Source organism: Serinus canaria, chromosome 3 (genome assembly GCF_022539315.1).
Source record: "Serinus canaria isolate serCan28SL12 chromosome 3, serCan2020, whole genome shotgun sequence".
NCBI lineage: Eukaryota > Metazoa > Chordata > Aves > Passeriformes > Fringillidae > Serinus > Serinus canaria.
The window spans coordinates 16,872,180-16,944,268 of NC_066316.1; the positions used below are offsets into that span (position 1 = coordinate 16,872,180).

Sequence of the window (72,089 nt, forward strand, 5' to 3'; positions counted from 1 at the left end):
AAAATCTTTTTTAAAAGGATTTAGAAGAGCAGAAGTCTTACGTTGTAGGTTTTGTGGGTTTCAGGGTTTTTTTTTTTTTGTTTACAAGTGTAGAAAAGAAACTAGTACACTGATAAAAAATTCCACATTTATCTCTAACCTCAAATTCTCTATTAACTGTGCAATTTCTTAAGTTACGTTGTTAACTCCTGCTGCTTTTCTTTTTACAGAAAAATTCATATTTTGGGATCTTTTCAGAACATTAAAATGGCACGAACAGCAATTTGCAATCTAATTTTAGGTAAGTCCTCTTATCTAATCTTAACTACATATGAATCTTGCAGTTTGAGAAACTGCTTTGTGGCTTTCACCCTCTTTCCTGTCCTGTCCACACCTACATTTGGAGCAAATAGCTTGCTGGCAGTTGGCTTGTTGCTCTTAAGAGAAAAATCTGGGGGAGAAGCAGGGAATCCAGGACTTGCTTTCTGGCTCCAAAACCTCACCACATTGCAGAAAGATGTTCTGCATTTCGATTTAGCTGCAGCATTCCCTTCTAAGGGGTCTCAAAAGCCAAAGGGAGCAATCCACTCTGAAAGCAGAAGTTGAGCTCTGCACTTGCAGTAAGATGGTGACTGACCTTGCCCATACTTCTCAGCCTTTGGCTTAGTTCTCCACTTTTAACACAGGTGTGAGCACAACACATCCATTTCTGTGACAGATTATGTTTCCTGAGTAGATTTGTGCCTTCTTCTGCAGGAAGTCCTCCATCCAAAGTTTATGGCAATATTAGGGCAGTGGCCAGCAGAGAAGCTGAGAGGTTCTGAGCTGCACCACCATGGACTGGGGCCAGAAGTCCAGGTTCCTGGACACAGGAGAAGCCAAGAGCTACAGAAGCCATCAGTTTTCTGCTGGATTTGGAAGCCCAGAAGAAAACCACAACTGTTTGTGCAGTCTCATTGACTTTGGACATGGTTTGATTTGAACACAACACACCTAATGTTTCTGTCTAGTCATTAAAAGAGGTTTTAAATTGTGTCTATATCAAAAGATTTGATGATTTTACTTGAACAGCCTCAAAAAAAACCCTGCTTCATTACAGCTTTTCTGAAGATCAGACTTAATATGCTGCTTCTTCAGAAAGCTTTGGTGTTTAATATTTCGATCCTAAAGGAATTGGCAGAGTTAAGCATTTTTAAGCACAATCATGGTTTAGTTTCTTCCTGAAAGAAGGAGGAGTCAACTGGAATGCAGAGTTTAATGGCAGGCTGTCCACTGAGTCTCTGCTGCTGCTGCTGCTGCTGGAACAATGCATCACATGAAAAGAGTAAGATGAAGGGGTAAATAACATATTTGAACTGAATCCTGAATCTGCACATGTACAGCTTTCTTAATTCCTACAAATGATCTGTAAGGACAGCCTAGTGAAGCCAAGAGCCACGAGGTTAAGTACTTTCCAGTGTACTAGAGCACAAACAACTCTCAGGTCCTGTGTGTCTCCTTAAAATGTTACATAAGTAGCAAAATGCAGCAAAAGTACAGGGAGAAATTAGAGTGACCATCCCAGTAAGATTTAAAAATGGACCCTCTTCTCCTAAACCTACCAGGCAACCTTCTGCAAAATGTCTTGCAAAATAAATAAGTTCAGGTTTGGGAATGAATACAGAAATAAGATTATCAAACACACAAGAAAATTGAGTAAGTATTTAGGTCAATGTCTAAGTTTCCAGAATAATGCTTCACAGTATGGGATTATACAGCCAAATTGATTCAAGCCTTCGGTTGTGAATTTAAGACTTGCTGAAGACAAGTCTTCAGCACACACAGTTTAGCAGTCTGAGCGATACTCGGGACAGTGTGTGCATTCTGAACAGCTCCAGGCACATGTACCTGCTCACTATGTTTTCTGTTCCTTGGCTGCTTATGTCATTTATTTCAATTAGCTTCAAAGATAAAGGATAGTGATGCAAGAGCACACAAAACTGATGTTTATCCCAAATAAGTCGTATACCTACACTGACCCAAAGCAGCAGAAGGGAGAGGGCAGCACCCAGAAGATCCAAACACCTGCACCCCAAAGAGCACAGCACAGAGCTGCTGTGAGGGGTATACCTGTGCAAGAAAGGCTGGTGTCATCAATACTGCCTTTTATTCTCCACCTACATTAATGTTAGGGGGGGTTGGTTTGTTTTTTAAAATCACTTTCCACAGGGATTTCAAATGAAGTAGATTATCCACTTTGAACATTTAGCAAAGATAACCAGATGTGCCATTTAACAACCTCAACATGCCTTGAAACACTGAAATGGCCCCTGGATGTTTACAGCAGACTGTACCCTGTGGACTCTTTCAGTAAATCTTAATAATCAAGGAGTGGACAAAAAAATATGAACAAATTTTCTTCACAGCAAGGTGCAGAGCTGCTTTAATGTGAAGAGGAAAGGTACTGAGCACCTCAGCTACGGTTCAAATATTTTATTTTGTATTCATACAGTATGAAGGTTCTTATAGTTCCCACAATATATGATGTAGCATGCAGAGGAAAAACTAAACATTCAACATAAATCTTTTTTCCCCACACAAACTGAAAAAAAAAACCTCATCCCTCCCCTTCCAGTCCCCCTAAGGAAGTAACATTAGCACTAATTCCTATAATGCCAGCCAAGATAATGCACAAGCAAGAAAAACTGAAAGCATTTGCTAAAATGTTTGTAACAAATACTTATGTACAAAAAATTCACAAAAGACTTATATCCCTCCCTGAAGCAGAGCACATGGCAGTTGACACTGGAACAGATACAACCACTGGCTGGGATTATAAACCACGTACTGATCCAGAAGAAGAAAGTTACATGTAGTGGAGATTTTTGTTTTGAACATTAACATTTACCAAAGTTTGGCAACATTATCTTTTTAATTATGCAAATTATGTAAACAAGAGGAACATTTCAAATCGATCTACATGCAAAACTTCATGTCATGCAAGGACACTAAGCACCTGGATTTCTCTCTTACAGACAGAGCCCATGATGTGCAGCACTCAGTTGAAGGAACAGCTATGGCAGACAGGTGCTTGATTGAAGAGGTTCAGACAACCTGCACTTTCCACCGCTCATTATAAAACATTTTTTTTAAATAGAAAAACTACTATACAGGAAAGATGTACTGTCCTAAAAAATCTAGCAACTGTTTTTCTTCCAGCCAATAGTACCACTGCAGAAAAGGGAAGGGATGATATAAAGTTGTAAAACATGGCTCGCTACTTTTATGTCACACAAACAGATCAAGTTACCTTCCATTACAAATTATGATATGGACAAATCTAGAAAAGAAAAAAAATTCTCCAGGAAAAGGACTGGAGAACTGCAAGAGGTATAAATTTAGATAGTGTGAAGTTTTCCTCTTCTATGGCATAGGTTAACAACATTCCTCCCCTGTATGAATCATATATACATATATATATATATAAAATATTACCAGTTATTTAGCTACCTGTAGTATTTTTTAAATGTGGTGGGGGGGAACTATCATGGGTGAAACAACAGAATTTAAGTGGCAAGAACATTTTATAATCTAAGTACTGTATAAAATAAGTAGATGGGAATCCTGCACAGTTATGTTGATCCTAATTTCATTAAGCTAAGCACAAGAGAAAATTGTGTATGCATCTACCATATTAAGCAGCTGTATCTAAATTGAACCCAGAACAGCAGAGTTGTCTGGGCTTCAGGACAGCTGTAACTGCTCCCAATTCCTAGGTGACAGAATCTAACAGCCATCAAAGCATTCTGCCGTCACTAAATGCACACGAGGACTACTTCTTGGCAGTAGCATTAAACTATATTCTCATATTAAGTAGAACTGTACTAAGTTATTTAGCAAAGAGACACGGTCCCTGGCAATATATTAACAGGTAAAAATAAACTTAGTCTCCCCTGTTACAAAAAAAAAGTAATTAAGGTGATTTAATAAGAAGTAATGCTTTGTCAGCCATTCAATATATAGAAACATCTGAACAGTCACAGGAAAAGGAAAAGAGTTGACCTAAGACCCAGTTAAAACTTTACATTCTTCTACTATATATATAAAACTGTGTGAAATAAAAGTAAGGATGTATATCCACATATTGAACTGTTAATATTCTGCTTGGCACTTTGTACTCTAGTTTTGTTTCTGAGTCAAGTATATTAAATTAAAGCCCACCTAGCTACTACATATAGAAAGCTACATATATATCTATATATAAATACACACACACATATATATATATAGATAGATAGATATTTCCTTGTTATAAAAGATGAAGAAAAATAAATTAAAAAGCCAACCCCTTCCCTTTCTCCACCACATTGATATGCTCTTTCCATCTTTGCTGTCCTTCAGACTTTAAAGTGCTACACTGAGTTATTGAGAGAATAGAAGTTCAATAACACTTAGTTGGCTTCATGAGGCTCATGTTGGAAAATGTGGCTTCACAGAGAAAAATACTTCAATTTAAATACATAGAGAGCATTGCTGGACGTGTTGAGCAGATCTTCAGAGATGGAGAAGAAAGCAAAAGTGTTGGGTGGTGCCCTACAGAGTCACACATCTACGACCATCTTTTTGTGGATATCTAGGCCTCCGACAACCTGGGAGAAAAAATAAGGTTCAGAAAGATGAGAACTGAAAATTAGCAAAGTGCAAAGAACACATTCAATAGATGCACTGAGGTCAATCATAAAGGCAGTACTTCCCTGGCCTCTCCAAACTGATTTACATTTCACAAGTACTGTGAGAGATAAAATTAATTATGTACAAACCAAGGTAGTTCAGTACAATTAGTACAATTTACACGCTCAAGGGCCTGAAAACCAGTACAAATAACACCATTCTGGCATTTCTCTCTATTTCATATTATGACCTAGTATGTTTGTGCATGTTAGATAAAATGGTGACTTCTAAAACACCCTGTATAACTGTGAACCTTCCATGGAAAAAGAAAGTACTTTAGGAACAGCAGCAGAATTTCTGACAGAACACACACTGAGGAAAGAACTAACAGTGTTCACAGGTATGTGATCCATGCAGAGCAGAAGGAAAAGGTACTATGTCAGAGGAACATTTTATAATGCAGGAACAAAATTCAAAGGCTAAATGGTACATGCCAAAGACAACAAATTAAAATGCATTTTTGTAGATACATGCCACCAGATTCAGAGAGGGTAAAATGCAAGAAAAAGAATGAGATGTTGTAGAACTGAAAAGTGTCTTGTCATGAGGTCAACAAAAACTGAAGATATTAAAAGTAAAGAAGAGGAAAATCCCTCAGTAGCACAAGGAAAGAAGCCTGGGCAGAAGCCCAAAGACAAAAGAAGAGGCAACATCACATTTGATGGATGGCTGGGACATGACAGCCCAATACAAGAAAAAACAAGTAATGCAGTAATCCAGGCATTTGCAGACTGTAGCTCTAACTTCTTTGCAGACAAAATGTTTTTTACATGATATCACAAAAACAATTAAACTTAAAAAAAAAAAATCCCCAAAATGCAAACAACAGAACCTTTTCACTTCAGTAGCTGGCAGCATGGCAGATTTTCACCACCCTCCCTCCCTCCCCCTCTTTTTTTTAGAACTCACATACTTTTTGAATATGAATAAGTTATGTTTGAACTGAAGTTGTAAATTCAAAGATTAGGGAAAAAAAGCAATGCCCAAACCATGCCATCAAGTGTATCTTCCTTAATATATCATTTAAAAGTCAATGTGTAAACACTCATTATTGCAATTTTCAAAGGATGAAGATTCAATGTGTCATTTACTTTTTTTTTTGAGAAAAGAATTTAAAACTTCCTGTCAACTAATTAAACAAATATATCACATGGGTTGATATCAACCCCTCCAAGTGTTAAATGCTACATTTAAGCATTCTGTTCAGTAAACCTCTTAAGTTCATAAAAATGCACATTTTAACTGTTTTCTCTTTTTCCAGAGTAGCTCTTGAGAGGGTTTTTTTTTCCTCTCTCAATTTTTCTTTAGAAGTTACTTACAGCACAAAATTCTTCAAAGGATATTCTTCCATCACCATCCTTATCTGCATTAATTATGGTCTTATCTACAATTTGCTGTAACTGGGTATCTTTGAGATTGTTCCCAACCATCATCTTCAGGACCTGGAAGAGCTCTCCATTTGAGATATAGCCATCTTTGTCCATATCATAAATGCGAAAAGCAACTGTAGAAGTAAAAAACACCAAACAAGCATAAATAAATCAACCATTTGGTATCAACTATGGTTGGAAAACAATATATACTTACTTTAGAAAACACCTGAAATTGTTCTAGCACCAGCAGTAAAAGCATTCTGTAAGCACCAAAAAAGAAAATCTTCCCCACCACAAGTAAAGCACTCAGCCAGCAAAAAAATTACAACCTCCCAGGAAACAGATGACTCAAAATCCTATCTGGTTACATAGCTGCAAACCACTTGGCATCAAGACTGAATTTATTTTTAAACATTTCAGTCTTAGTTATTTGGAAACTACATACATAACTGAACCTGTCTCTTTTCTGCTCCTAAAGCCAAGGTCTGGAGATGCAGTTCTGAAACAAGAATTTAATGCTTTCCTACTGTAATAGCAAATAACTGAGTATTATTCTTAGGCCCTGTAAGTTCACAGAACTATACAGGAAGCTATTCTTAAATGAACTTACTTTTTTAAAAAAACAGAAAGCAACTGAAATTCTTCAGAAAGCAACCAACCTCCTCCAACCTTCCCTGCAGAAAAGAGTGCTAACAAATCTTCACAACAAATAAAGGACAAAATGTGCAAAAAGCTTACAATCTACTTTAATTATTTTTCACTCTTTACAACAATTTGAATTTGCCAATTTCTTGATCTTAACTTACAAAAGTGTATTTTTGAGGATCAGAAATTTTTTGTTAAGGAAAATCAAAATACTTACACCTCAACTTCTGTTCTTTATCTCCTTTGACGCTGAACTGGGAGACTCCTTCTATAAATTCTACACAATGCACAGAAAACATATATAAAAAACATATTTTTTAATAACAAAGAAGTCAACATTCAGAAAATTTTAGAAATTGTAAAAGCAATCTAATCTTCAAAATACTGCCTACTTTGTGATACCTAAATGTCTGTGTACTTTTGATATTAATTGTTCTTTGTGGGAGGAACCCCAAATCCAATGCAGCACTCACTAAACAGACTATGTCACACCAGCATTTAAGTAATTTTGTTGCTGGACCATCACAAGAACCTGACAGAAAACTAAGATCTTTACTAAAGCTACTCCAGTTGAGACTATAAATGTACAACTCCTCTCAGTATTGGTTTCTCAGTGTAAAGAATTACACTGGAACTGAAAACTGCTATTGAAGAAATACTAAAATAGTATTTTTCTATAAAAGAAAATTGGTTTTGCCAACTTCCTGTTCCCTTCCAAGAGGACCAACTCTTGATAACTGTTATTAATCACAGCTCAATGTCACAGACAACATTATCAACACTGCTCATGTCTATCTGTTTTTTACAAGGTAATTTTGAATAGTTCCATGCAACAATTACTACTTCTGATCAAAACTCAACATCCTGGTTATACTCTGGCTATCCCTATAGACATTTAATAGGTTTTGCAGAGGTTACCAGCTCTTGTATATTAAAATCTTATTTGAATGTCAGTCTGTCAGTATAAATAAGATTTAAGTACTTTCTCCAATTAAAAAAAAAGAAAGCAAGACTGATTAACCTTCTTTAGTCAAGAAATACTAAGTTTTACCTTGAACAGAAGTTACAAACATTTTAATTTCAGACACTGTTTTAACATGAACTAGCAAGGAAGATTTTAATCACGACCTTTTTAATCCTGAATATTTAAAATCAATCTAAAATTTTGAGAAATATACTAAATCAAATCTTCCACGTTGTTTGGATTTTTTCTTCAAGTGTCAGTCTAACATATACCTAAAAATAACCCCATAAAAGACGTATCAACAGAAAAACCTGGGCTCCTTCCTAGTTTCTAAATACTCCAAAGGAGAGATTTCATTTGGACAAATACAACTTATGCAGAAACACACCACTTAGCCTACCACAACTTTCTTCAGTCTCTCCTCAGCATCACAATTAAGAGTCTAACTTGATGTACTTTAAGAGATTTTTAATGAGTAGTCGTCAGTCAGCCTGACCTTAAAAGCCATTACTAAACAATTTGGTCCTCTAAACATTTCACTTAGAAGTGCCCTAATGCAGAGAAACTAGTTTTACTGGCATTTAGTTCCACTAGGATTTAGCACCTTATTTTAAGATATCTTCTTTACCTCTCCTGTCTCAGATGAAGAAAAACCTGCATTCTAAAGCTCTAGGAATTCTGAAGTACCACCACCTGTCACAGAACACTGTGCCTTACCTTTAAAATCCACTTCTCCATTGCCATCTGTGTCAAATATATCTATTACTCGCTGTACTAACGGGTTCTGTTGCAATTCAGGTAAAGACATGAACTCTTCCACGCTCAGAGAACCAGAGTTGTCCAAATCAAGCTTCTTAAATCTCTTTCCTAGTCTTTTTATCTCATCAGCATCAACTGAAATGAAAAACAACCCCATACTTACTCTCAGAAAGGCTTCAGTAAACCCTTTGCAGTTAAACACAAGGCACATTTCACTGCTTTCCTACAAGATTTTCTCCTACTTTATTTTAACTATTAAACACCTACAAAGATAACATGAAATTCTGAAGACAAACACAATTTTATTTTAAATAAGACTTACCTTTTTTCCTCCCTGCACCTGCCATAATACAGTTATTAGCCTTATGACTCACTGAATACCACATGCTGACACAACATTTTGAAGGATTGAGGGTGCTTAGCTAGTTATTTCTTAGTCCGCTCTTACAAATACCAGATATGAAGAATTTGAGGAAGAGACCAAGCGTTCTCTGAAGGAAACATCATTATGTTGACACTGGACTAACATAGTATGTCAGAAAGACAATTATTTTCAACTTATTAGCAAAACTAGTGCTTCTTCAGCACACCGAACATGAGATCTCCTGGGATATGAGTCAAGTTAAGCAGGTTAACAGTCCTATTGGTAATCAGTTATCTCTCACCTACTCAAAACATCGCTCTGACTGACCTAAGATCACATTTCCTCTCCATCTCAGATGGGAAACAGACACACCTGTAGCCACAAATTGCACACAGCTTTTTTTTTTTTGTTCCAGAAATTAAAGTAGATTCAGGTTCTGCAGCAGCACCTCTTCATCCAATCTGTTCAAATTTATAGAGAATCTCAATTAAAGCATATACCCAGTACCCTATTTTACACATCTGATTATGCCAAGAATAGACTAAACCTGTGAATCCATAAAAACGATTAAAAGCAATCATGTACTTTGCTACTGCTGAAAAGCTTGAAAAATTTCTCCATAACAACCTGAAAATAGCCTGTCAGCAGCCTCACTTATAAGAACCAAGTCTGTTCACATGTTGCTCACCCTTTTTAGCTACAAAGGAGCAACTGAGGTTCTTATGAAGCCTAGAAGGGGCTCAGCACAGAGCAAACCACAGCAAACATATCTTGCAGAACCTAAGACTGCAAAGTCGCCCTACCAACCTTCTCCTTAACACGAGCAGGACCCTCAATATTTCTTAGCTCCATTTAGTAGTGTGTTTGCTCCAATAGTAACAGAAATTGTATCATATCTTCTACAAGGCACATACATTCACCTGACCCATTTCACATCACATCAGTACCTTCTCAAGCTTTTGTAAAAGTGCAGCATAAAATCGAACAGCTCTGAGTCTTTCCAATACATAAGGTCAGCCAACCTGCAGAGCTTGATGTTTTGAAATTGTAGCCAACTCAAAGACCTAATCCTCTACCAACAGTAACCAACTGCCACTTCAGTTTCTTGAGATCCTTGCCTAAAAACCAGAGAGACACCAACAGAGAATCCTCAGACCTGAACTATTTCAGAATGAAAGAGAGCCTGACAGAAGTCCAAAGGCACAAGATGATTTTCTGCCATTCTGCAGTCTCCGTTACTGCTTGCAACTGTAGAGGAAAAGGACAAAAACCAGTCTGCAGTCCCAGAATAATCTTCTCTTTGCTGAGCCAGAAACTGATAGATATGATTCTGCTTCTAGTGCTACAAAAGTGAGACTAAACATAATTTGCTTTCCTCGGTTTCTAGTAAGCAGTGTAGTATTGCACATAATTAACCTCTCAACTGCATTGAAATATTCCTTTTACCCCAGTTTGTGCAGAAGCCTTGACTGTAACTGGAGGTGTGCCCTGGACAGTACAACAGCACAGCAGTGGCAGCAGCACATTGCACACCTACCCAGGAACTCCTCCAGATGACACAGAAGGAGACAGAGCACCATATAGTAACCTGGATGTAGAACATCATCATGGGACTAGAAGAATACAGTATTAAAAAGGAATGGCAAAGAAGAGCTCCATGGGCAATTGTATGAGTTCCAACAGCACAAAATGCTGCTTCTCCCCAATACACTGAAAGGTATTTGCAAATTTTGCTTCTGTGTACATGCATTTATGTATAACAGCAGATTTCAATAATATCTTAGTCATTTTTTGCTGACATTATCTCCCAAAATGCACATACACAACAGTTCCCATCTAAGATGGATGCTCCCCCTTTTTACAATGCCTGTATTTTCCCTGTCCTTATCAACAGACTTTCTTAAAATTCCACATAGCTCTCACTGAAGAACAGAGCACTGAAATTAATTCTCAGTGTCTGAACAAAAAATATGATTTTGTGCCCACACAAACTCTCCTACATTCTGCTGGAAATGCAAGGCACAAGATAGTTCAGCTCAAGGGAAAGCTGAGCTGAAAGGACTGATGGTGGCAGTAGTAGACAGAATTTAAGACCAGCTCAGGAGACCAGGCCAGATAAAAACAGTAGGAACTCCAAGTCCATAGTAGCATAAAAAGGGTGACACCACCACTAAGGAAAATCAGGACTAACTTTGTTTACACTGTTTGAAGCAGAGTTTGCCTGTGAGTCATCACCACACTCCCAGCAACCCTGAGCATTCAGATTCAAATTAGCCTTTTTTTATGCTAAGCTCCCCAGCTGACAGGGGGGCTCTGTGCTTCCCATGCTTTTCCACAGAACCAGAGAGTATCCCATTACCTTGGCACTGTTGCCTGAGCTCACAAACTTAAAAACTGGCTGGAAAGAGTAACTGCTAAGTGCTTTTCTTTAAAATGCTTTATCGACAGCCCTGCTTAAACATCAAATTCTGCACTGTTTTAAAACACTTATAATTATTTATGTTTACTTCATAATCCATTCTGGATTCTGTTCCATTGTAATTAACATAAGGCAGGTGTTAAGGAATTCTGGTACTAAGGATTTTTTTATTAAAGAACTATCAGTACTTTCAAAAGACTCCTCTTCTATCCAAGTATTAAAATTCTTAGGGCCAACACCTGCTTCATCTCTTGAATTAATTTACATACATCTAAAAATATGATGAATCAGGTTAAAATGCTTCCAAGAAACTACATGCAAATGCTTTGCCTCACTCCCATTTTAGTGCAGGAGTCTATCTCAGTTGCTCACTTTCTAATATGCTGATCCACACTGATGAGCTCCTCACTTCCACCCCTCAACACAGCAGCAGAGGATCATCCATTAGATTATAAAACAATTCTGTTTCAAATTGTTATGCATGTAACTGATGCTCAGATAAGACTGTAAAAACTATTCAGGTGGCAACTCAAAATCTTTATAAGAAGCCAATTTTAGCATGCTTTATGTTGAAAACAGTAATTTCAGAAAAAAAAATTAACATAATTATATGTTTTACAGTTAACATAAAGGTACATAGGTAACTTTTTATTAATCTGAGAGCCAAAAGTAAAGTATGCCCTAAAAGAGATTTCCGAAATCCACCACATTCAGTGATGCTTTAACAGGATAACTGCATACGCATTAAGAAGCATGGTACATCGCTGCAGAGCACACAGTATACACACAGGCATCTGCAAAGAGTACAGACCTTAGAAAAGCTGTACATCTCTCAGCAATTAGGTGCTGAGCACCTCTGACATCCAAATGCTTACCCCTGTATTTAAAAGACTGGCTTTTCAGATACTATTAGAATACTGCTTCAAAGGTTTAACTAACAAAAGTCCGATCAGAGTGTGGTCACAGAGAGCCCCATTTCCAGTAACTTTTCAAACATGAAATCATTATAGACAAAAATATTGCAAAGGTATTAGGAGAAATTTTGCAAATCAAACATGTTCTGAAATGAATTTTAAATGTTTCCAGACTAATTTTCCCCCAGAAGAATGTATTGCGGAGATCTCAAAATAAAACAGACCTTCAGCAAAATTTGCACCTCTACCTACAGCCTCATCTGATTTACGAATATAACGTTTCAGAGTAGCAACCACGTCAGCCATTTCAGTTTTGGAGATCAGATTTCAAAAAGATGATACCCTTGAAAACACATTCAAACACTCATCTTGTATATGCTTACACACAGCTGGCCTTATCCTTTTTATGACTTCAGATGTGTCAATTACAATTTCCTAAGTTAGGAAAGAGATACTAGTATTCTTAGCCTAAAATCCAAACACGCTACAAAGAGTGCTTATATTAAAAATATTGTACTATAAACTATTCCTTACTCTATTACAAAATAGTCTTCTCTACATCTTTTTGTGATAATAGTATTTTCTTATGGACAATATTACAGATTCTGGCTGACATCAAATTTTCACCATGGAAAGCACTAGGGGGTTTTCAGTGATTTCTGGCACAGCATAGCTGAGAAACAAAATCAAACCATTTTAAGGAATCCAACAACACTAATTCACCCACTGAGAAGAACTCATGTTCTAAAATGAAAGGTTAAAACAAGATGCTTGACTATGTAATGGAGTGCATCCTCTCTGTGGTAGCCTGAATTTGCTTCATATAACTGCCTACTTTAACACAAAACTATTCTTATGAGACACCAAAGTGGCAACTGTAGCACCAAGCAGAGGTTATGACCCAATGTCTCCATGCAAACAGCATTAATACATTATTACTAACTGGTAATCTCCAAAAGGTGAAAATTCAAAATACTTATGCCCTAGATTACAAGGCAATGTGTGTATTCTATTTGTCATCTGTTAGAGGTGTGGCAGTTATCGTCTGTTAATTGGGCAGTTTTCTTTATCTCTTCCACAAACCAATCCTCCCTCACGGGAGACATCGGCTGTTAATGGGCCATTGAGTGTTACTGCATGACTAATAAAAATTACAGCCCACTGTGAGATGCTCCACCCAGAGGGAGGAGCCAAGCACCCCTAACTGGATAGAATCAAAGATTTTGAAACACCAAAACAGCCTTTCCACTGGATTCCCAGAGGAACAGCTGCCTTTTCCACTGGATCTTCAGAAGACTACACCCTTCTACAGGATCATTGCTCCAACAGAACCACACCTGACACTCCAGGAGGACTGCTACCAACACCATGGTCCAGGTGTCAGGTCGTATTCAAATTTCTGTCAGTGTTGTTTTGATTACTGCATTGTTTATTTTATTTTTCATTTTCTTCACTAATAAAAAACTGTTATTCCTGCTTCCATATCTCTGCCTGAGAGGCCCCCTTAATTTCAAATTTAAAACAATTCGGAGGGAGGGGATTTACAGTTTCCAGTTCAGGGGAGGCTCTTGCCTTCCTTAGCAGACACCTGTCTTTTTAAACCAAGACACCGTATCAGACGATCTTCGAAGACATTGTCTGGCCTTGCCTTGAAAACTTTAGACCTGTCAGTAACAATTTCTAGAAGCAGCAGGGATATTTAACACTTGAAGAACAATGTGAACATTTACTTGCAAGCTTGCTTCCAGACATGCAGCTGTGCACACCCGTTTTCAAAACCCCTGGCTTTCAGAATACTGAGGCACTCAGGACCTTTAAGCACAGCACTATCATTGCAGTGGCTGGGCCCATCTAAGCAAAGGGGCAGTGATAACTCCATTTTCCCGGTGTGTTGAGTTATGCTGCCTAGGATACAGCCAACCTTCTATTGTGAAAAAGGCCATCAGAGCAGAACAACCTTTAGTCATGGAAAACTTCACATTTTAACAACAGCCTCAACATATCATTTAACCACAGAATATTATGCAAAAATCCTCACCTTCTCTGCAATAAAAATGAGCAAAGAAGCGTAATAATAAACCTTTAGGCTGCCCATTGCTACCAACGAATATAGTTTGTCCTGGAATCAGAAGGATGGCAACACACTGCTTACAACTCTGACACTGCCATGACTAGCTAAAAAAATAATTCTCAGAAACCAGACTGTCCACAACAAAACACTGACCAATGGAGCAGTAATGTAAGATTGAGATGGATATATGATTCAGGAAAACACTACTGAAGTCTTCATCAAGTACTAAACTCCAACCATGTATTTGCATTTAACAAAATATACTGAGAGCATTACACAGCTATGCACTGCTGTGGATGATATTCCCAAGTGTTTGCAAACTTATGACTCAAACTGGAATCCATGTAGATGTTCCCATTAGGCACAGAGGACTTGCAAATTACCAGCTAAAGTCTCATTTCTCTGAAAAAACATATATTTAGACAGAGATTTCTTCATGACCATTCATTTTCTATTACAGTTCAAGTTACAAGAGCCACAGGCCAGCACAAGCACATGACAAGCACTGAGAAAGGAATCTAGAAAACAGTTCCTCTCTTGAAGGGTTATCCTGTTTAAAAACAAGATCCGATTCACCCAACATTAGGAATTTTATCAAGTGGTTCAGAAGACACATACACATGTCTACACACACTTTAGGGCTGAAGAAAACAATTTAATAGAAAATGCAACTAAGAATAGGTACACTTAGCACAACACCACAAGGACATTTCACAAGATAACCCTTTCTCTGGTCAGCTTTAAGTGAAAAATACTTTGTCATTTTTACAGGGTAGACCAGCCCCATGAGATGGAGCAATGAATTTTATTCTCACATGGCCAAAAGTAAGTAACACCAAGTGGGTTCTCACCTAACTGCTTGGCTGCACAAGGGGAAAAAAGAGCTCATTTAGTCATGACCTCTCCCTTCCTGTGAAGGCACAAAGCCAGTTTAAGCAATATACTTCACTCCTAACACAGCACAGACTGCACCATGACTGATCCACATCCCTGAGGAGCTGGCACCAGGATTGATGGAAAAGCCCCACTGACTGAACTACACATCACCCTACAGATATCAAGACTATCATAAGTTTTATTTTATATTCTGATGGAAGACTTAAAGAAAACCCTCAAATCTTCAAGTGATTTCTGTTTTAAAGATGAACTGGGTTTTGATTTTACTATCTAACAGCAAAAGCTGTATTATTTCCAAAGGTAATTTTTAACATTTTAATTTTATTATTTTAGTTAGTATATAAACTGCATAACATACATGAAAACTGTCCATATCAATCCCCAAACAAAATTTACTTCTGTAACAATACAGTGTTACAATTAAAAAAAACTTACAGTGCGAGCACATTTCCAAAGGGTAGCTTGCCTCATTTCCCTGAAATGCAACAAGAAAAAAAGAACAAAGTTGCAATTACTCCCAGATAAGCTTTAAGTAACTATTTAAATTTCAGCAATGTAAAAAATCTCAGGCAATACAAGTTACACTGTTATTTAAAAATATATATTTCAGACCAAAGAATCATAGACGCTGTTTTATTTGGACAGATCTATGTTACTAAAACATACAAAGAAATATAAAACCATTAAGAGGTCTCCTTAAGTAAGAATTTCCATGAAAACGTCAGCTCACATAATTATAACAAGAACTTCAATCCCATATTCTAAACTCAGAAAAACAAACTCACTACTTATATATTGAGCAAATATTACTTTTCAAGTTAAAAATATTTAATTTCAAAACTTCACGAAACCTGCTTTACCATTTTATTTCAGAAGCAGAAACAGACATGTCCTTATATATTCCGATGACAAATCTTACTCAATTTGCTTAAGAAAACTGTTTTCTTCCCTGAACCACCTGCCCAATCCCCTCAAAAAAGGATTCACACAGCAAGAATTATGCAAAAGAAGAATTTTACATAACCAGAAATTCAGACAAAACAGCTTTACATTTAAATATTTTTGTAATGTACTATGTTAATATGTTCCTGCTTTGTAAATGAATGGAAAGTCAAACTAAGACTTTGAATCCTTGCTACACAACAACAGAGTAATAGCACAAAAATTTAAAACTTTGAGGGTATCAACAATTTAAATTTGTACTCAAGGAAATCAGCATGAACGCCAAAAAACACTTAAACTTGGTATTTTCCCCCAGATGCCCCACTTAAGAGTCAGAGATCACAATACACACATGCTTAATGACTCTTCTGAATCCATTAGCAAAGGAGCAGCCAGATAACTGAAGAGATGCATAACTACATTCAAAACAACTATTTTTAAGGGAGTGTATTACACAAGAAAACAAAACATATTTCAGATGAGTCTAAGATATTCTATTCAGCAGCAATTCTCTTATGGTGCGGAGGATAAGTGATTCCACAGTTGAGCACTTGCAAAGAAAGGCTCATCAAAATGATACAAAAATCAAACAGAAATAGAGAGATTATTTGACAGAAGAGGGAAAAAAAAAGAAATAACTACATTTAGCCTAAAAGCTAAAATGTGACTGCATTTCCTAATTAGAGCAGAAAGGAGCAGAACAAACATCTCATGAATCTAAACATGTCCAAGAGGAGATGTGTTGCTGTTGTTGAGGGGACTTGCTTGCATTTTTTTATCTCAGGAACTTGACACTTTGCTTATCATCCCCCACAATCCACAGGCTCTCTTGATTATTTAAAAAATGTTCATGCATTTGCTTTCTCAGTAGGGCAGCAAAAGGTATAGCCTTAATGTCTCCTCAGAGCAAGACAAAGCAGCAGAACAGAAACGTAGATTAGGACAACCAGGCCATTAAAACCTCAAAAGCACATCAGGGATGTGCTGACTGCACTGTGGCAGGGAATCCAGGAGCGCAGTGCCACAGGGAAAATACAGCATGGAACCCAACCAAAGTCTCAGGATAAATAGCAAAGACTACAACAGGCAGCAAAAGGCTAGTGTATGCATATGAATATAAAAGGGTAGGGAATCTAAAATGGGAGAAAGCAGAATTTTGAAACAAGAAGAAACAGGAACCAGGGGATCCAGCTAGGCTGCTCAAGACACGAAGTCATGAAGAGGCAAGAAAAACACCAGACTGGAAGGCTGCAAATTAAAGGAGAAAGTTGAATTAAAACCAGTGCATTTATGCACATGCACATAAATATACAATCTAAACTACTTCTCTTCTGAGCATTTACATCCTTGTTCAGGTCTTGGGAGAAAATTAATTTCTGGTACAAGCTACCAAAATCAATCTGCCTAGAGACACATAAAATGCTTCTGAAAACTGAGCAGGACAAAACAAAAAAAAAAAAAAAAAAAGGGAGTAACTGCTTTCAGTTCATGAATTGACTAAGTGTAATATTTATAAGGAACCTTACTATGCATTTAGATGCACATGCTAAATCATAAGTAAGTTATCTAATTGAAGTAGCCTAAAAAATTATTTGGAGATCAGGCAAAAAAGTGAATAAACTTCAGCTTAGCTTTTCTTTGAAACAGTTACTGCTAAAAAAAAAAAGTGTTCAGAATACTTACCTATCCACGACTGGATCTTGGATACCTAAAAGGGTAGAAAAATGACAATGTAAAAATTACAAGATTATTCAATATTTTCCATATAGTATTTAAGTGAAGTATCTTAAAAAGCAGTTACCTGCTATTGATGCATTGAATATTCATCTTCACAGGAGATCCAAAATTCTTGTAAGATTTAAAAGGATGTTGGTAGGGAGGGGTTTTTTTGGTACAAACAAACATCTGAATTACTCATGCCAAAATTCCTATTTACACTGCTGTGACTTGGACAAACACAAAGATAGTACTCTATATGAAAGCCTTGATCGTCAGAGATTAAGAGGAATGATTTGGTATGAGGAGCAGGCATTTTTTATCATATTCCACAAGCAGCAGTACAAGAAGGTTGCTTACCAGAATGTGTTTATGCTATATGAGACAGGAGATAAACCCTGAAACACAAGCACTAAGTAGGCTGAATACTCTTCTTGCTTAAGAAGCAAGGATTGTTTAACAGACAGGCAGTAAGCAAAATGGAGAGTCTAGAGCTATATCCACATTTGTGCGCTCAGTAAAAAAGCAGGGAGTGAAGCACAGCTATGAGACATCATTTAGTACCAAATAAACCCTCTAAGAAAAGGGAAAGAAACTGGATACACATTTTCATCTGTACAGTTTTAATGCAAAGATTTACCTAATCTTAACACCAGATGAGGAACCGTTCTAAAGAATGCTGGAAAATACTCTTTGTGATTGAGTGCGTTAACAGAAAATTTGAGTTTCTGAAAAAGATCATTATAATTATACACCTTATTCATTAAAATAACACTGCATTTACACTTTAGTTTATAGTTTTAAATTATACTAATCTATAAAGACCAAAGCCAGTATAAGACTCCAAAGACATAATTTAATCTCTGATAAAAAAGTTCATTTATACAAATGCATCTGTAGAGTAAAAAGGTTCTGACACAGCATAAGACTGTCAATTTTAAAACCACATTATAATATTACTGTCTCCTGCCAGATATATACTTAGCATACCTCACAAAAAGTCGAGTATCTGCTCATATACATGATATCAACACATGTAGAAACCAGTGACACATGGTTTGTTGAGGAAATGCATCTTTTACAGAGTCAACACCCCACAAGAGATTTACTTGCACCTACACCCAGTGTAAAACATGCCTTCCCCAGCTGCATCTGGGTATTTCTACCAGGCTGCTGGAACTCTGCTCTCTCACAAGCTGCACCAGTAGAAAAAGAAGCTGAAATATTACAAATACTTTGAATACCCTTATTCTTTTAGAATAGTCTTGAAATTTTCTTAAATGCTGTTAGGAGGCTATAAGTTAATTTCTAGTTAAACAGGCACAAAATCATGACTTATTGACAGAAATAATTACAGATAAGGGAAAAGTCCAAAATCTACTAACAGAAGGTTGACTCAATTTTGAATACTGCAGAAATGCCAGTTTCCTAGAGAAAAGCCAAAACACATCACTAAAGGAGTCGACATGACACATAATGTGTTCCTTTAAGAACAAAAATGGGTTTTTGAATTTTCTACTAAGTATTCTTTTTCCTTTCAGCAGCTGTGCCTTTTTGCTAAGTAAGGATAACCTCTTCGTGGACTTTAGTCATTTTATCTTCTGTAAATTATTAAAAAAAAAAAAAAAAGTCTTTCCTGATTTTTTTCCCCCCTGGCAGTTATTTCAAATACTAATCACTCTTTCATCTTAAGATCACTTTTGTATATGCTGCTCCAAGGTACAATAGTTGAGGCAATTATCTTGACAAGTTTCCTCTTAGTGAAAGACATGAAGATCTGTGGATAGAAAATAAAAAAGGAAATTAGCAATTAGCAAAATTAGTAACAGAATTTCAATTCTTATCTGCATTTGTTTATACAAAACAGCTTGTACACAGACATCACACTCCAAAGTAGTTCTTCAGCATATATTAGTACAACACTGTTTCTAGGTCTGATTATGCTTAATTTTTCTGCATGGTGTGCACCTTTTTGTAAATAGTTCAGAGAGCTAAATTACAGCATCAGCCCTCAATTAGTTTTCTGCTTTTATAAAAACAGAAAATGTGTTTAAATATCAGCAGGCCACAGTTTCATCCTAGGACTAATCTCAGATTTAGTCCTTCAAAGGGGGTGGGAGGGTGTGTGAGTCACTACAAATTAAAATTAATCCCTGGACAGTTTAAAACATTAGGTTCTTTCCACAGCCAGGCAGTTAATTCAACAAGGGACAAGAGTGGTCTCCTGATCTGTTTAGTACATGTACAGGAGCGGTTGTCCATGATTTGCTGCCTTCTGTGGCAGCATACAAAAGCAATGTAAGATGCTCATCCTTGTAAATTGCCTTAAATATGCAAACCACCTCATCACAGCACCGGCTGCTCCAGCTCTGCACTAGATGTTCCTGCATTTGTGTTGCTGATGCAAGGGCACCTCCTGGGGTGCTGGCAACACAATGCTGTGGTTCTTTCATCTGCTCCTGTACCTTCTACACTTCTAATTATCACTGTTAACAAAAGCAAGAAACTTCAGCAGGCAAGTGAAATAGTCCAAGCCATGTCAGCTGGGGACCAGAATGAGGCATTATCAAGATAGCCAACTTCAAAGCTGTTTTCCATCATCCCCTACCACAACTTTAAAGAACGAGAGTATTAGAAAGAAAGATGGAAGCAGCTGGCAGGTCACATTTAGGAAGAGACTACACATAAGACCCTGTTCCACAAAACCAGAAAATGCTTCTTTTGTCTTTTCTCATTTTTCTCCAAACCAGCAAAATTAATATTGATGACAATTACCTGTTACAGAGAATTCTTCCTCCTCCTTCGAGCTCATTTTCCATATATTGTCACTTTCATAAAGCTTTAACAGTGAAGAACTGCTTGGGGAAAAGAAGTTTGATTTGGGTGGGTTTTTTTTTTTTTGGCTGTCAGAGGTTTGTATTCCTCATCAAAAAACAGCAGGCAAGTAGTCAAACTAAAAATGATGGTCTGTGTTTTCAAGGCTCTAAAAACTTCTGCATGACTAGAACATGCCACATATTTTAAACCACTGTAGTTGTTTCACAAAACACAAAAATTTCACAAAAAGCCCAGTAAATGTTAAGCCACATTAATATTTGAATTTCTGAATTAAATGTTGGTCACAAAAATATGCAAGATCTCACCTACTGTAATTTATACATTTTATAAGGAACATATCAGAGCATTAAACACTAAAAGGAGCTTATCAAAGCATAGATGAAAGACATACACAAAGTTTCTGTAGACACCACAAAAAATGTGGCTTAAAACAAGAAAAGCAAGAACAAGATTTCAGTGCAAAAAAGCAGCAAGAAAAGTACTTTAATCTACCCTGTTCAGAAAGAATATGAATATACTTCTATTTGGCCTTTTTTGTTAAATTCTATGAGAAGAAGAAAAAACCCTCAAAAACCCTTGAACAAACTACTCAACACAGTAATGTTGTTGTCAGTCCAAGAGGAATCTATGAATCAAGAAAAATAGTCACTGATTATCTACTATTTAACAGGAATATCCAATTTATACACTGCAAAAGAAAACTTGTAAAGAAAATGTTATAGATAAGATCACCAGGGAATTTGGCATTTGTGTTTTGACTTGGAGTAATTAAGTAACCTTTTAGGCTTTTTATTGCAGGCAGTGAACAAATCTTCCTAAAATTTGAATATCCAAATAAAGTTGCCTGAAAGCAAGACTTAACTAAGAACTGGTAAAAGTGCAGACTAACTGCCAAAATTTAGAAAGTACCATTTAAAACAACTTGGTGACTTCTGCATTGTTTTATACAAACCAGCTACTCAGTACCTGCTTTGCTTGAAAGTATTCCAGGCAGAGAGAGTGCAACTCTCCTAAATACTTCCTCCTCAAATTAACAGTTCTTCAACACAAGACTTCTTCAACACAAGACTACTCAAAGAAAACAAATCCACCTCTGAGATTCTTACATTCATACTAATGTTGAGTTAGATTTTGTGATGCAAAAATTAAGCGAAGCCAAGAAATTAGAAAATATTGAATAAGAAGGCTTGTGGAAGTTCAAGAAACTTCTCAGCAGTGATAGTTTCACTGCTGACCCCAAATTCTCAGCTTGTTTTCTAAGATCATGTCCTACAGAAGGAATTAAAGAAATACATAAAAATTCATGTGAGGTGTCACCCACCTCACATTCAGGAAGATCAAAAATTAAATATCTCCTAACAGTGAGCTAGACTACTCTCACCAATCTTGCATTATGTTTTCAGGTCACCAACAAGCCCAGTCTATCCTGAAGCTAGGACAGTGTGACAGTGGTTTAAGATCCAAGACTTCCAAGCTGAATCCAGCTCAAATGACAATTCACTGAGTCTTGAGGACTACACTACAATTTTCAATACCTCAGCATTGCTTATGTTCCACTCATTGTTGTAACCAAAGCCCATGACATCCCATAGCTATTACCTTGGCCATCCAAAAATCCAATCTATTTTCTGGCACTGGACTGTCATATCTGGGCACCTTGCTACCCTTTGGTGTGAGCCTTCCACATGTACACTAGAAAGAATTAAAGAGGCAACAAACGAGCAACAAATTCTTACAGGTTATACAGAAAAGTAATGGATTAAAGTAAAGTAAATAAATAAGAAAAGACAGGAAAACAGAGAAGCAACAATAATGGTACCAGGTAAGTAGCACAGACAAGAAGTGTGACAGTAAACGACTTGGGCACTCCGCTGGTATGTAAAAGTTGCACTTCTCCCAGTAAAACTTGCCATCAAAATCAGTAACTCTTGTTATGAGCACAACTCTAATAGCTAGAACTAGCAACATATATTGAACTCACAGAATGGCAGAAGTCATGAAAGAAATCTGTTTTGGTATTTCTTAACCAAATAAATCTTTCAATGGTCTACATGCAAAAGAATGAACAGTATTCTTACGTAAGAGTAAGAACAGTAAGTTTTTCTTTAGTCAACCAGTAACAAGATGCATATTGCAGCAATTTATTATAGTTATTCTCTCCTGGACCCCTGAAGATATAACTACAAAACCAAGCCATGAAATTTACGAACTGACCTTAAATGCTGGTATTTTGATTATCTTGGGTACAATCGCACAGTGCATGCAGGACAACAAGAGCAATCAGTGTCTCTATCAGTCCTAGTCAGCCTGGGTTCTTGCAAGGCAGGCCCTGCTTGACCAATCTAATCTTCTTCTATGGCAAGGGTTCCCACTGAGCAGATGAAGGCAAGGTTGTGGATGTCATTTACCTGCACTTTAGGAAAGCCTTTGACACTAGTCTCCCACAACATTCTCTTGGAGGAACTGTCTGTACATGGCTCAGGTGGGCCAGGAGTTCACTGGGTAAAAGAACTCCTGGATGGCCAAGCCAAGAGTGGTGGTGAATGCGGTTGCATTCAGCTGCAGGCCTGTCACCAGCTCCCCAGGGCTCAGTTTTGGGGCAGGTCATATTTAATACCTTTGTCGATGAGCTGGACAAGAGGATTAAGGGTACTCTCAGTCATTCTGCAGATGACACTATGGGAGTTGTGTTCTGCTGGAGGATAGGAAGGCCTTGAAAGAGGGATCTGGACAGGCTGGATCAATGGCCCAAGGCCAATGGTATGAGTTCAACAAGGTGAAGAGCCAGGTCCTGCCCTGGGGTCACAAGGCCAGACAGCACCACAGGCTGGGGGAAAAGTAGCTGGAAAGTGTCCCAGCAGAAAATGACATGGTGGTGTTGACTGAACACAAGCCAGTGTGTGCCCAGGTGGCCAAGAAGGCCAATGGCATCCTGGCTGGATCAGGAATAGTGTGGCCAGCAGAACCAGGAACCTCATTCTTCCCCTGTACTTGGCACTGGTGACACCTCAAAACCTATATCCATTTCTGGGTCCCTCACTTCCAAAAGGACATTGAGGTTCTGGAGCAAGTCCAGAGAAGGTTTGGAATCTAGGTCCCAAGAGGAACTGCTGAGGGAGCTGGGGATGTTTAGCTAGGGAAAAAAGGAGGTTCAGAGGGGACTTTATCTCACTATTCATTTGAGATTAAAAAGAAATCTTACAGTTACATTTAGGTCACACATTGCTGTCCAACCAATTTAAGGTTTCCTTTAAATAGGTAGAGGCATTTTCCATTTATTGGCAGGCACAATTTCAAAGAGGCCACAACTATCTAGCATAATACATCCACAACTCCCTAGCATCTCTATTACAATTCCACCCAGTAGTTTAAAATCAGTGACACAAGCCAGTCAACATATTCTTCCATTCCACCTTCATGTTTGGGAATTAACTTCCATTCAGATACATAAACTATGCTCTCCCCTACATCTGCCAATCATCATCACTTGAAATTTTGTAGTAACTTTTTCTGGACACATTCAGATACATTTCTTGTAAAGGTTACCAGAAATCTGATAAACAACTGAACTTGTATCAGTGCTCAGCTTTTATGTATGAACTCAGAGGTGAAACCATAAAGGTACAACAGACGGGTCTTACTGTTGTTGTCAGCTATTATTTATATTCTAACTCAATACCTCACCTGAATACTACTAATCAACAGCAAACATCAAGGAAGGCTGTAAGCATTTTACATAGAGAAAAGAGAACACCTCAAGGAAAAAAAAATCATAAACAAAATCACAAAACCAAACTCAGCTTCTTTTAACTTACCTTGGAAAGAAGATTTCAAGTTTTAAATGTGTTACCCCAAAGCAGTCTAAACTTTTAATCGTGCTTCTAAATAAAATACTCTGTGACCTTCAGTACTGAAGGAACTCAAAAAAAGATTAATACCTAATTCTTCAACATATTTAAATTGCAGACATCAGAGATAATGAACCAAGGCAAAGGGGATTGGTGGATTTGGGATTACAGTAGAGATCAAGTCAGGTTAAAGCTGTTACAGCATTCTGGCATTGCTTCTTCCAAGTATGCCGAGTGTTATAATTCCCATTGCCACAATAAAAAAAAAAGTCTTATTTAAAAAACCAAACAAACAGACAAAAAAAAGGGAAAAAAACCCAAAACACCACCAGCTTATTTAACTTATCTTAAGTAAGTGATGATTCCTTAGAAGAGTCTCTCCTTTTGCATGTATGTCAGGTTCCACCACATTCCCTTTCTGGATACAGGAGGCAAGAAAGACTGTCCAAGCCTTAGGAAAAGCCCGCAGTTTACTCCTTAGTCACCATCTAATCCAGTCATGTCTCTGCTCAAGCTTCATCAGTCATTTTAAGGGAAGCCACTTGTCCCCTGGCTGGCAGTTGGCCAGTAACTTCGGCTATGCTTTATTTAAATCCTTCACTGTCCACGGGTCTCTTCAAATGTGAGATATTAATGGCTTAAGGCCATCACAGTCAAGTAACTATTCTAGGATATCACAGGGAAACCCTAAACCAATGAAGCAGAAAACAAAACCAACCTTAGTGATGGCTCCTGTTGCCAAAGCCTCTAGCAGACAGAAAAATTAAAGGAATCAAGAGTGTAACTTACAAGAGGATTCAGCCTTTAATATACCATTTGGCTTTTTTAAGGGAAAAATAACAATAAAAAGTGCATCTACTCAAATAGGATAAAACAAATTTTTAAAAATTTTCATGTTTTGAATTTCAAGTGTTGAGGACTGAAAAGCAATCTATGAAGTCTGTACACTCACAGCAGGGATTATATGATATATATTCATACACATGAATCCCATAGCATTCCCTATCTGAACTCCAATACACTTGCTCAGCTTCCAGCAAAAATCTAGACTTGCATGATCTTGAAGGTATGATTAAGCAGTTGGTTTAATCATAGATCTCTACATGCAGACACAAATAATTACTCACCTGCAGCGTCTCCCAGAAAAAAGTCACCCAAGACAGAATGAGACATAGAGATCCAGTAGAAACAACAAAGAGCAGTTTGCTAAATTGCTTAACAAGAAAGAATGATCAAAGATAAAAGCAGTTTTACTGCAAAGTCCTTTTCCTGAATTTGGAGGACAAAAGAAGCCATGAGGTCAGAGCCTAAACTGATAATATCATTTACTCGGTATGTATGTATTCCCCTAAATCACCTCACACAACTCTAATGCAGACATAATAAAAACCTAAAGGATAACTATATTACTATAAACTTAACTCAATTGTCCCATCTGTAATATGTGAGACAACTTACATTTTCTCTTCCATTTTATGATGTTCCTAATAGAGCTTGCAGTATGTCAGATAGATAATGAAAAGTGCTGGAAACAAACATAGTGAGTTTTCAAAACTAGGTAAGGCAGAGAATAGACTGTGCCACATTTAGAAAACTAACAAATTAATCTTGCTATTTGAAGGAGAAAAGCAAAACCTCGTACATATAAAAATCATAGAAAACAATAGGAGCTCTTATTGTAAAAACCTGTAAAAACACTGCAATCTGTAAATAAAACTTGAGAGAAAAATAGTGACAGGAACAAAAGTGTTAACTTTATGAGCTAAGGTACATTTCACAATTTCATTTCTGGCAGTTCCCAGCTGCTACTCTTTAGCAGCAACAACCCAATCTGCTTATCCAATCACTTCAAAGCTCACATTTCTTAAGCTTGCATCTGAAAAATTCTCAGAACCCTGCAAATTTAAGTGCATAAATGAATAATGAATTCTCAAAAAGCCAAGGAAAGGAGTTTCCCAGAAGGCTTCTGAAGAAACACAACCTTTAGTAGGGGAACAATATAATTCTGCCACCACTAAATGAAGTCCTGATGCAATTAAGAGTTCACAATGGGAAGGCTCTGGAATTAACAGTTTGTTTCTCCACTGCTTCTGAAGGAGTCACAGAAAAATTTGCAAGATAATAATTTATTTGTTCCACTTAGGTTAATATGCTGGTTTCACCTACAAAACTTCTTTCTACATTTACAACACAAAGTGAAGTTTATTCAATTCCCTTAGCTAAAGAGCAGACCATGGCAACTGGTCCTTTTCAGCTTTAAAGACAATCCCAGTAAAGTTCCTCAATCAATCCACCCCATGACCCCATGTGCTGTTACATGGACTAACCCCATGCTAGTAAAAATGAAACCAAGACCATACCATCCAGAACATTTGTGATCCAAGTACAAAACAAGGTAGAAAATACAAACGACTGCAAAAGAATAGATACATCATATACTTTGGAAGTATACAGTGCAAAAGCTTCTATAAGGGGTATGAGAGGAAACATTAAATGAGACTGAAGACTTCACTTACCAACACCCATTTAATCACTTCATTAGTAGGAAGGACTGTGTTGTCCTTCACCTTTTGTTGGTGAATATGAACACAGAAATCCAAGCAACTGCAAATAATAAATTGTGTCACATTCATGTGAAAGAACAACTTCAGATTTGGAAAAGAAAGCTAACACAAAGAAAAAATGAACAAAACTTCATTCAAAACCTTAGGCCAAAACACGTAAACATTACCAGGAACTTGGAGGAACTACAGAGTCCACAATTTTCACCACAAATTAAGATTATACTCAAGCTGTTATTTAGTATATCATACTCTGTCAAATGAAGAAAAGACAAAACTACCCAGAAGAGTTAAAACACTCATTTTTTGATGGTAAAATACTTAGTAGGTAATTAAAGCTCTTTCAGCTTCTCTCCTGCTCCACAACAACTTGAAGATAAAACAAATTTTTCCCAGAAAACAGACAATGCTCCAAACTTCCACTTCAACACAAAGCAATAACGACCTCATCACTGGCTGACCTACATAGAAATAGGTACAGAACAATTACTTTACAAGATTATATTAACTTGACCTAAAGCCATATTGAAATATAATTTGCTGTCTATATTCTCATGAGGCTGCTTTTAATTAGGCCAATTTAATTCTCAGCATTTCCAGTGACTATAAAATGAAAAAAAAAACGAGGAAGTTTCAGCAAGCAGCTCTACAGACTATGCCCCATAAAAACTCTACCAAGTTAACTGGTATTTCAATATACCTCCAAAATTAACAATCAAAGAATCATATTCTCTGTAATACTTCCAAGTCAAGCACTCTTGCCGCTGGATTGACGAGGGGTGTGAAACACAGGCTTTCTTTTCTCTGCATTGTTTTTCAACCACGTCTAGTAGATTGTGGAAACCACAGTCTCTTAAGGTATAAGACCTGCTTGCAAATTTAAACTTCTTTTTGAGTAATCTTCAAAAACCCAAAGGCTATCAATATCTATAGAATCAAAAGTTACCTCTTAAAAATGAGTTGTGATACTCCAAATACAAGAAATGAGTAAATTAAAGGATAGCTCAGCCTTCTGAAGTTTCTGAACTTCTAGATTGGCTTGTACAAAGAAGACATTTAACTCCAAAAGCCTGAACTCCACAGGCAGGAAAAAACCCAATAACCATTAGATCAGTTTCCTGCTACTACACTTCAGCAACGCAGCGAGCATTAAAAAGGAGTAAGAACATTTCTCTTTGCAGAGAGTTTATTTCCAAAAAGAAGAAAAGGAGCTACAGCAGTCACAGAACCCCAAGCAAAGAAAAAAAATCTCAACCCTAATTTCTGCAAGAAATGGCTACAGATCCTTGTGCCTGATTAGGCTGAGAAAAATATGAAAGATAAGAATTTAGCTAGAAATGAAATGTAGCCTGTTGTCCTCTGACAGCAAGTGATGAACATACAAATTACTGTATTTGTTAATACATAATTCTGTAACTAGTTATATATATCCATTAATGTCACATAATTAATGTACTTCTTCCTCATGCAGCTAGCAAAGGTCCCTTGCCACAGACTCTTAACAAACTTGAGTGAGGAAAGTATGGAAGATCACTAACAGTTAGAAAATAAGTTTAGGAGGCTTCTTTTTTTAGGGGAGTTTAGACAGTAGATTCACTGCAAGTGGTATTTATAGAGGGCAAAGAAAATAGCAAAGATATATTAACAGATTATACTGCATCATATAACAGCATTATGATACTTAATGTAAGAGACTCTATTGCAGTTCAACGTAATCCCCTATTCACAGAAACAGTGAGATTAAAAACAGTCAAGAACAACACGACCTGCATATCGTTCTCTACCAATTGATTTTCCTACATTTTTAGATTTCAACAGTGTATTCAGTTGTGTTAACTGCAAAGGGAAAGGCTTTAGGAACAGCTGCACAGGTATTATAAATTAATCTGAAAAGGCCTTAAGCAAAAAACCAAGATGATGCAGTTCTACTGCACACAACAGTTTAGTGCCAGTTTTAACAAACACCCTTGAGTAGGAAAGTGTAAGTACCAATTCAGAAAGTATCAGTAATTCACAAGGCTCTACCACAAGGAGTTAGAACAGAGCCAGGAAAGTCACACAGAGTCAGGAAAGTCAGCATCCAGCACTGCACAGAAACAGGCTGCACAAGCAGATGCTGTCACCAGCTTTTCTTCCCATGTAAGAAACTTAAAAACAGTTCAATACCACTTGGGAAGTCAAAAAGGGAAATCTAAATTTGAAAGGAGATCAACAACTTACAGCCCAAAAGCTGCCCAACAAGAAGAGAGAAAGAGGAAACAGGATGATCAAAAAAAAGATCACAAAGCAGACAAAATGTCATTCAGGCTGCATCACAAAAGAGACTGAAGAACATTGTGAAGAATTGTGAAAATGACACATACCTCAAAACAAAACAAGTTCAAAAATGGGATTTGATTTCACAAACGGACATGAACAAAAAACAACCAAGAAAGCAAAGATGCAGAACTGAGCAAGATGTGCAAACCAAAGGAAGAAGTAGGTTGTGCTGAAGGGGAATTGTTTCAGTTGCACAGAAATAGAACGTGAAATATAAAGATTGTATTCTCAACCTGTTAGCACTAATCTAGTTTTCTCTTTTGCTTTTTTACTAAAGGAAAAAAAACTTAATCAGAACTTGCAGCTGCCGTCTAATAAACGGAAACATTTTAACAAGTTCTGGTTTAGTTTCTGCTATTCAAGGATTCACAAAGAATTAAAATGAATCATATGGTTTGAAAACTGGCCCCACCAACACTATGATCCAAAACAGAGGGATCAAATTCACTGTAATTATCAAGAAATTTACAAAACATTAAACAGGTCTTTGGCATTACCAGCTTCCATTCTAAAGCGAATACTTAATTTCCAGCACTCAAGAATTTTCCACAAATTAGAAACTGGTGTTCTGAAGATGCATTATAAATTTCCAAAGTCTTCCAATTATCACAGATTTCCCAATAAAATGAAAGCAAAATGGAACATAATAAACACACACCCCCCCAAACAAACAAAAAGAAACCAAAACAAAAAACCAAACCAAACAAACAAACAAAAAAAAAAAAAAAAAAAAAAAACCCAAAACCAACACCACAAATGCTTTTTCAATTAAAGTTTTCCCTGCTATGGAATATTTGAAACCTTAAAACAAGTTTTCTTTTTATGACACATGTCATAGAGAAAGTACTGACTATTTTTAGTCATAACATTCTTGATGTCCAGGAGATTGTTAAGTAATACTCAAATGCTATTTAGAAGAATATTTTAAGTTCTCCAGGACAGGAACTGGTTTATTTCTTACAAACAGGAATGCAAATATTGAGTATCACTTTTGCTACAAGCTAGTAATAGGATTCTCAAAGGATTAAATTAGAAGTCCAAACCAATTTCAGTAGCTTATAAACATTCATGTCATATGTTTAAAGAATTATCCAAAATCTCATTACCAGAATAGTTCTAAGACATCTAAACCAAAAATTCACAGCACTTGCTAAAGATTGCTTAATCTTGACAGAACTCAAAGCTTATTAATTGCTGCAATTGACACTAAAACCATAAACAGCTGTCCTGAAAAGCCATAAATTTTCTTAAGTAGTAAATGTACATAAAGTTGTAAATGTATGTAAAAGCAAGCACAAGAGTACATACAATGCAGCACTAGAAAAATTACTGGTATTTATAGGGTCTATAGGTTTCAAAATAAGTCCAGTAGATGCACTTCTGCAGAGCCCAAGGGACTCCCAATAATAATTACCAGTTGCTCACAATCAAGAATCCAGCCCACAGCGCCATGGAAAGACTGACACAATTGTCCATGTAATCACAATCTGTGCACAGAACCACAGGCCACCATTTTTCTGCTATTCACCATCTTATCTCTTCATGTGCCATACTTTCAAAAGTTTGCAGTTTGCAAGCATTAAAGGCAGTATATAATGCATATATATTTGCATACTAGTGTGTAATACAAACTGCAAATCAAAGAACACTTGCAATTTTAAACAAAGTCGTTTAGCAGCTCTTGGTGAAACACTGGGTAACAAGGTTTGACTTGACACAACATTTACTGCACTGCACAGATGCTACACAATATCTCTGAGAAAGTAGATAAAGCTACTAGTAAAACCCATCCTTTGTCTAAAACCAATTTTTCTGGAATCTTTAGGTGTTCTGTCCCCTGCTATAGAGCAGTACACTATTACTACCTCGTTACATTAAAATGCCTACATCTAAACCCACCATCTTCTTATTCTGCTCCATTTTAGACCCCTTTACTCACATGACTTGTTTTCTCACCACAAAAGGGCAACCTGGCCACCTTTTAACTCATCATCCCATTTTTTTCAAGGCCTCTCAAAAGAGAATTTTTCAGAATTGACCTTTAGCAAAACTGAGCTGCATCACTAGAACCGCACTATAATATTCAAGAGTACACAAGATTCAAACTTACTAACCTTTCATATTTTACAAATTACATTTATGTGATTTTTCAATGCATTTCAATGAAATTTGTCTGAAAACAAATAAAAAAACCTAACACCAGTGGTACCTACTACAAATGCCTTAGTCTAATTAATAAAATAAACTGTGTTTTGAATAAAATATTTCAGGAAAACTAACACTGCTTTTATAACAATCACTTGACAAATTTAATAGGTGGAAAACAGGTATTTTAGTTGATACCTCTGAGAAGAAAAGTTTTAGAGTGCCAAGATAGTCTACTTGAGTCAAATATAATAATCAAGTCTATTTATTCATCTGACATTTTTACTACTGCTGCTTAGTAGTTCTCCTATTTATCATAGATTTTTTCCTAGACTTGTTAGCAGATCTACATGCAATCAAGCTTTAATCTAAAAAAAAAAAAAATCTGTAAAGTGTCACTTTAGCATTATCAACAAAATTGACTGATGACTGCTCAACTACGACAGTGCTAAGCCTGTTAGCAGTGGCTCAATACTAAATTAAACTTCCCAAGGGAACATTTTATATACACAAGACTGAAAAGCTGTTCAGTCATCATGCCTACAGAGTACATGAGTTTTCCTTCACAAGCTCAGACCTGAAGCATAGCCATGGAGTTTACTGAAAAAGAAACCCCAACAGCAAACCAAACTAAGCAACTCCATTTAAAGTCCTCTCTGCTAGCCATAGAGTCATTCAGCAGAGGGAATTCAAGCGACATTTTTCAACTTCAGTGATGCTATTCAGAACCTACACAGCCAGCAGTGAAACAAGCTGGTTTTGTCCTTTACCACTTATTCAAAAAAAAAACCCCAAAACATCTCATAAATGCACACAGAAGAGATACTCACAGAGTAACAACAGTGAGGGGGTAGAAAAAGAGTCCTGTAGTTTCCAGCTGATGAAAATAAGGGGTAAAAATCTCCATATTTGTCACAAATACATCAGAGGAAGAAAAAGTTCCACAGCATTTAAAGATGATACTAGGACTGTAGTCTAGTGAGAATCATAGCTGAATCCGCTTTTCCAGTAGATTGGTTTCTTCCCAGAACATATCAACCCTGGGCTTAATTTCTGGGCTTCCTATCTGCTGTCCCATTCCTTCCTATCCTGCCCCTCACAAATTCTGACTGAATTGCTTCCATAAATGTCTTACTACATTTTCTTTCAATTCCTACCTTACCTAAGTTAGGAACTATTGTAACTTTAAGCTGACTCAAGCTTCAAGCTGTGCCTTAAGTTTACTTAAAAATGTTCATCAACACAGACTTTGCAAATATTTACTGACACAATCTGTTTACAGCTCAAAAGCCAAGATTTTTATTGGCAGTTCCTAAGAAATGCTGCCTTTAATCCAACATATTTAACAGGTTTCCAAGACTTCTGTAATGCAGTTAAGGATTATTTCTATCACTAGATTTCTTCCTTAATTGTGGAAGGGAGTATCAACAGCAGGGCCAAATGACTGTCAAGTTACAAGTAAGCCAGACACAGTCTCCAGCCTGTTTTGTATCATCAACACAGTTTTGCCCAAGCAGTTAAAGTACTTTTAGCAACATATAAAACACTGTCTATATGGAAAAAGCCTGATAAAGTATAGCTATCAAATTAAAATTTTCAAGCTACACAAAATGTCAAAATTAAGAAGAAATGATACTCCAGAAATTATTTCACTTGAAAGATGGGGGTTTTATTCTTAGACACACCTGAAATTTAAAAAAAACCCACCTTTCCACAGACTTCTGCCACTCAAATTATATATGTAAGACCTGAACAGAGAGACAAGACACAATTTAAGCTTAGCCCTAAATACATTATTTCATCCAGTGACCAAAAAAATCTAGCTACATCATTGTATTGCATGCACAAATTGTATACACAAATTCTACACCAAGTAGAATATGCTGCTTCTAGTCCTGGACTTTCCCAGAATACCTGAACTAGTATATCAAAAGATCTATCACAGATTAAAAGATGTTGGTGCATGTCCAAGACTCTTCCACTTCATTCAGCACATTAAGGCAATCTCTGCAGCTGATCTGACACTGCCAACGTCAAGATTACTTGAGGCCAATGACAACTAATAAACAGAGTAGCTTTTGCAAGACATAAAAGGCCTATCTCCAGCTCTAATCTCTAAAAGCAGTCACTTTAAGTGGTTAAAACACTGTTACAAAGATGTTGGAAGAAGACAGCCAGTAACTACTGAAGACCATTACATACCCCAAGCCAAATGGACAATGCACAGCACATTGTCTCGTGGCTGCATTTTAACTCCAAATCCCAAGACCCCTAAATTTGTAACAGTTTATTTGATTTAGACATATTTATTTTCAAAGCTACAAACACACACTGCTAGTACCACATACTAATGCTAACTTCTAAACAATAACAAGGACCTAGGATAAGTTTATTACCCTCCCATGACCTCGACCTGTTCCATTTGCAGAACAAGGCTAATATTTACCTGCTTCACAAGAGCACAGCAAGTTAAATCCTTACAGTCTTTGGGAAAGAAAGAACAGATTTAAGTAATTACAACTTGACAAATGACATTACACAGAGAAGGGAAAACAGGCTTGGCAAGGAAGAGGAGGGGCAAGGAAATTGAGAGCAAATTGCTTTCAAGAAGTCACATATTAGCTCAAATTACAAAAAATGTTTTTCCATGAAAACAATTTTTCATCATGATTGCATATAGTTAAACCAAAGTCTTTGGAATCATGGAATCGGTTAGGTTGGAAAAACCTCTGAGATCACTGAGTCCAACTGACAGAACTTTTCGCTCAACTACCATTCAGATTTAAAATGTTTTAGGAGGATACAGTTTTCTATAGTGAAATGCTGCTAAATACAGGCACCAAAAATGGGGAGGGAAAGCAAAACAATTCTTCAAACTAGAAGAATAAAAATCACAGCAATGTGAAAAACCTTATGCAAGATTAATTTATGAATTACAGTAGAACATTATTAAGGACAGCTACAATTTAAAAAAGCTATTTCTTCTGTAACACTGCCAGGTAAGCACCAATTCAGGACCTAGATTAAGGGGCTGGAGTATCTCTCTTAGAAGGAAAGGCTGAGGGAGCCAGGACCTAATCAATATGTATCAGTATCTGAAGGGAGTGTTCCAGAAGGATGGATTAGGCTCTGTGCGGTAGTAAGGAAGAATTTTTTACTGTGAAGTAACCCTGCAGGAGAACAGAACACCCAGAGAGGGAGTCTCCCTCCCTAGAGGTATTCCAGAACCATCTGGGCACAATCCTGCGCAATGCACTCCAGGATGACCCTGCTTGAGCAGGGAGGTTGAACCAGGTGACCCATTGTGGAACCTTCCAACCTGACCCACTCTGTGAGAAGGTAGAAGCAAACAAAGAGAGATGGTTTGGCATAAAAATGTGCATTTCTGCCTCATCTCACTTCCTCGGAAATACCTGAATTACTGAATTCTCTTTTTCTGGCACTGATAGACAGAAGACAGTCCCATCTACTTTAAGATATGAGCAAACCCCACAATTTAGGTGTTATTATTCCACTCCCTTAAAATTTTCCTTTCACCTGCTAAGCCAGATGCCTTAGGTGATGAATATACTGAAGCTTCTGAGGTATGCCCGCTGCAAACTATTTTCCCTTCAACTACTCAAATGTCATTCTCTCTATTGTTAAATTAATAGTTAAACCATATAAAAACAGAATTCTACTTCTATTACAGGAATGGTGAAAAAATACAATTACTTTTTAAAAAGTCTTTTTTCCTCTCCACCAACAGGCTCTATCTTCCTGTTTAGGAATAACTACCTTTTTGTTCAGTTAATAAGCAAAGCATGTAACACCCTCCCTGATAAATAGTAAAGAATTGTTTAAGACGGTCTTCTGGGGTTGTTTTTTCATTTTATTGAAAAAAAAAACTGTTTAGGAGGTTCTTTACTCCAATAATTTAGAACCAGTGTTAGATCAGTTCCGGCTGGAGAAAATGTACCAGAGGCACTAGTATTCAAGTGCAGTGAGTCAAAACAACTGAATAAGAGACTAGTTAAGATGGATGCACGATGTAACATGTTTTGGGTGATTCCTGTAGAATTCTGGGGCTTCTGTACTACATCTATGAAGTTCAAGATCTGGATATGAACCAGAACACAGACCATCCCAAGAAGACAGAATTTATCTAAAACTAAGATCATTTAATACCTTTATTGGTGCTGTTTACCTTTTCCTAGAAAACACTACTCATAGGAAAAACTTGCTAAGTCAACTCTGACAAAAATAGCTTATCAACATTACTTCTATCATTATGTAATGGATTTGTCATCGTATGCTCTGACAGATTATTTTAGAACCGGCTATACCTAAAGATCCAGAAGAACCTTCTTTGACTCACTAGATGTTTTTGTTTTATCTCAAGCTACCTACGACAAACACAACAATGCATTCACCTCTTTTTTCATGATTACTGTCAGCTCTCTCATTCTGCAAGAACATAAAAGAAATGTTGTTTTATACTGTGAAAAAAGACTTTTTCTAATACCATAAGGATTGAAACAAAATGTACTCTGTTAAAACTGAACTCTTTCAATGAAAACATCCCCTGATTAATGACAAAAAAAAAAAAAAGAATAGCAACTTAAATTAAATGCTGTGTGGGTTTTTTGTTAATGTATAGTTTTATATTGATTTTCAGACTAAAAGTCACCTAAGATCAGGTGGCACCAGAACCAGTGTAGTGATACAGCTACAGTAGTGCACTGCTTATTTGAGAAAACAAGCACCTCTACTGGCAGAGATAACATTCATAACATAACTTCTTTTATCCCCAGTATATGTATTTCTACGTTGCAATGCATCATACACAAATACTATTCAGGAAGCAATGAAGTAACGATCAACATTATTACATCATCAAAAGATCATAAGAAAGCTTTAATTACAACTGAACAGATGAAAAAATAATCAAAGGTAATATAATACATGAAAGTTAAGTTCATTAAAGGTTCCTGACACACACATTGGCATCATAATCAAATATTTCTTTCCTTTTATATATGTTAGTGTACATCTGGCAGGTCTTTGAGAACAAAATTTTCACAGAAGATCCAACTACTGGCAGGATGAGCACAACTGTTGTGTGGAAAATGATCACTATTCATGATGATCTATACATTCAAAGTAATAACCAGTACTGCAACCATGGCAAAAGCGATAATTTTTTTAAGCCTTAAATTCATTATTACCTTGTTCTCAAAATATGAACTTTTCTTTTTCCCCCAGTCTTGATGTGCTCCCAACCAAAAACAAAGCTTTATACACTTCAAAGCACTTCTCTAAGTACACATCTATTAAAGTGTACACACAAAACCAGCCTGAGCATGGCACATTAGTTTCTGCCACAACTTTATTTTTTAAAGGAAAGACTGAAATGCCTGCTTAAAAACAAAAGGAAACCCATTTTTGACTTCCAGGCCCTGTGAGGTCTAACGTGCAATGTGATAACCAGCTAGCCTCGCTCTGAAAGGGTTAAAAAAAAAAAAAAATTAAACTACTTGTATTTCTCCAGCGGAAAAACCAAACTACTGCCAGGTCTACCTGCAGACAGGGTACTGGATAACTTAGGTTAAAATAAACGTTTATTAAAAAATAGGGCGTTGATTTCTTGGCAGCGATGAAAAGCAGCAGACACCCCTAGTGTCGACGTAAAATACTACACGACTCCATACTGTATCTCCAGGTTAATTTTACAGCAGAAAAAAGGAAATTTAAACACGTCATGATTGAAAAAGCAGAGCGACTCTCGCGCACACACACACACCTGGACACATCACACTCCCGCAGCCTCAGACCCCGAGTACCCATCGTATGTGAAGTGTCAGCTTTCCGCCCCAGCCCAGTTACAGCGCACATTATCCCGTCCACTGGGCTACGTGCATTACAGCTTTTCGGTCCGCATACGAACAGCACAGCGCTACTTCTGCTGCACCGGGGGCGGGGGGAGAACCCCGCGGAGCTGAGAAACCCCCGCACGGCAGCGCCGCCGAAATCGCCGGAGTTTCGTTTGGAAACGGCTCCGGGGGCCGAGAGTGCCTCCGTGGAACAGACGAGGCGCAGCACGGGCGACGCGAATCCCCAGACCGGGTGGGGGTGAGGTGAGAGGGTGCTGGGGAAGGGAAGGGCCGAGCCCAACTAGCGCTCCCAAGGCGATGGAGGGAGGAGGCGGAGAGCCAGCGGGGTTCCGTGGGCGGCGGAGCAGAGCGGGGGATGCGACCGCCGCCGGGGAGAGCGGAGAAGGAAGCCCAAAGAGCCGCTGGCCCGCTGGAGGACGTGGACTACCCGGGGGCGGGAGGAGCCGGGTCAGGGGCAGGGCAGCGCCGAGGCGGAGCAGTGGTAGGGCCGGGGGGGGGTGGGGGACCCGGCCCGGTCTGGAATATTCCAGCGGGGCGGGAGCGAGGAGGGAGGGAAGACCTAGGGAGGGGAAGCGAGGGAGGGTCCTCACCATGGCGGCGGGTGGGCGTCGGGCGTCTCCCCCTCAGATGAATCCGCCGACCCCGGCCTCGCTGTGCCTTGTCCGGCGTCGCCGCCGCCGTTGGCACTCCCAGTCCGCTCCCGATCCCACTCCCGTCACTGCGGCAAAGGCTCCGCTGACCCGCGCACGGAGCGATCAAGCGAGGGAGGGGGCGCGAGCGGCGCTGGCGCGGGGCGGAGGGGGTGGGGCTCTCACATCCGGGTACTCTTCTGCGCTGGGGGGCGGGGCGAGATCATGACATCATCGGCGGGGTGGGGGAGCTGGGAGCGCAAAAGGGCGGTGAGGCGGTTTTCAGGGCTGGAAGTGATTTTTGAGTCCACTGAGTCCAGCCGTCAGCCCGGCGCTGTTACTCTCATCTCTAAACCGTTAAACTACGTCACCCAGTACCAAGTCCAGGCGCCTCTCAAATACCTCCAGGGTTGGTAACTCCACTACCTCCATCGGCAGTCCGTTCCAATGTCTGGCCCCCAGACCAGAGAAAATAAATCTTTTTTCCTGCTATCTAATCCCAATCTCCCCTGTCGCAGTTTGAGGCTATTGTCTCAGGTCGCCTCACTACAGGCAGGGCAGAAGAGGCCGGACTCCAGTTACTCAGAGAGAGCGATGAGGTACCCCCTGAGCCTTCTCCAGGCTAAGCTACGCCCGGTCCCTCAGCCGCTCCTCACAAGCAGGTGGGGAAAAGGGGATTTTTGGGGCCGCCTGAAGGTCCCTTTTAGTAGGCCTTTTGTGTTAAATGTTAACGATAAAACACAACTGTTTCTTTTCTTTTTGATACTAAACCAGGACTGATCAGGGTGATGGCATACGCCTTTTTTTTTCCCCCTTGTATGATTTGACAGATGAATGTGTGATCATTTTCGGTGCTGGGCCTGGCTAAGTGTGACTGTGGGGCCACAGTGAATGGCTTGAAATGTCTTGAAAAGGACTCCAAAGATGCAGATTTCCTGACCTGGGCAGCAGATATGAGTACAAAAATACCTTAATAAACTCAAAGTTTATTGCTGCTACAGCTACTGGTGCTAACAACAGTTCTCTGTTTGCTCCTTCAGGCCTCTGCCCAGGGAAATGCTCCCTCAGGAAAACTGCCAGAGCTGCTGGTTGTCCTTGTTCTCCCAAACACCCTCTGCTTAGGCTGGTCTCCTTCAGCTATAAACTGTATATATATATATATATATATATATACATAATTATTTTATATATGTGTGTGTGTGTATATGTATGTATGTATTTTTATAAGCTTTGCTGCTTGAGCTTCCTCATGCGACTTCTATGTCCTGCAAAAGGGGGGAAAAAATCCATGGGAGGAAGCTCTGTGCAAGGAGGCATTTGGAAGCAAGCCTTTTAGAAGTGGCTGCTCTCCCTATGTTCTGGCTGTTATTTTCCTCAGGTTGTTAATGTTGTATTGCAAGAGGCTGTCCAGGCTCGAAGCTGCTCGGTAAAGAATCAGAGAGTATTTAGTGTTGGAAGGTGCCTCTAGAGATCATCTAGTCCAACCACCATATTTAACAGGTTTTAGAGTACGGTGCTCCAGTACTGTTAATTTTACAAAACTAAAGGAATTGTGCAGTGATGAGATAATCCTTAAAAGTGCATGCATGTATCTTTGTTTCATGCCAGCTTTTTATCCTGCACAGTCTACAAAATAAAATGTCTGAGCTGAATGCAAACTCAGAAGAAGGATGTAGTCTCAGTAACCCCTTTGAGGCAAGATTTAGGGCAATGCAACTGCTTTGCATAAGTAAGGCTGACCCTCAGGGAGTGATCTCTGTATATTGTGAAGTTTTAAGTAGGCCAGATGACACCTTTAAAAACCTCTATAAAGGATAAAATAAAATAGTTAATAAAGATGGTATGGTTCCACTTTTCCTTTGATGTTTTTGCCTTTCTCTTTTAAATGGGTAAATAATAATTACGTATAGTTGTGTTGATACTGCCAAAGAGAAGACTTGGTACCATGTTGATGTTTTTCGGGCATTTGTTCCTTGGCTCTCAATAGCTAGACACTTTGACAGGGAAATGCAAATTAATTCTGTCAAGGTGAATGGTGAGCTAATTCATAGGAGAGGACTGGATTGTTGCTTTAAGACCAGGTTATTTTTTAGGACCACAGCTGAGAGCATGAGCTTTCCAGTCTAAAATGGAATATCCTCTCCCTTCAGCTCCTTCTGGAAGAGGAACTGCCTCATCACTGTTGCCCTATTAGTGGGAGTCTGAGTTGATCTAAGATTAACAAAGGTTACCTTTAGAGTGCATGGAGGAACCTGAAATCTTGAAATTAAATGCACAAATGCTAAGAGGAATGGGAATCTCCCATAGGGAGGTCTGCTCAGGGACCTACACAAATGAAGGATGACTGTGGAGTTCAAGAATAGATCAAAAGTTGTTCTGTTCTAGAAGACTGAAGCAAAGCAGAACAATAAATGTGCAGTTCTTAGAAACTGTTCATGACTGATGAATGCTCTGTTCCTAAACTGATATGCAGCAAGGGGGAAGCTTTAGCAGGAAGAACCAAGAGTGGGTCAGGGAGATTGCACAGAAAAGTCTGGCAAAAGTAACTAAGTGAAGCTGATAGTGATGAGTGAAACTGAACGGTGGTAATTTGCACCAGAAAAAAACAAAACAAGCACTAAAACAGAAGTGTAAGATGTGAGTTTATAACAAATCAGCAAAACAAGCTGGTAAGAACTTGGGCCTGGCCACAGTGGGAAAATGTGGCTGTGGGAAAATACATCAGAAAATGGTCTGGTCCAGGGAAGGAATTTTCTGCCTGTTTTTATTAACAGATTACAGATGGTTAGGATGTCTCTTCTTTTAAGGGACAAAAACCCTAATTGATAGGATGTCTAGGGATAAAATATTCCTAGATTTCACTAAAAGCTAGCATTAAAGCTGACTGGCCTCTAGCCAAAAAATAATAACTTGAGGAAAAGGAATTCTGATGTAAAACAGTCTTGCTCCTTGCATCTCTGTCATTGCAGCTGTATCTACAGATGTAAATCTGGAGTAAAAAAATCAGCTACATGAAATAGAAAGAAGCTAGAATTTCTATTGAATAATGTAATGAGATTAAAAGAAACAGAAATGAGGAACATAATACCTTATTTGTTACATTTTGAGTTCCAAGTAGACAGAGCCAAGAACTTAGGAAAATATGATTTTAATATCGTGATGCAGTTATGTCACTGCTAATAGTTTTGAACCTCTAGATGCAGTACAAAGAAGAACTAGTGCACTTTTAATTCCCTTCTGTTTGAATGTGTCCAAGTTGCTTTTCTTTTATATCTAACTTCTAAAAGAAATAAAAAATGAAAGATGGTGTTTATTAGTGTGTAGGTAAGAGTCTGTAGAAAACCATGATTTGCATTCGATGCTTTGCTTATGGTACCTGTATTTCTGACTAATATTTTTGAAAATATTGATATGTGATTTTTTTTTTTAGAGTAAGAGTCAGACATTGCTTTGTCATTTTTTGCTCGAAGTAAAGCTCATCTGCAGCATAATTACAACCATTCAAACTAGGATCATAACATCATGGAATCATTTGGATTGGAAGGCACCTTTAGGGGCCACTTAGTCCAGCCAAGGGGTCACCTATGTCCAGCATAAGCAGGGACGTCTTCAACTATACCAGGTTGTTTAGGGCCTGGTCCAATCTGACCTTGAATATTCCTAGGAATGGGCCTTCCACCACCCCTCTGGGCCACCTATTTCAGGGTCTTACCACCCTCACTGTAAAAAACATCTGTCTCCATGTAGATGGAAACTGATAAGGCTACAGATAGGTAAATGTGTAAACTCTGTGTCTGTTTGGGATCTTCAGTGTTGTTAACTATTGTGATGTGGCTTGCACAGTGCTTGACCTAAAGCCTGGAAAGTAGTTTCTGTGCTGCTGCTTGTGTGTCTGAGGTATAGCTCATTTCATAGCATGTTTCTTTGAAAGTGCTATTTGTGGTGCTCTGTCTCAAGGTTTTGAGGATTTTTTAATATCACATGTGTCTTTGATGTCCTGAGCATATTCTTCTTAAACTTGCCTTGCGCTACTCTTCATATAAACATTCCTGACTCATAAACCTTGCTGGATGCAATTTGTCAGCATTCCCCTCTTTGTTATCCCAGGGTTAGGGCTGCCACCTAATTAAATAATCTTCTGTCCTGACCCTTAACAGGCTGTAAGCAGCTTTCCCAGCAAGGCAGGTAAACTCTTGGGACTGAGTGCAATAAAGCTTGAAATACAGTATTTTTAAGCATGTTTGTGTCTTTGTATGTAGTAGTGATTAATAAAAATCAATAAACTCTTTTTCTTCTGTAATTCTGTAAAAGGAAGAAAGGAAAGCAACTTATGAACTGGCTTTGAGAGAAAGTGCTTTCAGTTACTGTGGGCGAGAGAGGATGTACTTTATCAGCAAAAGAGGAAGCCTTTTCAGATATAAATGAAAACTGTCCTTTCTCAGCATGTTTGAATTGCCCTGTTAGTGCAGGTCCTGAATTAATATCTGTAAAACCAATGCACCATATTGATTTATCATTTCAATTTCAATAATAAGCACTTCTAAAGATACATAACTGACTAGAATTGACAAATGGTTGGAAGGATAATGTGCCTATCATCGTATCTCTCTTACTTCTACATCTGTCTTTTCAGGTGAAAGAAATCAAAGGGAACCTGTCCTTATTTTCTGGCATATTTGTGAGAGTGTGTATAAAGTGCCAAGACTTGGGAGGAAAGGGAGATGATACTTTTCAGATTCAGTAAGGCAGAGCTGAAAAAACTATCTAATGAAAGACCAAAGAATGCTGTGGGGCACAGAAGCTTGTGAAGCTGTAGGTCATGGGGTGATTTTTAGTTACCCATTGGTTTATTTTGTGTCACTGTGGGATGCTGGATTACAAATTGTTAGAAGGGGTGCAGATGTATGGTTGTCTTTTGCATATGTGCATTTACTGAAACAGTGTTTGTTAATGCTTCTGATATGTGGATCTTGCTGCCCTAGGTGCTGTGAATTAAATGACCTGATAGTAGGATTATTTGTTTTCAGCTTTGGTTTGTCATTAACAGCCCCCCAGAACTTGAAGCCACAAACTGAAAACCATTACAATAAACTTTTTGGGTTTTTTCTAACTGCATTATGAAAAGTGGCTTTCTGATTTCCTAAACTTACTGCCAGTTCTGGCGAGGATGAACTGGAGATAAAAATGTGGTTTTTTGTCTTTGTCTCTGTGCCTATAATAATCACATTACCGGATAACTCTCCGCAGAACAATATGGAAGCAATTTGCAAGAAAGACTGAGACTAAAAGGTTGTATTTTACAAGAGATTCTGCTCGTAGTGTAATACTTTCATGCAGTGCTCTTCTTTGCCTAGTCGTTTTTAAGAATTCCTGATGGCATCCAGCTGTAGCTGGGGTTGGCATAATTGGCTGCTTTTTTCCTGAAGGCATTTGTTTTGGGGAGCTGTTATGGGCTGACTGTTCAAAGACCTTGCAACAAATAGAAGCAAGTGGTGGAGTAGTGTTTGATTTTTTTTTTTTTTCCACTTATGAGCTTGTTTACAACCTTTGTAAAGTCTTACTTATTTTGCTTAATTCTGCCAGAGATTTATGTGTATCAGTCTGACTTGTGAAGTTCTTACCTTCCTGCAGTAACTGACTAAGACTGTAGAGACTGGCTGGCACAGATTGTTAATGAGCTAATAATGTATGTCACTCCAGTATTGCAGAAACAATCTCTTACTGTGAATTACTGTTTTATCAGTGGTCATGTATTGGCTGACTGGTTCAGGTCTGGGCCAGTGCAAATTCTGAAGGTGATGACTCAGGCAGTAAACTAGACCAATGATTTAATGGCAAAACAACAATCTGAACTGAAACTATGGCAAAAGGTCTTTGTTCATTGTCTTTCTTGTAGCAAAGAGAAAAATAGGGAACTGCTTTGTTGCTGATCCTCTAACAGTTTGAGTTGGGGAGAAATTTTGAATACCTGTTAGTAACCTGACACTTTCAAAACTAATCAGCACACATATATTCCTGTGGAGTACCTTTTAGCATATCAGTATGTGTTGTAGGAAGTTAATTAGCACAAGATTCTGTGTCTATGATCCTCTTTTTGTTGTCATGGAGGACAAAAACAATGGCATTAACAAATGCTGTCTGTGATGTGATATGTTAAATTGCATCTTGCTTAGTTGTGCATTTATTCTAGAGCTTGTACTGCCATGATCTTTTTGCTCATGTAATCTGTTTTCATTTGCAGTGCTGTCAGCAGTGTGAAAAATTAAGTAGCATGTTAGAGATTTCAAGGAAAACATGATGCAGCATGATCACATATAATAATGTAAATGTTCAGAGCCCTTTAGCTGACGCAATGAGAGCACACTAAGAGGGTCACTTGTGTGTGGAATTCTCTGCTCAGGGCTGCTGTTCCATGCAGAGACTCTTGGGAGTGCAGACTGAGGACTGTGTCATTTGTCATTGAGGGAGTATAACCCCCTATGCCAATAAGATATGTTTGCCACAGGATGGGGTTTTTTTTCTTTCCCAGGGAATTCAGAAGGTGATATTCTTTTCTGAAGGTGCAAAGCACCTGGCCTATAAACTGTGCCAGTCTGTCAGTGTTTGGATCAACATTGGATACCACCTTTTCTTTTAATGGTAGTATTCAGGTATTTTGTATCTGCAGCACAGCACTAGAAAATCCCCTCAGCTCTTTAGTGGTGTGTGGAAATTTCAGTAGAAAGTGAAATTGCACTCAAGGTGCTGGATGGGGATTCTGTGTTTTGTTCACATAAAGAAGGCTCAGGTCCTGAATCCCAAGCATTTAGGCTTCCTAGGGTTTATGCTTGCTCTTTGCACTTGTAACATGGTACAGTTACCTAAGGAATCATAAATAGGTTTAGCTTCCTGGCATCCTCTTCCTCCTTAGAGGTAAGTAATAGACTGCAGATAACAGACTGCAACATTTTTGCAATGTGCGTGTGTGTCACCAAAGCTACTGGGAGCTCTTGCTTTGCACTGAAGTTAAAGAATCTGTTACAGGAATTAAAAATTGGCAGGACTTGCTGTTAATCTCTGTTAATCTGCAGATTTTGAGAGATTTAAGTCTTTGGGCCTTCATCTTACAGAAGACTGTCTAATTAAAAGGGGCGCTTGCCAGGGATGGTGTGCAGCTTGTTACCCTGGAATGGTGTTAAGTCATGGTGCTGCTGCCTCCTACTTATTTGGCAAAGTACCATCAAGTTTCTGGCGTGGAATTGATTTATAACTTCAGTAGATTTAATATCAGCTTCTGATCTATCCTGCTGTTTCTGAACTCTCCCACAAGTAAAAAATAGAAATTTTCCTTTCCTGAAAGGACCTGTAATGTTTCTGGAGGAGATTTCAAAAGTCAGAATAAAGACATTTTCTCTCATTTTCCTATAAAAATTCCCCCTAATTTTGTCTCCCTGCAGACAAAATGTATGAATAATGACAGTGAGGTTCCTAAATAAATACCATGAATTTTTGGGTGTTTTAGTCATACAGTGCTATTTTTCTTTCCTCTGTCAATAGGGAAGAATACTGCTCTCTGAAAATTGTGCATTTTATTTTGCAGCCTGCTTTTCAGGCTGAAAACAATTTCAGATTTTGTACTGTAAAGTACCACCACTGGAATTTTGCTGAAGCCCAAACAATTTTCCACTGGATGATAATACCCTTAAATGTACTGTCCCTAGTTTATGCAGCATGTATTATACAAGAAGAGATACTCCGGGCTGTCCTCAATATGAAATCTAGTTTCAAGCAACCCACTTCTGTAAGCCTTGTCTGTGGCAGGAACAATAAGACCAGTAATGACTCTAATGCTTTTCAGCTGGCGGGGAATGCAACGGAACATTTTGGATGTTCCTTGACCTTGGCTCATGAGTTTATGCATAAATAACTTAAAAGAGGCTTAAGAGAACAATGTCAGAAAAAAAAAAAGATAGTGCAGATTTAGTTATCAGGATAGTACCAATAAGATGAGTCTGTGTTGAAAAAATTGTATTATCTTTTAAAGAACTTCAGGATTGTCTTTTCCCATTCAATTGAAGTTGTCATATGACTCCTTCTGCAGATTTAGGAACAGCTGGTAATTTTGTAGAGGAGAGTTAATGCCCAGGAAAGTAAGGTATACACTTGAACCTCACAATGCCATGAGACCTTTGTACTGCATGTAAATCTTGGTATTAAAAAAAATATGGAAACTTGTTCAATGTTGTAATAAGCATGTTACTAATGCTATGACTCCATGGATTAGAACTGAAAATATTTACTGAAGTGTATCCAGTTCTGCTGGACCCCTGGGACCCGGTGTTCCCAGGGTAAGTACAGCCTGTGGATGAGGCACTACTGCCATTCTGACAAACCTCGGTGGAATTGCAGTCGGTGCATTTTTCCTGTTATAGCTCACACCGGTTTTGGACTAGAAGAAACAGCACTGCAGTGGCTTTTTGGTCAACATAATTTGCAGTTTTCTCCCTGACTTGTGCTCACAGGAGTATTTTGCTACCTCTCCAGAGCTAAAAGTGTAGGATGTGTCTGGGAAATGTTTGTGTTGTGTCCCTCTTGCAAATAGAAACCATTCTGAGCAGCACCATCGTGGCACAGAGAGGCAGCGTGCTACTTCCTGATTCTGACGTCTGTAGCAAAGAATAAACACAGGTTATCAATACTCTCTTGTGCTGCTGGACCTCTCCAGCTCTACCAGTAGTTAAACCAAGACCTCATGAGCAGGATTTATAATGACTTATAAAAGTTTCAATATGCAATGTCATCAGTCTTAGCTAAACTTCTGTATCTGCATAGAAGAGATAAACAGACCAGCTCACCAATGAAATTTCAGGTCTTAAAAGCAAGACAAATCTTAAAAGCTGCTCCTTCTTTGCCTTTTTTTTTTTTTTTTTTTTAATCCTACGACTTAAATTGACAGTGGCTCCAGTAAAGGTATTCAGCTAAACTCTTTACTGTCTTTACTGTTTCATGTTTAAATGAAAACAGGATCCTTAAGACTGTGTGCCATAGAAGTTGGAAGCAACTCAAAATATTAAAGGTATCAATAAAAGAACCCGAACTTTGAAACTGCTTTGCTGCATAATAGTCAATTTATCTGGCTCTCAGCACAACCAACAGCTCTAGTGTCTGTGTTTAGGGATGTCTGGTTCCTCGCTATGGATTATCTTGTAAATGTAAATGAATGTTTTGTGAATTAATAGTAACACATCTTTTTAATGATAAAAGAACATTTAGTTTTACTTAATTATCTAGTTACTGCCTTTTGCAATAACACAATAACTGCTTCCTGCAGCTAAACACTCAATTGAAACAAAGATAGCTTATATAAATATGTAACTGTTTATCACTTAAAACTCTCTTGATGCTAAAGCTGTAAACCTTGGTGTTTGAGAAGGTATTTTAAAATTTGGGTGGTTTCTGAAGAGATAATCAGATTCTAAGCTGAGTTTCTTCCCTCAAATACCTGCATTGTCTTCAGTAATACATTTGCATGCAAACTGGAGGAAGGCATTTGGCCTATTCTTAGAGCAAGTCAAAATTATGTTCTGTTTCTTCATGATCAGCTGTACATCTTCCCTTTATATCTTGTATGTCAACAAGTGCAGGGCACTGAAGAAGCTCTTTGCCTTGGAGGAACTTACAGCCTACATGTAAAGCATAACTAAATGTTATTCTATGAGTTTATTAGTGTTAAGAACTCACTATTCCTTGCCAGTAGGTTGTAGTGTGTGGGAAGATAGCAGGTGTGTGTGTTGGCTCCTGCCAATACACACAAAGGGAATATGCCATTGGTTTTGCCCTCCTCACTGGGAGTTTTCCACGTATGATCTGCTTGTATGAACCTGCACATATGTGCTTCCTAACTCAGTTCTTAAAATATTATCCCTCTTAGCTTAAACACTTCATGTAGTTGAAGTTTTTCTAAAGTTAATTATCAAGCAGTTGGGCTGGGGAGAGAATACACATGCAGTTATGTTGGCAGAGTGGAAAATTAGTAAAAATTTCTGTAAAAGAAAAGAGCTGTATTAGGTGACTGGGACTAGAAGCCTCTTTATTTGCCCACTGTTACCCAAAGCCTATCTCTAACCACTAGTCAGTCATCGATGCCCATTAGGTGGATAAAGCTTGATTTCATTATCACGCTTGAGACCAGGGTTGGATCTGGGTCAGGCTGGAAGAGGAGTGTAATGTGTGTGGATAGGCAAGAGCTGGTAGCAGATGGTATCCTAGTGGGAAGAAAGAGACAGCTCACCAGCTGGCAACGTTTCTACTGCATTTTGTCAATTATTTGTTTTTCTTCAGGAAAGAACTCTGTGTTTGATTAAGTTTTGTTGTTATTTTTTAGTAGGTTTTGATCCAAGGAAATCATCTTGTCTATTCTGAATTTAGTATTCCTTAAATTTAAGGCCATTTTATATCCTAAATAATATGATTAGTGTTCACATTTTAGGACTGTATTTTCTTAATCAAAAAAGCCCCTCAAGTTATACATAAATATTTTGGCAAAGGGTTCTCCAAAACTCTTTGTGAGCAGAATATTCATCTTTGTGGCAGATGGTTCTACAGTAATTGCTGATTCATAGTCTTTTGAAAAAGGAAGTAAGCTACTCATGATTTTATGGGCTAAGCATTTTGACTAAATGAACTTGTTTATATCAGCATATGTCTTTTGCAGTAAGCTTAGAGCTAGAAAATACTGCTTATATTTTAGAGTAGGATTGACTTAATTTAGTGATTGCATAGATGAAAAAGACTCATACATTAGTTTTTCATTCAGTATTTTTTAGGTTTTGTTAAACAAGAACATAGTTTTTTTTATTCATTGCTGTTTTCCTTTAGCAAAACCCTAAAATGTTTAAATCCAAGCATTCGCTTATTTTGTAGGACATTTGCAGTGTAGTTTTCACAAGAGATGGGTTTTTCATAGACTAAGTTTCTTTTTTTTTTAATTCTAATTGTAGATTTAAATTTTCAGTAACTTGTGGATGAATAGTAGTGATTCTTAAGCTTAGAAATTTTAATTTTTTATCTATATAATTTTAAAAATACGAGTAGCTGCCTGTGAGAAGGACTACTGCTTTCTTGAAGGGATAATTTAACTAATTATGTATAAACATTTATTCCATGCTTATCACCATAGTAACTGAGGTCTCAAGTCAGTGTGCTTTGCTGAGCAGGGTTGCAAATGCTGTAGTGAGCCAAGGCCTGAACTTCTGTATGAAAATAAAGTTTCACATTTCATTGAGGCACAGCTAATCCCTTCTACACCTTTTTGACCTTGTGCCATTATTTGTATTCCCAGGGCTGCAAGCATGGTAGAAGCCTGGGAGTTAATGTGTCTGAAAATTAACCTCCCTAAAAATTAGTGTGCACCAAATCATCCTTCTGATCTGCTCAAGCATGTGATTGTATGGCCACTAGTATGGCACTGGGGAGAGTCATGAACATGTGATTGTGATAAGTATGGAGAGACAGCTACAAATTAAGCTGATTACAAAGCTGCTCTGGAAGCCACTTGTTTAAGGCCTGACTGTGCTGTAGCTGAAATTGTTGAAAAATTGTTGGGTTGGGAGTTAAGCCAGTTTAAGTGAGGAACTGGCCATACTAACTGATATTAATTTGAAGTGCTTTTCATGACTTTGGAAGTATATCCCTGAGTCAAGTATCTACTTGGTCCTGTTTTGAGAATGGAAGATGCTATCAGGATTGACTTTTGATGTCTCTTCCATATGCTGACCTCTGACAGCTGGCCACAGAATTTCATCAGAATGTTTACTTCAGAGATTCTGTTGCAATGAACTTAATTGCATCTCTTTATTTTCATCTTCAAATATGTACCTAGACAATTGCTGCCAGAGAAACTTCATCTTTTTACTTCAGCTTTCATTTTAACAGCAGCAAAGGGTAGTGCTAGCTATTTCTGTAGCCTGCTTGTAAGTAAATCTCATGCTTCTGATGCTCCCTCCATCTCATGAAACATGGCAATGTGTTTTATAACTACAAAGCTTTAGAATCTCAGACTTTAAAACTCAGAAAGACTTTAAAACATTTATCCTAAAAACTTGATGAAGGCTTTTAATTTTTATCTGTTACATTAACCAGGCCATCATTTTGAGCCTTAAAAATTACACTGCCGTTGTATTTTTCCAGTGCACTTTAGATTATCACTTCACCATCCAGGGTCCTGATCCCATGGAGACTTACACACTTGTTTAATAATGCATGTTTCAAACAATACTACTGATTTATTACTCTTCATTTACTGTTACCTGATTTGGAGACAATCAGATACTGGGACATCAGCATTAATTCTGCAGTATTTGCAAACAGAGAAATTATTTGCAAGAGTAGCACAGCACAGCAGTTAAGCAGCACACTTGCAAACTGCAGTGTGAAGTGTGATATTGTATAGCCATTTATAGCCTGAATTTTCAAGAGCTGTAGCTCTGCTTTTGGCTTGGCTAACTTCCATGGCTGTTGTAGATTACATTTGCAATCAAGTTATTGTCAAACTTCCACTCTGTGTTGAGGTCATGTTTACTACTGCGCAGCTGCATAGTGAAGGGTTGCAGTAAAAACAAAATAAACTTAAGCCTATTTGAGGAGCAGCTCTCTATGGGACTGGAGTGCAAGTGGATGTTGGGCAAAAGCTCAAATTGACTGTAGACCAAAGCCAAATATTTTTGGCAGCATTTAAATTTTACTGTTTTTTTATAGCTGATGTGTTCTTGACTGCAGCTCTAATAAAAACAACTTGTGCATGTTCTGAGTACTGTTTAAAAAGAACATAAATGTAAGAAAACTGGAGTCTGCTGCTCTCCATATGTGGTGTTGGAATGGTGCAAGGTTTTCATCTGTTAGCCAGAGTAAGGAGCCTCCTAAAAATCCCATGCACATTAAATTTCTGGCACAGCTGATGAAAAGAATGCTGTTGGAACTCTTGATGACCTGACTAAAGGCTAAACGTGGTCCTCCCAGATGAGGCTTAAAGTATACTACAAATGAAATGCAATGGACCTTTCATTATGACTTAGCTGTTCAGGATAAGACACCCACACGTATATCCCCCTTTTTTGTTTTAAAAATGCATATATAGATGCATTTTTGCTGGTGTGAATGCCATTAACTCTTTGAGCTTAAAAAAACCCCAAACCCAAAAACCATGGATGGAGAAGGGCTATTACTGCCACTGACATTTTGACAAGCCGTTTTTAGCTAGCTTTAAGTAATGAGGTATATAGAGTGATGATCAGCTGCATTTGACAAGCAAAATTCTCCAAAATACTACATTTTCTGTGTGAAACCAGACTACAGAGCAGAGGAGAAGGATTTTTGTATTACATGTATGTCCTAGGGTGACGTACCGGATGACACCACTCGTTCACCAGTTTCCACCCCTTATCCCCGTATTGGTGACATACTACCACACATGATGCATTTTATTCACATAAAACTTCCATCTGTTCCCCCAAAAATTACAAGCAACACCCATCATGCCCTCATCACATCCCCACACTGGACCACTGAATCCAGGCCCTATTCTACAGAGCAGCAGGATTCCCCACTTTCACTTTACTCACTCTATCTTTCACTTGTTCAGACCTTCAACACTTACACATTTCCTTCTCCATCTTCCACTTGTTCAGACCTCTGACACTTACGATTTCCTTCTATCTCATGTCTGTACGGTTTAGTGTACAGACAATGGCAATAACATCTAGCAAACAGTGATATTTGCATATCACTCTCACCCCACAATCAGATCTCCCTGAGATACACATTGTGTCGTTCCATCTCTTTGCATTATACACCATGTGCAACCTGGTCCCTGAGCAAAGACAACCCCATGGATGGGTTTGTTTGTACTTGAGGCAGAATTGATCCACACCGTCCTCCCTAACAAACCTCTGACATGTACCACTGGGACTTTATCTCCATCTATTATATTTAGGGACTCAGACTGGGCAGGACCTGCTCGGTTAGTGGAACCTCGAGTATTAACTAACCAGGTAGCCTTTGCTAAGTGCTGCTCCCAATTTTTGAAGGATCCCCCACCCAAGGCTTTCAACTGGGTTTTTAGTAGCCCATTGTACCTCTCTACCTTCCCTGCAGCAGGTGCATGGTAGGGGATATGGTACACCCACTCAATGCCATGTTCCCTAGCCCAGGTGTTGATAAGGCTGTTCTTGAAATGAATCCCATTGTCTGACTCAATCTGCTCAGGGGTTCCATGTCTCCACAGGACCTGCTTTTCAAGGCCCAGGATAGTGTTACGGGCAGTAGCATGAGACACAGGGTAGGTTTCCAACCATCCAGTGGTGGCTTCTACCATGGTCAGCACGTAGCGTTTGCCTTGGCGTGTCTGGGGCAGCGTGATGTAGTCGATCTGCCAGGCCTCCCCATACTTGTATTTGAACCATCGCCCACATACTCGCTTGGCTTGCTTGATGGGGCTTCACTCGCTTGGCTTGCTTGATGGCAGCACACGTCTCACAGTCATGGATAACCTGAGAGATACTGTCCATGGTAAGATCCACCCCTCGGTCTCGTGCCCACTTATAGGTGGAATCCCTGCCCTGATGGCCTGAGGCATCATGGTCCCACCGAGCTAGGAATAACTCTCCCTTGTGTTCCCAATCTAGGTCTATCTTTGATACCTCTATCTTTGCAGTCTGGTATACCTGCTCATTGTTTTGGTGCTCCTCATTAGCTCTGCTCTTGGGGACATGAGCATCTACATGGCGGACCTTCACAGGTAGCTTCCCTACCCTAGAAGCGATGTCTTTTCATTCATCAGCAGCCCAGATTGGTTTTCCCCTATGCTGCCAACTGGCCTCTTTCTGCCTCTCCAGCCATCCCCACAGAGCATTAGCTACCATCCATGAATCAGTGTAAAGGTAGAGCCTTGGCCATTTCTCTCTCTCAGCAATGTCCAGGGCCAGCTGTACAGCTTTTGTTGCAGTGAGTTATTCTAATATTCAAATAAGAATAGCAAAATTATGTATTAGACGTAGTTATGCTAAGGATTGTAACCCAAGTAGGACCTTGGCACAATATATGTGAACTAAAAACCAGTGTTGCAAGAAATCAGTAGAGCATGATTATCTAAAGAATGTGCAGTAGAGGAAGAAATTGTCATCTACATGATGTATGTCCCTAAGGAATGTTCTGTTAGAGATACAATGTAACTGTTAGTCAAGGGAAAGCTTAGAGAAGTATAAAAATCTTGTAAGTTTGTTGGGAAGCTGGGACTCTGATTTTGGGACGCTAGTCCGCAGAGACCCCAGGGCCCTTAATAAAGCACCGCATAAAACAACTTTGTTGTTTTGTGTTTTACTCTCTTTGGATACGGGCAGCACTTTGAGTTCAGCGAGTTGGCTGTATCCACCTTCTCCTTCGGTAGCTTGAGTGACCTGTCATGGGGGGCTCCATACGGCTGCTTTCCACTTCCGGTTCATCCCTACAATGTGACAGGAACCGTCAGTGAAAAGAGCGTAGCGTGTTTCCTCTGCTAGTAGATGGTTGTATGGTGGAGCTTCTTCAGCACGGATCACTGGTTCTTGTTCTTCATCTGTGACACCGAAATTCTCACCTTTGGGCCAATTTGTAATTACCTCCAAAATCCCAGGGCAATTCAGTTTACCTATACAGGTGTCCTGGGTTGACTGAGTGATAAGAGCAATCCACTTGCTCCATGTGGCACTGGTGGCGTGGTGAGTGGAAGGAACCTTGCCTTTGAACATCCACCCCAGCACCAGTAGTTGGGGTGCCAGGAGGAGTTGTGCTTCCATGCCAATCACCTCTGAGGCAGCTTGGACTCCTTCATAGGCAGCAAGATTTCCTTCTCAGTTGGAATATAGTTGGCTTCAGAGCCTCTGTAGCTCCGACTCCAAAATCCTAACTGTGGACCCCGAGTCTCCCCAGGCACCTTCTGCCAAAGGCTCCAGGACAAGCCATGGTTCCCGGCTGCAGAGTAGAACATGTTCTTCACATCTGGTCCTGTCCTGACCGGGCCAAGGGCTACTGCATGAGCAATTCCTGCTTGATCTGGGCAAAAGCCTGTTGCTGTTCAGGGCCCCAGTGGAAATTGTTCTTCTTGTGGGTGACCAGGTAAAGAGGGCTCACGATCTGACTGTACTCGGGAATGTGCATTCTCCAAAAGCCTATGGCACCTAGGAAAGCTTGTGTTTCCTTCTTATTGGTCAGTGGAGACATAGCTGTAATCTCGTTAATGACATTGGTAGGAATCTGACGCCGTCCATCTTGCCACTTCACTCCTAGGAACTGAATCTCACGAGCTGGTCCCTTTACTTTGCTCTTTTTAATGGCGAAACCAGCACCCAGGAGGATTTGGATGATTTTCTTCCCTTTCTCAAACACTTCCGCAGCTGTGTTCCCCCACACAATGATGTCATCAATATACTGGAGGTGTTCTGGAGCTTCACCCTTTTCCAGTGCAGTCTGGATCAGTCCATGGCAGATGGTGGGACTGTGCTTCCACCCCTGAGGCAGTCAGTTCCAGGTATACTGCACTCCCCTGCATATGAAAGCAAACTGAAGCCTGCATTCTGCTGCCAGAGGAATGGAGCAAAATGCATTGGCAATGTCAACAGTGGCATACCGCTTCAGTGCCTTGGACTCTAGCTCGTACTGGAGCTCTAATATGTCTGGCAAGGCAGCGCTCAGCGGTGGAGTCACTTCATTCAATGCACAGTAGTCCACAGTCAGTCTCATTCTCCTTCAGATTTACGCACAGGCCAAATGGGGCTGTTGAAGGGTGAGTGGGTCTTGCTGACCACCCTTTGGCTTTCCAGCTCTCGTATCATCTTATGGATGGGGATTACAGCATCTCGAGTGGTTCTGTACTGTCGACGAAGCACTGTGGAAGTGGCAATTGGCACCTGTTGCTCTTCTCCCTTCAGAAGTTCTACTGCAGATGGATTCTCGGACAGTCCAGGCAAAGTGTTCAATTGCTGGATGCCCTCTGTCACTACAGCTGCTATCCCAAATGCCCACCTGAGTCCTTTTGGGTCCTTGAAATACCCACTTCGAAGGTATCTATGCCCAAAATACATGGGGCCTCCAGGCCAGTCACAATAAGATGTTTCTTCCACTCATTTCCCATCAGGCTCACATCCGCTTCCACCAAAGTGAAATCCTGGGATCCCCCTGTCACACTGGCAATAGAAAAAGACTCTCTCCCCACATGTCTCAATGGGATTAATGTACATTGCACACCAGTGTCAACCAAAGCTTTATACTCCTGTGGTTCCGATGTGCCAGGCCAATGAATCCACACAGACCAGAAAACACGATTTTCCCTAGTCTCTACCTGGCTAGAGGCAGGGCCCCTCTAAGCCTGGTCATCCTTCTTTCCCTGGGCATATGTCTTGGATGTTCCTTCAAGGGGATCAGACACGTCATCATCATCATCATATCTGGCAGTTCGGCTACGGGCAACTGGAGCTGCTTTCCTTTTGGTGGAACTCCCTCTCTGAGCCCTGTCTTCCTTCAATTCACGCACCCGTCATGCCAGAGCAGCAGTAGATTTCCCATCCCATCTCCTCATGTTTTCTCCACAATCACATAGGAAGAACCACAGCTCAGCTCGTGGGGTGTACCTTCTCTATCCATCTGGGGAACGTCTATATTGGGTACTAGGACCTCTGATCTGTACTGCTGAGATTTGGAGAAGGTCTTCCTTAATGTCCTTTCTGAGCTTCTTGTGATTCTCCTCTATCTTATCCTCTAACTTCTGCAGACGTGTTTCCACTGCTGCGATTCTGGCATATGTTGGGCCATGTACAGCATCTGCATATGCTCGGAGCTTCTTCACCATATCCAGCATGGTCTCATCCCTCTCATCCCACTTCTGACACCATATTCATGGGGCCTGAGTCGTACAAGTTTCTGCCACATCACAGACGTGCATGGTACCACATCTGGGTTCCTTGTTGTTACGTCATCTAAGATAATCTCTGCCACTGCCATTTCTCTCAGGCATTGGATCCCTTGCTCTATGGTCTTCCACTGGGTCTGCTGCATTTAAAGATCATCTGCACACAGGTATCTTTGTGCTATGCTTTCCAAGACCTGTGTCCAGAGGCTGTGTGGATTAGCCCCCCTCATCATTCCTTGGTCGATGATAGGATCCTGTGACAGGGATCCCAAATGCCTGGCTTTCAGTGCCATCCAGAATTGTGGCCTCACCTGCAGCATCCCAAAGACGGACTAACCAACTAATTATGGATTCATCAGGTCGCCGGGTGTAATCCTTCCTTAGGCCACGAAGGTCCTTCAGGGAAAAGGACTCAATATTGGCTTCTGATCTTGCACCTGCTTCTTTGACTCCTGATTTTATGTTGGGAGGCGTTGAGGGTCCTTCTCCTGCATCATCATTATCATCATTTACTGGTCGATTGGTCTTGTCCGTGCATTTTCTACTTCTAGTGCTAGTAGCAACAGCCATTGGTTTAGTTTGGCTACTGGCTTTGAGCCTGGGCTGTTGGCTGCAGCCTGAGTCAGCAGGATAGCTGCTGATTTATCTCCCTGCCCCCCTGCCTCTCTCTGCTGCCCGACAGTATCTAGCAATGTGCGATAAGCATATGCCAAGGCCCAGCTCAGTGCAATGATCTTTTTCTCCTTAGGGTCATCCTGGTATTTCTCTTTCAGATATTTCCCCACCTCAGCTGGGTTCTGAATTTGTTCGTGGGGAAAATCCCAGACTATAGGGTCAGAGAATTCCTTCAGGATTTGGCCCATATTTCTCCCATTTCCCACACCACTTAGGATTTTCCACACCTGGGTCTACTCCTGAGTCAGGGGTTCTCATCACCTCATCTAGAAATCTAGAGAATCTTCTAGAGAAGCAGCAGACTATATAGAGGAAGCTTACCAGATTGAATACCAGAAAGATGGTCTCTTTAACATTCAGGGGAAACTGAACATTCTCCAATAGTGATGTAACAGATTCAGAGGAGAAGAAGGAAAGCAAAGGCTGAAAAGCCTCACCCCCTGCTCCTCCTCTAACAAACTGGATGCATAACCATAACCACTAGCCATTCATACCTGGAGCAGACCCCAGCACGTTTATAAACTTCTTACAAGTCATTACCACCAAGCCCAGCAGGATAGCTATTCTGGTCACTGCCCCTCTGCTGTAAAAGCTGCGTATTAGGGACAATACTAGAACTATTTCTGGATAAGAAAATAAACCGAGGGACCATAGAGGTATTAAGATCTCAAAAAACCCTAGGGACCATAAATGCATACAAGCCTTCACCCCAAAAGATATTATGAATTCAAAAAGCATGGCTATTAACTGCTTTATACTGAGACAGAGTAATGGCAACCAATATGCACTCAAAACAGGGTTTTTCCACTCTCTCTCGAGCCCCACACGCTGGGTGCCAAATTTTGTCCTGGTTTAGGGCAAAACTGGGAGAGAATCCCCAAAAAGGAGACCCCTCCAGAAAGCAAACCCACATGGCCCCTCCCCCAACCGGTTCGAGAAGAATTCCTCGGAGAGAGGTGGAAAGAACCTGTTTATTTAACAGGCACTGCACCCCCCAACACACAAAATGAACAATACCGGATGACACCACTCTTTCACTGCTCTGAAAAAGATGACAAATTCAGAAAGTCTCTCCTGGGGTAGTTGCTCTGTTATCAGTCCCTCCTGCACTGGGGCCGCTGCTGCAGCCTCAAGGTGAAAACTCTCGGTGTTTCCCAGGTCCCAGTCCGCAGCAGGTTCGGGTAGATCCAAAAAGGAAAGGAGAAACAGTCCAGGAAGAAATTTGGACTGTTTAGCTAAACTAACTCATGAGAAGGAGCAGAAAGCAAGAGCAAGCAGAAGCAAAGCAGAAACAAGAGCAAAGTGAAAAGCAGGGCAAAAAAGCAAAAACAGCGCTATGTACTATCCCGTCGGTATGTCCCTCCAGCTGTGAGGGAGTGGCTGATGAGAGGCCCGAAACAAAACTTTCACTCTGCAGAGCCAGTCTTGAAGGCACAGAACATAATATCCAGCACAAATAACACACACAAATGGGGATACTAGCATCCTAACGTCACCCTAGGACATTGTATTCCTTATATAAAGAAAGAGATAGGTTTATATCTTTTCTTAAACATCAAAATTCCAGAGAGGACCAACACCTTGTTGTCCCACTTCTATAAAAGCTTCAGCTGGATTTCTCAACTTTTTAAAGACTGGTCAATCAAATGCAGAATATTAGTGTGCAGGAAACCAAATTTCTTTATTTCTGGTACTATAAACATTTTTTTTTCCTTTTCTGAAAAGTTGATTTTGAAGATGGTATTTGGGGATATGATCATAGTAGCTTTGTGAGGTATTGCAAATACACGTGCAAAAGTTCACAGAACACTATTAGAATTAGAAATGTAATTGAGTTTTGGCCTGACTCAGTAAGGGTTGTGTGCTCTCAAATCTCAGTGAACCTGGGTGGGGTCTGAAACCTTTTTCTCATACCTGGAATCAGTTCTTTTTTCTACTGTCAATTTTTGCTGATCTATTTTTGTTTTATTATTATTTCTCTTTATAGAGTATTATTTCTCTTTATAGACATTAGGACAACTAATTGAAATAATTCTTATTCTTATTGTGATGAGTTTACTCTGGCTGAACACCAGGTGCCCACCAAAACTCTATTTACAGCCTTCCTTAGCTGGACAGAGGAGAAAAAAATATAACCAGAGGCTCATGGATAAGGAAAAGGATAGGAAGAGATCACTCACCAGTTACTGCCATGGGGGAAAAAGATTCAACTTGGAGAAAGCAATTTAATTTATTAGCAATTGAATCAGAGTAGGATGATGAGAAATAAAAAACGTTAAAACACCTTCCCACACACACTCCCTTTTTCCAGGCTTAACTTTTCTCACAAACTCCCAAGATGCAGGCAGTTTTGCAGTCTCTTGCTCTTATTTGCTGTACTTAGTAGTATTGAAAGTATGAACAATTTTGTGTCCATTGCTATTTCAGATACAAATTACTCAGAAATGGCAGTGCATCACATAGACTGTGATAAGTCTCTTTTACCAGACAGGCCAAATACCTTAAGGAAAGCCATTTTGGATTGTAAAACTCTAAAAAATGTTTAATGAATTTAGTAAAGCTGAATGTATGTTGCAATAATATCCAGGGATCATATGAGTATCTCATTTTCCATGGAAGTGAGCTTCCAAAACAATGTGTTTATTTTGCTTCTGAGATGGAGGCGCTGCAGTTGCCCAAGTTCAGGTTTCAAATTCAAGCAGAAATCTAACTGAAACAGAAGAGTCCTCATAACCATTCTGTTTTCCTGTGCTTGCTTCTTGTATTTGTTTTGCCACGTACTCATGTCCTCTGTAGACTGTGGTTCAACTGTCTAGTCAAAATCCTGGTGTGCCTCCTATGCAAGAGTAGCACAAAAAGGAACCATACCGGGATAAAAGGTCTGGGATGCATTAATGTTCAGGTTTAAGTAAATATGTAGTTTAGGAAGGATTGTACCCTTCAGTTTATTTTCACTAATTTGGAATAAGAAAGGGTTGAGGCAAATAAAATCTTAGAGAGCCAAATGATTATTTTAACCTTTCATCCTTTTAGAAAGTAATAGTTTGAAGGAAAAAAAAAATCACACTTGATGTATATCACTTATGTCTGTGAGCCATAGTAACTTTACAGGTATGACAGAGGAAAGTAGTTTATATAATTTACTTAGTGTTACACAGTCTTAGTTATGAAATACTACTTACAGTGCTCTTTAAATCAAAACAGGTTTTCATAGAAAAAAATTTTGTCACAAAATTTCCACCTTCTAGATCAAACAAATTAAGCATCCCAAAATTCCAGTTGACTCTTTGTGTGTATATATATTTCATTTTCATTAAATCTGCTTGAAAATAAAAAAGCTTTTTGGTTAAAGTTTTAGTTGGCATGTGTTTTTCCAGTCTTTATTTGAAAATTAATTTTTGAAGAATCTTTAGTATCAGGTAATGCTTTAAATAGCAAGAGACAATTTTCCTTTTTCAGAATGCTCCAATTTTTTTGTTTCTTACAGCTTCTAATGTTCTTTTTTCTTTCAAGTCAAGTAAAGCAGATAGATGCTTAGCAACTCTGAAATTCAGACTATATATCTGGGTATCTAGTTTTGGTTAAAACATTATGGATGAGTTTATAATCTTGGAATTTAAGTGAAACCAAGTAATTCTTGTTTCCCAGACAAGTTCCAATTAGCTACCTTATACTCTGTTCTTTGCCTTTTTATCTTTGAGTAGACTCTAGCATTTTGTGTTTCTCAGCTGCAGTTTCAAGTTGTAAGAAAATGACGGTTTTTAGAATTTTTAAAAACTTCATAATTTCTTTTCAAATGCAGGAAAAAACAACAACAACAAAACCCCAAACAAGCAAAACCCCTACTTAAAGAAATAGAACAGAAGTCATAGAATGAATGTAATTATTGCCATTGAGTGACTACAAGTCCTACTGGAAAACTTGATGTCAAGTTCACTTTAAGTCCTTGCAGTCCCAGTAAGTCAAGTGAGTGCTGATACACGGTGTCCCTCAGTAAAGATTTTTACAGGACCTAAGGAGATTTTCCAAGATGATCTTGGCTATCTTTCAAAATGTATCACTTTGGACACTTTGGATGCTTTTTAATCTGCTTTCTATGTCCAAGCTTTATCTGTATTCACCCTGAACTTTGAAAAGACTCTTCAGACATTTAATTGTATGGAGCATCAGCAAAAAAAGGAACAGCTAAGGTGGCTTTACGCAGCTGTCCCTTTTCCCTCTGGGACTTATTAATGTTAAACAAACAAGATTCTGGTTGCCTTGCAGACTCTTTTCAAACTATGCTATCTGGCCTGTATTGTTTCATTATTATTAGGGTTTTTTTTTAGATTTACATTTACCATGTAGCATGATAATTTTGCAGGGTTAATTACTGGTGAATAGGAACAGTTTTGTTCTGAAAAATTACCTCAAGGATAGAGTGTGACCTGATGTGGTCTGTAGATTGCAGATATTTTAGATAAGGTTTTGATTAATGAAAATTTAACATTACTAAGTTACCAGTCAGAGCTGGCTTTTCTGACTTGACGTTTAGCCTTCTGTGGAGCTGACCACAGCTTGCAGCTGAATCTGCTTTTACTAGGTGTTGATTATGTGTAAGTCAAAACACAGCCTGCATGCGTATACCATAGTTGGCTTTGAAATGGTAGCAAGCATTTGAAGACAAGGAAGATCTGTAATATTGTTTTTCACTTGTGGCTTTAATAGAAGGAAGGGGTTCTGAGCAGCACAGAAGACCTTTGGAGCAGAAGTTGTATTTTGTCTAATCCTTTTTACCTCCTTTCACTCCACAGGGCTTTGATCTGAGATTAGATCTGTGTGTATAGATCTGTGTATATATAGCAATTGCTTATTCAGGGCAGAATGGTTTCTTGAAGTTCCTGCAAACCTGGAAACAGGGTGGGTAGGGTGTCTCTAGTTCTCTGAGTGTGCAAAATCATAATACACTCTTCAACACAGAAGATTATGCCCAGGCTTATTACCTATCACATATGTTTCCCCTGATATTTTGAAGTTTGATACTACAAGAGGCCTCAAGGACTCCTTCTCCCCTTTGTGTATGTGTGTTATTCCCACTGTCAATGATAGGAGTTAGCTATATACATCAGGAGGATTTACCCATTGTACTAAACTTTGCAGGGAATATGAAATTCTCTTCTCTCTAAGCATCACTCTTAACTCTGCATTTTGTGATTTTTTTTTTTTTTTTTTTTCTAAGGAAACAGTTATGGAAGTAGCAGTTGGGGAAACATGATGATAGCAGAGTGTTACCTTGATGGAAATTGCGCCTCAGAGCTGTCTTTCTGGAAAAAGTAGCCATTAAGGTTGACCCCAGTAAAAGCTGACTTACTGGATTCATAAATAGTTGGCCAAAGAGAGGATTCCTTCTTTTTGTGTTATATAAAATATATTTTCAAGTATTCAAATATTATTTTCAGTCATTAGGCCAGATGTTAAGTTCTCCATATTATTGTGATTTATTGTGGTAGTAGTATAAGATGTTCCTCTTATACTACTATCTGGATAGCTGATACTTTTAGTGACATTTGTATACATCAGATAAATCCAGACATAAATGGTGTTGGACTTGATGTGTGCTCAGGTTTTTCCACTAAGTAATTGCATTAGGGGATATTAATAGTGTGACATAAACAAGGGTGCAAGAAGGTTTCAGCTTATAAATACTTGATCTTTCATTTTATGGGCTTTTTTTTTTTTCAGTTTTTGAATCTTCTTTTGTAATCCTATGTGGAAGCTGTCAGGCGTGGGGCACTCCAGGATGTTTAGAGCTCCTACACGTTTCCAAATTGAGAGCTGCGACAGAGTGTCATCTTAGCAAGAGAGAAGCTCCCTCCTGTGGAAGACATGAACCTCTGCTGTGACAAGGAGCAACCATAAGGGCATCACACCGTGATTTTAAATTAGCAGGAAAAAGGGTTACAAGCACTGTGGGACTTTGCAAATATTGGAATGAGAAACCCTGCTCCCTGTTATTTTTTTCCTCAAAGTAATTTTTTCATATTTTGTATGATTTATAACTGAGATACAGTTTTAGAAATAACTGTTTGCTGTAAGTAAAATTGGATCATTTAAATACTATCATGTTGCCACAACAGACTCTATAGTGTTAAAGGGATCTAAAGCAGCTGATATTTTTTCAGATTTTGCTTTCTGTAGGTCTTTGCTGAAAAACCATAGTATTTTGGACATTTCTGTCAATTTGAGTTTGTAGACCTTACTTGTAAAAAAATTTGTTTCCTTTTTCTTTTTTTTTAAAGTTTGATAATCTGTATATCTCGAAGATCTGTATTAAAATGATTTTGAATCTTGCTGTGATTGGTGGTCCTTTTTAGAAGGTTCTGCTGAGCTCAAAGCCCTGTGTGACTTGGAAAATAAAACTCCATAGAAGGCATAAAGATGAAATTGTGATGGAGAGGCTGGAAGTAGAACTTGATATAAAATTCCTGCTAGAAACAGTATTTTTACCTTTGAGCTAAATATGATTCGTGCTTGTGATCTGAAGGTAGAAGGCTCTGGCTCATTAGCACATTAACAAAACCCTGAGGCATTTACTTCCATAAATGCTAATGTTATTCCCCTGAGAATGAAGCACTTTTGAGGAGGGGGAGATGGATCTTTAGTATTCCAATGGAGTTTTAATTTTACCAATTCCAATTCATTGAGGAGGAGAGCTAGCCAGGTAGAGTGGACTGAGACAGCACCGAGTGCTCTGACCCACTGCAAAAAACTGTTGTGTTGAGATTGTATATTGGGATCCTGTCCATTGGCCAAATGGTAAATTGTGATCTTGTTCAGAGAAAGCTGGGTTCTAAGTTGTGGCATACAGTAGCTTAACTTTGGTTAGAAAAGCATGAGATTAGCAATGGTATATAATGGTGAAGTGAGATTTGGTTCTGAGTTTGGAGACATTTTTGAAGTAGGGAATGGTTGCTTTAAAAGTATTATCTTTATTTATGAGAACTGTTAAGATGGTATAGTTTGGGTGAGCAGTCCTAATGATTGTGCTTTCAAAGAAATGCAAGCTCCCAAACTCGTGGGCAAGCAGAAATTCTCATGAGGCTGCATGTAACAAAGGCTCAAGTCAGGGTCATGAGAGATGTTGGCAGAAGTGCCTTATCAGTGAGGTTCAGTGCTGTATGAGCTCCCTTGGGTCTCTCTGATCTCCTTCTGGACCACAGAGCGCTCACTGGCTGCTGCTCTTCAGGTGCCAGTTTGGATTAAAGAAAATCAGCAATAGCAAAGGGGATTCCCTTTCACATAGAAGTACTTGCACTGGGTTCTGCAAGGCTGAAGTGTTTGTGTGGGAGGGGAAGTGGTCTGTGCAGCACAAATGGGGATGGGGAGGCTTTTACATATGGCTTGCAGCTCACTAATGGCTCCTAGGATTGAAAGTTCCTTCCTGGTACATATGAGTCACTGTGCCTGGAGGGATTAAGATGTGTGGATGTGGCATTTGGGGACATGGTTCAGTGGTGCACTTGGCAGAGTTAACAATTGGACTGGGTGATCTCAAACATCTTTTATAAGATCTATATTTCCTGTTAGTAGCTCCATCTATCGATTGGCTGGAGTATTTCTGATTGCTGCTTTTTTCCCTATGGCAATTTTTGTCTGGTTTCTTAAGAAATTGAAGCTTGTGTCAAACACACTTTGTCTTGGTCTTCTCCTTTCTCTGCACCCCTCTACCTCCAATATTAGACATTTTTTATGAAAATTGACTACTGAGTTGCTTTAGTTTATGAAATTACAAATCTGAACACAGTACACTGGATGAAATCAGTTTCCCTAATGATAGAGGGGCTACATCTTGAGTTGAACTGTAATGTTATAACACCAGGGAATCCACAGGAGATGGACAGGAAATTAGTCTCTATAAGTCCTATGGTTCACCATGACACACTAAGAGAACAAAAATAAAATAAAAGTTTTACTGTTTTTAGTATTCACATGGCAGTCATTTCTGCTAAGCAACTGTGACCTGGAAGAAATGGCTTTAAATCTCTGAATCCTCAGCAGTTAATTTTCTTTTACTGCAGCTGTGGGAATTGAAATAATGATAAAAATACAGAGGAGAAAACTTAACAGAGATGGACATTTACTCTTGACCAGAATGACTACTAATTTGCACCTGCTCATTTTAAATGAGGTCTTGTTTGAAAACTTGTAGACTATGGTTGAAATCATTCCAGAGACGTTCTGGTGTTTTTGAAGTAATTTAAAGCACTGAATTGTATTATCTATTGCAGATTGCATTAAAGCCTTGTCCTCCTTCCAGAAATTCTTCATTAAAGGGGCTAAACAACAGGTAACTCAGAGCTGGTTTGAGATTTGTCAGTCAGTCTACTTTTTTCCACTGCATCCTAAAGACCATTGTCTCATTTAATTTTTCATTTCTATGAGATTTTAATAAAGGCCCAGGTGGCAAGAAGGAGATGGGCTAAGACTGATTCCACTCTTTTTTCTCCTCAATTGAAATTCTTTGTTTAGTAGTATAAAACTAGCTTGAATGTTGTTCAGTAACATGAGCAGCATGCTTGGCCTGGTTCAGCTGTGCCAGCTTCTACTTAGAGTACTTCCTCTAATGTTTTGAGGAAAACTGCTCCACAGGGTACTGAAGTACTCAGTTGCTATGATGGAGGTATAAGGGCTTCCTTGCTCATTCCATACTATGGAATATAGAGCTACTTCTCCCACCCTCTTGGATTGTTACATTAAAAGTTCCTGAATGACTGAGGGCCTTATATTTTGGAAATTGCCATTTACTCCAGAGCCTTCAAGGAAAATGAGTGATAGATTGAACAGCAAATGCTGAGAGAAGAGAAAGGCTTTTCTGTCTCTCCATTATGGATGAAAGATGAGAGAGAGGGGTTGTAGATAAGCAATGACAGGATGTGAAACCTGAGAAGCTTGAGATTAGTATGAAATCTGTGGAAAGTTACTGACACTGAGCTTAGTGAGCCACAAGCTTAAAGCTACTTACCAGTAAAAATCACCGGGAGTTTAGTAGATTTTTGAGGTTAGGAACAGTCTTTGTAGCAGAACTGAGAAGAAATATTAAAGGTGACTGAGATGGAGACTACCAAAAGAGATTTTTTGAGAGTTCTCTGCTAGTGTTATATTTTCATATGAGACTCCTAGTGACTGTTTCTCCCAGTGCCTGTGGGTCAAAAGCACACTCTGAGATTCTCCTGTCTCTTTCTTGTACCATCACTCCAAGCCCATGTCCCTCCAATGTTTTCTCTTTAGATATCTGGACAGAATCTGGTCTCTCTGATTAAGGCATGGTTCCTCATGGATTTGTAGAATGGAGTATAAAGAAAAAATTGTGTACTTAGCTGTCCTAGTCATGGTTCTCCAAGAATAAGGGCTATAGGCAGACTGCAAGGTGGCAAATATTCTCCCTTTCTTGTGCTGTTTGGATCAACTCTCAGTTCTGGAGCTAAGCATATGGCAGCATTTCTTCTTTGCTTACTTATTTGTGTTTGAGGGCTGCTGCTGGATTTGCAGGGCTGAAGCAGAAAGAAGTCAAAATTGATAGCTACTTTTATTAAAAGAAAAAAACCCCAACCCTTCAAGAAAATTTTCAGCTCTGTAAGTTCATTGCACAATTAATTCTGTACCTTTTTCCAGGTGCAAAATGTTAGTTCTTGCTTTCTGGAGAAAAAGAAATATATTTTCTAAGATAGGGTCAATTATCTGTAGAGGAAGTCTTTTCACTGTATTTATAACCAACAACCTCTCTGGAAGTGTTTCCTCAACTTCTTTAAGTTATACTTAAAATGATTAGGTCTAAATTCTTACACTTCTGTTTTAAGCGAGGGAAGTTCATTCACATTTTAGCATATTAGGGCAAATTTGTCTCTCATGTTTACTCCATATGTTTTGGTGGAACTTTGTACCAGTAGTGCATTTGGGACTCTTGTTTTCTTAACCATCTACCTCCTACTCCCTTAAGGTAAGCAAAGCTCAGTGTAAACATTGTGAATTTAATTCATTGTGTGACCAGCACGTTTATATCTGGCGAGTACCTGGTCCTGTGTCCTGGTTTAGGACAAATTAGGGGAAATCTCCGAAAGGGAGTCCCCTAAAACAAACCTCCAACCACCCCTCCCCCAATACCGGGTTCGGGAAGGAATTCCTCGGAGGAGCAAAGTGGAAAATAAAACCTATTTAATAACAAGTAACAAAGGAACACTCCCCAACACAAGAAAAGAAAAAGAAACCAGACAGTGTTGTGGAGGGTGCTGATCTTCTTCTCGCAGACTCCGGGGGGTCCTGGACGGCCCAGGTCAGGTCCGGAGCCGGTACGGTATCTTCAGGGGAGGGTAAGAAAGAGGGAAAGGAAAAAAAAAAAGAAGAGCGCAAAAGAAAGCAAGCCAGCCAAGCTAAGCAGCAGCAGCAAGCAAAAGCAAAAGCAGCCAGCAAGCTAAGCAGCAGCAGCCAGCCAGCCAAAAAGCAAAAGCCAAGGTGCCCGGTCACCCTCACCCCCCCCCTCCCCGCCCCGCCGCAGCAAGACGGCCGGGGGGGGGGAAGAAAGGCCAGACACAACACACGATATTGGGATAAAGGCTGTCACCCCACGACACTCCACCCCTTATCCCATATCGTGAACATACAATAAAAACTTTCATTTCACTTACTCACACCTTTAACACTTACGCATTCCTCTCATCTTACTTGCTCACACCTTTGACACTTAGTTTCCTTCTGTCTCACATTCAACAAACAATGACATTCATATACGAGTCTCATCCTACAATCAGGTCTCCCTGAGGTACACACCGTGTTGTTCCATCTTTCTGCATTATCCACCATGTATAACCTGGTCCTTGAGCAAAGACAATCCCACGGATGGGTTTGTCTGTACTCGAGGCAGGGTTGATCCATACTGTCTTTCCCAACAAACCTCTGACATGGGCCACTGGGGCTTTATCTCCATCTACTATATTAAGGAGCTCAGACTGCGCAGGACCCACTCGGTTGGTGGAACCTCGAGTGTTAACTAACCAGGTAGCCTTTGCCAAATGCTGCTCCCAGTTTTTTAAAGACCCCCCACCCAATGCTTTTAAGGTGGTTTTTAACAATCCATTGTACCTTTCCACTTTCCCTGCAGCTGGTGCATGATAGGGAATATGGTACACCCACTCGATGCCATGTTCCCTAGCCCAAGTATTAATAAGATTGTTTTTAAAATGAGTTCCATTATCCGACTCAATTCTCTTGGGAGTACCGTGCCTCCAAAGGACCTGCTTTTCGAGGCCCAAGATAGTGTTATGGGCTGTAGCATGGGACACAGGGTAGGTTTCCAACCATCCCGTGGTGGCTTCTACCATGGTTAGTACATAGCGCTTGCCTTGGCGGGTTTGAGGCAGTGTGATGTAATCAATCTGCCAGGCCTCCCCGTACTTGTACTTAGACCACCGCCCCCCATACCAGAGGGGCTTCACTCGCTTGGCCTGCTTAATGGCAGCGCACGTCTCACAGTCACGAATAACCTGAGAGATACTGTCCATGGTTAGATCCACCCCTCGGTCTCGTGCCCACTTATAGGTGGCATCTCTACCCTGGTGACCTGAGGCATCATGGGCCCATCGTGCTAAGAATAACTCTCCCTTATGCTCCCAGTCAAGGTCTATCTTCAACTCCCCTATCTTTGCAGCCTGATGTACTTGCTGGTTGTTTTGCTGCTCTTCATTAGCCCTACTTCTGGGGACATGGGCGTCTACATGGCGAACCTTCACAGGTAACTTCTCTAACCGAGTAGCGATATCTTTCCACTCTTCCGCAGCCCAAATTGGTTTTCCTCTGCGCTGCCAGTTTGCCTCTTTCCATCTCTTCAGCCATCCCCATAGAGCATTGGCTACCATCCAAGAAATGGTATACAAATAGAGCCTTGGCCACCTCTCTCTCTCTGCAATACCTAGGGCCAGTTGAATAGCTTTGATTTCGGTGAATTGACTAGATTCACCCTCTCCTTCAGTAGCCTCTGCGACCCGTCGAGTGGGACTCCATACAGCTGCCTTCCACCTCCGTTTCATCCCTATGACGCGACAAGAACCATCGGTGAATAGAGCGTAACGTGTTTCTTCTGCTGGCAACTGATTGTATGGCGGGGCTTCCTCAACCCGAGTCACTGGCTCTTGCTCCTCATCTGCGACACTAAAGCTTTCACCTTCGGGCCAATTTGTAATTATTTCCAGGATCCCAGGGCGATTTAACTTCCCAATTCGAGCGCGCTGCGTAACGAGGGCAATCCACTTACTCCAAGTAGCATTGGTGGCATGGTGGGTAGAGGGAACCTTTCCTCTGAACATCCATCTCAGCACCGGTAGTTGGGGTGCCAGAAGGAGTTGTGCCTCTGTACCAACCACCTCCGAAGCGGCTTGGACTCCTTCATAGGCAGCCAAGATTTCCTTTTCTGTCAGAGTATAGTTATCTTCAGACCCCCTGTAGCTCCGACTCCAAAATCCCAATGGTCGGCCTCGGGTCTCGCCAGGCAGCTTTTGCCAAAGGCTCCAGGACAGACCATAGCTCCCGGCTGCAGAGTAGAGTACGTTCTTCACATCTGGTCCCGTCCTGACTGGGCCAAGGGCTACAGCATGAGCGATCTCCTGCTTGATCTGGACGAAAGCTTGCTGCTGCTCAGGGCCCCAATGGAAGTCATTCTTCTTGCGAGTAACCAGATAAAGGGGTCTCACAATCTGACTATACTCAGGGATGTGCATCCTCCAGAAACCTATAGCACCTAAGAAAGCTTGTGTTTCCTTCTTATCAGTTGGTGGGGACATAGCAGTGATTTTGTTAATAACATCCGTAGGAATCTAACGCCGTCCGTCTTGCCACTTCACGCCCAAGAACTGGATTTCTCGGGCAGGTCCCTTGACTTTGCTCTTCTTAATGGCAAATCCGGCTTTCAGGAGAATGTGAATGATCTTCTCTCCTTTCTTGAACACTTCTATTGCTGTGTTCCCCCAAACAATGATATCATCAATATATTGTAAATGTTCTGGAGCCTCACCCTCTTCTAGTGCAGCCTGGATCAGTCCATGACAGATGGTAGGACTGTGTTTCCACCCCTGGGGCAATCGGTTCCAGGTGTACTGCACTCCCCTCCATGTAAAAGCAAACTGCCAGAGGAATGGAGAAAAACGCGTTAGCAATATCGATGGTCGCGTACCACTTTGCTGCCTTGGACTCCAGCTCGTACTGCAGTTCCAGTATGTCCGGTACAGCCGCACTCAGTGGCGGAGTCACTTCATTCAAGGCACGATAGTCCACAGTCAGTCTCCATTCTCCATCAGATTTTCGCACAGGCCAGATAGCGCTGTTAAAGGGTGAGTGGGTTTTACTGACCACCCCTTGGCTCTCCAGCTCTCGGATCATTTTGTGGATGGGAATCACGGCATCTCGATTTGTCCGGTACTGCCTGTGGTGCACTGTTGAGGTGGCAATTGGCACTCATTGCTCCTCTACCTTCAAGAGTCCTACGGCAGATGGGTTCTCTGATAGTCCAGACAAGGTATTCAATTGTTTAATACCCTCCATCTCCCCTGCAGCTATTCCAAAAGCCCACCTGAATCCCTTAGGATCTTTGTAATAGCCATTCCGGAGGAAGTCTATGCCCAAAATGCATGGAGCCTCTGGACCAGTCACAATCGGATGTTCCTGCCACTCCTTCCCAGTCAAGCTCACCTCAGCTTCTAACAAAGTCAACTGTTGTGATCCCCCCGTCACTCCAGCAATGGAAACAGGTTCTGTCCCCACGTGTTCCGATGGCATTAAGATACACTGTGATCCAGTGTCAACCAACGCTTCATAATCTTGTGGCTCTGATGTTCCAGGCCATCTTATCCACACCTTCCAAAAGACCCAATTTTCCCGTGCCTCTTCCTGGCTAGAGGCAGGGCCCCTCTAAGCCAGATTGTCCTTCTTTCCTTGGGCGTGTGCCTTAGAAGTTCCTTCAAGGGGATCGGACATGTCATCGTCATCATCATACTTAACATCTCGGCTACGAGCAACCGGAGCTGCTCTCTTTTTGGTGATACTTCCTCTTTCCTTCAAATCATGCACCTGTTGTGCCAAAGCAGCGGTGGGTTTTCTGTCCCATCTCCTCATGTCTTCTCCAGACTCACGCAGAAAGGCCCATAACTCAGCCCGTGGGGTGTACCTTCTCTGCCCATCAAAGGAGCGCCAACGTTGGATACCAGGGCTTCTAATTTGTACAGCCGAGATTTGAATAAGGTCCTCCTTAATCTCTTCCCGGAGTTTCTTATGATTCTCCTCTGTTTTGTCCTCTAGTTTCTGCAGTCGGGTTTCCACTGCTGCAATTCTGGCATGAGTTGGGCCATGCACAGAATCTGCATACGCTCGAAGCTTCTTTGACATATCGAGCACAGTCTCATATGTATCATCCCGCTTCATTATCGCTAGGGCAGAAGCGTATTCAGGTGGCCCAAGTCGCACAAGTTTCCTCCACATTACAGGTGTGCATGGTACCAGGTCTGGATCCCTAGTTGTTATATCATCTGAGAAAATGAGCTCTGCCACTGCCATCTCTCTCAGGCATTGGATTCCCTGTTCTATGGTCTTCCAACGTGTCTGCTGTATATAGAGATCATCTGCACATAAGTATCTTTGTGCTACACTATCCAGGACCCGTTCCCAGAGGCTGTGAGGGCTAGCCCTGCTCATCATACCTTGATCAATGACAGGATCATGTGACAGGGATCCCAAATGCCTCGCTTCAGTACCATCCAACATCATAACCTCCCCTGCAGCATCCCAAAGGCGGACTAACCAACTAATTATAGATTCGTCAGGTTGTCGTCTGTAATCCTTTCTTAAGCCTCTGAGGTCCTTCAGAGAAAAGGAGTCAGTATTGGCTCCAGAACCTGTGCCCCTTGATGTGGCCTCTGATTTTGGTGAGGGTCCTTCTCCGGCATCATCATCATCATCATCCTCCACCTTTCGATCGGTCTTGCTTTTACACTTCCCACCTCTTGTATTAGCTGCAACAGCCATGGGTTGAGGCCTATTGTCTGATTCAGCTGCTAGCCTGGAGCCTGGGATGTTAGCTGCAGCCTGGGTCACTGGGATAGTAACCAACTTATCTCCCTGTTCCCTTTCTGCTATCTGCTGCTCCACAGTATCTGACAGAGTACGGTAAACAAACGCCAAGGCCCAGCTCACTGCAGTGATCCTTTCCTCCTTAGGATTACCATGGCACTTCTCCCTCAAATACTTTGCCACCTCGACTGGGTTCTGAATTTGATCAGATGGGAAGTCCCAGTCTATAGGATCAGAAAATTCCTTTAAAGCCTGGCCCATATCCTCCCATTTCCCACTCCAGTCAAGATTTTTCCTGCTTTGTTTTACTCCCAAATCAGGAGTCTCTCTAACCCCTCTCAAAATCTCAGCTTTCATTTTATATATACTCCAGACAGTATAGAGAAGGCTTAGTAAATTAAATGCCAGAAAGATGGTTTCTTTTAAACTCAGGAGAAATTCAAT

The 72,089-nt window shown here is 39.6% G+C and overlaps 2 protein-coding genes across 4 annotated transcripts in view; one reads left to right on the forward strand and one right to left on the reverse strand.

The window, feature by feature from the left end:
* The window catches only part of PNO1 (partner of NOB1 homolog), a 5,631-nt gene extending 4,613 nt beyond the window's left edge, over nucleotides 1–1,018 (forward strand). Inside the window, exons 6-7 of the mRNA XM_009096234.4 lie at nucleotides 210–280; nucleotides 736–1,018. Coding sequence (XP_009094482.1) covers nucleotides 210–280; nucleotides 736–803 — 139 coding nt within the window. The 3' untranslated portion in view covers nucleotides 804–1,018. The remainder of the gene's footprint in view (nucleotides 1–209; nucleotides 281–735) is intronic.
* Nucleotides 1,019–2,436: 1,418 nt separating this feature from the next.
* On the reverse strand, nucleotides 2,437–38,159 carry PPP3R1 (protein phosphatase 3 regulatory subunit B, alpha). 3 transcript variants are annotated; one of them, XM_030235554.2, is made up of 7 exons: nucleotides 37,928–38,159; nucleotides 17,721–17,745; nucleotides 15,531–15,570; nucleotides 8,389–8,565; nucleotides 6,925–6,984; nucleotides 6,009–6,193; nucleotides 2,437–4,607 (listed from the first exon to the last, which is right to left on the reverse strand). In XM_030235554.2, the coding sequence occupies exons 3-7, from the start codon at nucleotides 15,541–15,543 to the stop codon at nucleotides 4,560–4,562; spliced, it is 483 nt and encodes a 160-aa protein (XP_030091414.1). In that variant the 5' UTR covers nucleotides 15,544–15,570; nucleotides 17,721–17,745; nucleotides 37,928–38,159; the 3' UTR covers nucleotides 2,437–4,559. The 3 variants fall into 3 exon arrangements, with proteins under 3 accessions (XP_030091414.1, XP_050828928.1, XP_030091413.1); XM_050972971.1 differs by lacking the exon at nucleotides 17,721–17,745 and adding an exon at nucleotides 26,956–27,043; XM_030235553.2 differs by lacking the exon at nucleotides 17,721–17,745.
* Nucleotides 38,160–72,089: the final 33,930 nt, after the last annotated feature.

Excerpts from the sequence above, each read along its gene's own strand:
- PPP3R1 (XM_030235553.2), bottom strand. Across the intron at positions 6,194-6,924 it reads TAAAGAACAGAAGTTGAGGT|TTGCTTTTCGCATTTATGAT; the intron begins GTAAGTATTTTG and ends TTACTTCTACAG. Across the intron at positions 4,608-6,008 it reads CCTTTGAAGAATTTTGTGCT|GTTGTCGGAGGCCTAGATAT; the intron begins GTAAGTAACTTC and ends TTTTTCTCCCAG.